The 60,948-nt window shown below is 33.1% G+C and overlaps 3 protein-coding genes and 1 pseudogene across 4 annotated transcripts; all 4 read right to left on the reverse strand.

The window, feature by feature from the left end:
* Positions 1–17,172: 17,172 nt before the first annotated feature.
* Positions 17,173–22,068, reverse strand: LOC25493409 (pentatricopeptide repeat-containing protein At2g41080-like; annotated as a pseudogene).
* Positions 22,069–33,760: 11,692 nt separating this feature from the next.
* On the reverse strand, positions 33,761–35,556 carry LOC25493410 (uncharacterized). The gene is made up of 4 exons (XM_024781247.2): positions 35,412–35,556; positions 34,864–34,989; positions 34,677–34,772; positions 33,761–34,579 (listed from the first exon to the last, which is right to left on the reverse strand). The coding sequence occupies exons 2-4, from the start codon at positions 34,948–34,950 to the stop codon at positions 34,424–34,426; spliced, it is 339 nt and encodes a 112-aa protein (XP_024637015.1). The 5' UTR covers positions 34,951–34,989; positions 35,412–35,556; the 3' UTR covers positions 33,761–34,423.
* A 9,922-nt stretch (positions 35,557–45,478) lies between these two features.
* On the reverse strand, positions 45,479–49,330 carry LOC25493411 (pentatricopeptide repeat-containing protein At2g41080). Of its 2 annotated transcripts, none has more exons than XM_024781518.2 (2): positions 46,215–49,330; positions 45,479–45,835 (listed from the first exon to the last, which is right to left on the reverse strand). In XM_024781518.2, exon 1 carries the CDS (start codon positions 49,267–49,269, stop codon positions 47,218–47,220), a length of 2,052 nt encoding a protein of 683 aa, XP_024637286.2. In that variant the 5' UTR covers positions 49,270–49,330; the 3' UTR covers positions 45,479–45,835; positions 46,215–47,217. The 2 variants fall into 2 exon arrangements, with proteins under 2 accessions (XP_024637286.2, XP_024637287.2); XM_024781519.2 differs by having other exon boundaries at positions 45,479–45,843.
* A 1,796-nt stretch (positions 49,331–51,126) lies between these two features.
* LOC25493412 (potassium transporter 10) lies at positions 51,127–56,662 on the reverse strand. Its single transcript, XM_013601906.3, has 9 exons — positions 56,305–56,662; positions 55,649–55,823; positions 55,148–55,373; positions 54,170–54,415; positions 54,002–54,052; positions 53,618–53,878; positions 53,116–53,283; positions 52,489–52,743; positions 51,127–52,398 (listed from the first exon to the last, which is right to left on the reverse strand). Exons 2-9 carry the CDS (start codon positions 55,772–55,774, stop codon positions 51,368–51,370), a joined length of 2,364 nt encoding a protein of 787 aa, XP_013457360.1. The 5' UTR covers positions 55,775–55,823; positions 56,305–56,662; the 3' UTR covers positions 51,127–51,367.
* Between the last annotated feature and the right edge of the window lie 4,286 nt (positions 56,663–60,948).

Below are 60,948 nucleotides of genomic sequence, written 5' to 3' on the forward strand. Positions count from 1 at the left end.
TTAATTTGTATCATAAAGATATATTCTTTTAATATTATTATTTATATTAGATTTGGTTTACATCGTTAGTTAGTTTTAATTTAAGGAAATGCTAACAAATGTCCTTAATACATTTGATAAGAAATTTAAAAAATAAATTTTATTTCAAAAACGATACATTCAACACCTTAAAATTTTAAAAATTGACATTTTGTACCTAAAAGTTATAAGTTATCACTTGTTTTTTTTTTTTAGCTTCTTAACAGATATCCGACACTTGTTAACATGAGCGTTTAGGTTATGGTGAATTGTTGATGTTGGTTTCTAAGTTTGACCAATTTATAACATGAAGTGTTGAGATCCAATCCCAACGATGATAAGAAATTGACTGTTCAAACTGAGGAAGTTAATGACGTCTTATTACCAAGTTTTTAGATGTTGTACGTGTCTTAATGATTGTAAAGAGCTTCAAGAAATGTATAGCGTCTATACAACTTGATGGATGTTGTTGAAATGATTGTTATATGGAGGCGAGTCATATTATTGCGGCAAAGACTCTAATGGCAGTATGGCACGATGCTTCTTACTACATTGACAATTGTTGAAAGTGGTGTAGGGTAACGGTCCAAATAAAATGTAATATAAATAACAGGAAGATCTTTTATTTTTAAAAATGATCACTACTAGTAATTAGTAAAATGTGAAACTTAAAGCACTGCAAACATATAATTTTGTTTTTATAATAATATACAAGAAAATACTGGAAAACTCAAAAAGAGTTCAGTAGGCTGGCATACTCATCAGCTACACGCAGCAATACTCAGAAACTGAGTCCAACGATTTCTTTTATATATACACTCTGCAAGTGTGGACATATTAAACTTAAAAGCCTAATTCAGTGGGTCAACTTTACTACTACACATAGAACAGCACGTTTGTTTTTAGAGGGATACCCCCTCAGTCCCATTTTATCTGAGCTTTTATTCTTTTCGCACATATTAAGAAAAAATGAGAGAGAAAAAAAATAGTTTTGAGTGTCTTGTTAAGTATTGGTGCATTTTTTCTTATCATAAATGCAAAATAAAATATATTGAATTGGGAGTGATTAAAGTAATACTCCCTCCGTCCCAAATTGTACGACGTTTTGGGCATTTCACACATATTAAGAAATGCAATTAATATTGTGTAGAAAAGAGATATTATGAGTTGTTTTACAAAATTATCCTTAATAAATAACATGGGAAAGATAAATGAAAGAATTGAAAGAAAAGAGAGTAATAAATAGCTAAGGTTATAATAGGAAAAGTAACATTAATGTTACATTTGTATTGTAAAGCGACATATAATTTAGGACAAATATTTTTCCTAAAGCGACATACAATTTGGAACGGAGGGAGTAGTAATTAGAGTTATAATTAAAAAAAAGTAATTATTGTTGTATTGAAAAGTGTAATAGGTCATCTTTTCATGACAATATTTTTTTTTGCAAAAGATTCAATTATATCATAGGACAGAGGGAGTAGTATTAGTTTGGAATCTTGTGGATTTTGTTCTCGAGTATCGCTTAAACCATGTGTCTTGGTCATGTTAGTTGACTATTAATTTTATAGAATGCATTGAATAAATGAATAAATACTCCATAACAAGAGTCTGCAAATTGCATCCTCTAAACCATGTGTGTTGGTGCTAATTTTGTTGACCATTATTTGCAGACTTTTGTGGTATATACGCTTGGAGAAAGTAGCTGACCCAGCACATGGCTGCCCAAGTTTCAAGAAATAACATCTCTAGCTAGCTATCAGATCACACTCTCCCACATCTGCTTCTAGATTCTAACTAAAATAAAAAGTAAAAACTACTGCAATCCGTCCTTCTAACTAAAATAAAAACTACTAATCCGTCCTTAATTGTAAGATTCTTTTTAAAAAATTTTTTGCCCCTTTTTATAATATCTCTTTGGTATTTTCAAATTCATTAATTATTTCTTTACCATCTATCTTTATTTATTTTGCATCTTTTTTCTCAATCAACAATAAATATTATTATGTTGAAAACATAAATTAATTCTCCCTTAAAGATAAAATTGTAAAAATAATAGTAATTATAAACAAATTTAATATTACAACTAACTTTCTTAATTTCCGCAATTTTTACAAAAAAAAACTCCTATAATTAAGGGCGGAGAAAGTACTAAATAATACCATTCACAGAGTCCACACATGACTCAACCTAGAAGAACATGTTACATGTCTACGTTGGAACGTGATCACTCCCACCACGATTCTTTTCCATCTAATTAATATCATTTAATTAATCAATATGATACGGGGTACTTAAAAATAATCTAATTATATATAACTAGAAAAATGAAATTTTGACATTAAAATTTATGTTGAATAAGGGTAAATTAATCATCATATACTCCATCTATTTTTAAATATAAGCAAAATTTACTTTTTTAGTTCATTCATTTAATGATGTATGTGGTTCATATTAATTTACTTTTTTTTTCATTCATTTAATGATGTATGTGGTTCATAATATGGACCACATACATCATTAAATGAATGAACTAAAAAAGTCAATTTTACTTATATTTAAAAACAGAGGAAGTAGTATGTATACTATTTGTATTTTATTGTTCAAATAACATTACTCATAGACATATTTTCATTTGTTTTATAAGCATCATCTATCACATATATTGAGAAAAGTTAGTTGGGTAATCAATACATATATTTTGTATATACTACTAGCAAACGAAAATTTGTAAAATATGCAATATTGATGTTTTACATTTCTTTCATATTTCAATACAAAAAATTGTTTGAAATAATTTGTCAAAAAAAATTGTTTGAAATAAGATTAATATTTGAAAATAAGTATTTTTTTTAAGGATATTTATAATTAGGAATGGAAGTGATTGGTTTTGAACAAATAAAAAAAGGGAAATGTTTAAGGAAGGCAAAAGAAGAAAGTAAAAGTCAAAAAAGATACTTGTTAATATTTTAATGTATTGATTACACAACTTTCAATATAAATATTAGTATATTTGCTTCCTTAATCAGAGGACGCACTGTTAACATGACCTATAGAAAAATAGAAGAACGTAAAAGAGTGTCTTTAAGAAAATTAAGATAGAAATATTCTCTTATAAAAAGAATGAGTAAATTTAATTTTTTAAATGTTTAAAAATTAATATTCTTAATGTAAATTTTTTACTTTTTGCTCACTGCACTCGTAAACATAACCCTAAAAAATAAATATGTAAGCAAGCATCAAGATCCATGTCATTCTCTAGTTTCTTTTTGACCATATATGTAGACATTGCTCCAAAAAGGAAAAAAGAATAATACTACCTCCGTTCCTTTTTAATTGTCACATTTTGATATTTTACACAAACCAACAATCAACAATTGATACTACTTTTGATGCAATAAGCTATATTTTTACTATAATGACCTTATTCATTTAATATCTCATTTCATATATTTATCTCTCCGCAATAAATAACTAAGGACAATATTGGTAAAACAACATTTAATGTTGCATTGAACTTTGAAAATGACAGTTAAATAGGAACAAAATATTTCTCCAAAAGTGACACTTAAAAAGGAACGGAGGGAGTAATCATTAATTAACTAAAGAAAGTCTTAACAAGTGTTCTTAGATCACTTGAAAATAAGTTTTATCTTGAGAGTTGTGAGTTGTGTATTAAAAAAAAAACATTAAAAAGAAGATCACTTGAAAGTAGTAGTATTTTTTTAACTTAAAATTTATCAATTATCTTCTTTTTTAAATCTTTAAAAAGTGTTTTGTATTCTTAAAAAAAAAAAAAAAACAAGTGTTTTGTATTTGTTACTTCTTCCGTTCCTTTTTAATTGTCACTTTTAGAGAAACTATCTGTTCCTATTTAATTGTCACTTTCAAAGTTTAATGCAACATTAAATATTGTTTTATCAATATTATCCTTATATATTTATTGCAGAGAGAAAAACATATTAAATGTTGTTTTACGAATATTACCCTTAAATATTTATTTCAAAGCCATTATAGTAGTTATTAGCAGGACGCATTAACTAATTACAAAGTAACATGATAATGTTTTTTAATGACGTACCATTAATGGAAACGGAGTAGAAGAAGAAGTCGTGTGAATTCAAAACTTGATGAAAGTAAACATTTTTACAAACGAGGTTTCTTTCAACAAACGACGGGTGAATTTAAAAGTAAGACTAATTAATAAACGTTATATAGAAACAAAGTTGCAATATTTTGGTAAAATTAACCATAACTGATTTACTTGAATTCATCCAGTGAATGATACACATCAATGCAAGATCTTAGTTAATAATCAAGAAGAAAAGGAATGTTTACTCTGACTTCCGAACCTCAACTCGACTAAACTTTTAAGAGAAAAAATAAAAAAGAAGATCCTAGCTAACTAGCTTCTAGTTAATTATTCTAATTAGTAGTAATTAATTACTATTGAGATTTTCCAGCAGATAGTTGAAGAACAGGACATGAAATTGTTGGATTTGCCACAAACCTTGAAGAAAATGCACAGAACTTATAGTAGTAATCCTCATCCAATAAGCTTCCACAATCACTTGTGTCAAAATTCAAAGAATAGCTCAATGGGTCATAGTGACATTGAAACGAACCTTGTCTGATTCGGCTACGTGATCTCTTGAGTTTTCTCATCAACTTTGTCACCAAACAACAACATGTTGAACTTGTAGCTGCCACAGATTTTGTATCAACTGTGGTAGATTCTTCTTTCATCTTCATGGTAGTTGAAATGTTGGAAGTGTTTTTTTCAGAACTCATAGGCCACATCTTTTGTTGTAAGTGAGTGGCTTCAACATGAGAGGGTTATATGATATATAAAGTACAAAATATGAATACATATATTAATGCAAATTTCTTGATAGATCTCAAATAAAAGTTACTATTGAGAATATATTATGTAAGCTGGCTTGACTGAAATCTACATCAGCCACGTGAGCACTATAAGTAGCTTAGATTTAAATATGTATAGATGAAATCAAGTGATATTTGATTTTGTAATAGTAAAAATGGTAACATTTGATTTGATAAAGATATTAATGATGGCCTCGAGTGACGGCAGAACACAGAGGAAGTTATGTCATGTCCGTTGTTGGTCCTTTTATTTCCTTTATTAGCTCATGTCCGTTTTTCCTTTTCAAAAGGAAGAATGTGATCTTATATTTCTAAGAATTTTTAATAACTTATTTATACATATTAGATTGTGGGTTTCAGAATAGATTCTTACCTAAAGTAATGGATGAAGAGCTTTTGAAAAAGTCTCTTCAAAATTTATCCGTTTGAACAAAGAAAATATATAATTTTATTTAAATTTATCCATATGAACATGAGAAAAAATAATTGTTTTCATTTTCTAAATTGATATACTTAATATATTCAACGGATGTGGTTTTTAAAAAATTAACTATGGTTGAAAAGTTAAAAAAAAAGGTCTAACTTTCTCATCTAACTTCTTGTCATTTTATTTCTTAACTCTTTCATCTTAACTACTAGATCATTTTTCTCGAATCTATAACTTTTACCAACAATCTTATCTTATAAGTAATTTCAAAAAAAAAATCATGGATATACATTTTTTAAAATAAAACAAACAATAAAGAAATAGAAAACAAAACAAACAATAAAGAGAGAGGGGACAAAAAAACCAAACCCTCAAGAAATAAGATAAACGTAAAACCTCTAACATGGGGGGGGGGGTTCATAGAGGCAAGTACGACCAAATAGGTTACTACGTAAGTGTGATATTATTACCAACCTTTAAAGGAACTTCAAACCATGCAACATTTGATCCGGTGATGTGCTTACCAATACCATGTTCTTTTTCTTCTTACACTACTAAAAAAACAAAAATTAGTGAGGGAAAACGTAAAATCCCTCTCTAATTCCGTCACTAAATTTTACGACCAAAGAATTTATGAGGAATTTCATTTTTTCCGTCATTAATTTCCCTCGCTAATTTTGCTTTTTCTAGTAGTGTTATTCTTAAAAATCACCGATTGAAATGGTGAATCAGATGCATCTTCACTCACTTATGGATTGCATGCACCTTGATCAAATGCCTCAACTGAGTTATCTTGTTGAGTTGCATCCATAAATGATTCATGAGACCTAAACTCATTGTCATTTGCATCAACAACAACCCTTGCAAAGTTAGCAACAACGAGAATAATGTCAGATTTAGTCGCAATCATAGCACAAGTTTGCACATTGGTAACATGATCAACGACAACATTTTTTATCTGTTTATCAAATTTCAAACGTTTTGTAAATTTGCAACTTAATTTGAGTCGTTTTGTTTCCTTTGATTTTTGAGTCATTCATAAGTTCTTTTTTTCAAAAATGATATTATTAATACAACATCAAAAATTAAATATAGTTATCCCTTATAATTGAAACTCAAACATTAATTTGTCATCGTCGGAGATTAGTTTTTTCCTTCATAGTAGTCGGTTTCAGCCGGTGTTGAGTCATTTTTTGAACAAGAATATAATATATAACACTTATATTATTATCATATGAGAAAGAGAGAAAAAAAAATTAGTATTGCATTGCAATCAAAAAAGTAATCTATAATTCAAATCCCAATTAACAAAATATCAAAATTATTAGAATAAATATTACTACTGAATTCAAATCCCAATAAATGTTTGCATAAAAGTGGGAAAAAGATACATAGACACACTTCCATGTACACCCCAATGTACACCCTCATGTGGCAAGGCTATTTTGGTAATTTCACAGAGCTTTATTGTTTTCACCCTCTTCTCTCTCGTAGACCACCCTTTCTTCTCTCTCACTCACCCGATCTCCCTTTCTTCTCTCTCTCTCTCTGCCTCTAACTCACCCGCCACCACCACCGGCCACCGTTGACGTCACCGCCACCGACCTCTCACTCTTCCCTCATCAAAACTACCACTCTGTGCCCCATCATCTCTTTCTCTGCAATTCTCTCTCTCTCTGTAACTGATTTTTTTCCCTTCTTCATTTTAATTCATTTTCTCTGAGAAGAAGAGATCAGAAAACAACAGATCTGGTGAGATGAGTTCGTTATGGTGGTGGAGATGAGTTTTGATACTGGTGGGTGAGAGGAAAACGACATTGGCCGGAGAGATGAGAGGTTTGCCGGAGAGATGAGTTTTTCAGATCTACTGTGTTGGTGAAAGACAACGAGGTTTGCGGTGGCCGGTGGTAGACTACGCCGGAGAGTGGTAGACAAAAAAATAGTTGAACGAAAGTGAAGAGAGTATGACCGGAGAAAAATACGGTGGTCGGAGTGTATGGAAGTCGCCGTCGACGTGGCCGGAGAGATGGAGAGGGACTGTTGGATGAGAGGCAGATTTTTTTTTTCTTGTTTATGAGTTGGCAGTCTTTTGAATATTTTATGCATTTTTTTGACAAATGGAGGGGTGTATACAAGAGATATGTCACATAAGGTGGTATGAGTATCACTATTAACACTATATATTGTTAATTTCTCAATATATACTATATAGTGTATAATAGAGAATATTTTTTGACAATGTGTATAATAGAGAATATAGTGAGTGGTACATGGCATGACAAAAGCATATAGGACTGAACTAATAAGTCTCTGGTCAATGCACACAGAAATAATACGACTACATGCCTTGTTCATGCAAAAACGATTACCATGGGTCCCACTCACTAACTATCAGCTAATTCAACTCTTATTTTTTGATCTCTAGTAATGTATACCCACTGATCCAGTAGCTTTTGGGTCCATAGATTCAGTTTTGCTAACATTTATTTATATTTTTTTAGTATTAATTTATATATAGTTGAGCCAAGCTTTGACAAACCTACCTCCTCTATGATCAGTTGAACGTTGTTAATTAATGATCATTGAAAGAGTGGGGGAGATAAATTAATTTCTCACGAGTCTAACTAAAATCCTATACAAATAAATAGAAAACGTACGAAAAAGAAAAGAATTTACTAATATGTATTTTTGAAATAATTTTGATTTGATGCTATAATTATATAAGCATCAGTGATGCTATTTACAACGATAAAATTCATCCCGAAGATATGGCCACCGTTGGATTTGTTTTCTTTCCTATAAGTATTTCTCGTTAATTTTAGATGCCGTTTAAATTACGATAATGGAATTAGAATTGAATGATGCTGCATGGATGCTCAAGTCATGTGTTTGAAATTGAATGAAGGGTTTTAGAGAATGATTTAGTTTTCTTTTTTAAAAGTCAATTAAGTGTGTTTATCATGTTTTACTTTTAAATTAAGTCTTCCAAAGCTTACCTCCATGATTGTGAATTCTTAAATTAAGTTTTTTAAATTGATCTCATGTATAAATATATTATTTAACTTCTTTTTTTTAGTATTAATACATATATAATGAGCTCCAAACACTTCAATGCAACTCCTCTAAAAAAAATATTAAATGGATTTTACCAATAAAAAACATATAATTACATTTCAACAATAATTTTTTAATTTTTATGAAAAATTGGTTGTTGAACTGGCGCGTCAGAAGCAGATTAAATATATATAATTTATTTTTTAATAAAAAGTAATGCAAAAGTTGAGATGTATTGGAGGAAAAGGAAAAGGAAATTTGAGTGAGAGAGAGAGAGTAGTACTTACTTGAAGTGAAGGAGAATTATAAACTACAAATTGAACTGGACAACAGTACATTTTAGATTTCCATGACCTTGTGGTTCTTACTTGAGGTCAGATAGTCACATGGACTTTTTTGTATAACAAGGACATACTAGTGTATAAAGTATGATGCCATGGCACACAAATGACATAACAGTACACTAATTAATGAGGCCCGATGGTACAATTGAAGTGTTAAGTGTTGCCTGTAACCTGCCAACTTTCATACAATTGAAGTGTTTATTTGATAGTAGTTTAATATTTCTCCAAAGCTGGTTTACCCTCTTAAAAATATCACAACTACCTTACCTGGTATAAGCTAAAGAAACTTTGAGCACTCCAAGGTTTTCAAAAGAGTGGTTTGTTTTACTTTAAAGATTTCAAATTATAAAGTCAAGGAAAAGGTTTACGCATTTATTTTATTTTGGTTTCAACTTTCTAATATTTTTTTACTGAAAGTTTTCTTAGCTAGAATAAACATGGCATGATCGCAATACTTGTGTATTCATCCTTTATTTATTATGGGAAAATTACAAAAGATTTGTAGGCTACTGTGATTTACACTGTATTCCGCATTAAGACTATTTTCTTGTATTAACACCAAAAACATATATATGAATATATAATAACATGACAAAATGAAAATTGAGAATTAAGAGATTAATGGATCAACCTTCTAAAAAGCAAAGTTAAGGTAATAATGACAACTATAAAAAATAAAATAAAAAGGAATCGTTTTTTGTTTTTTGGTCAGTTTTTTGGTTCCACAGCAAGGAATCGTTTATTACAATGCAGCGGTAGGGTTGAACTTGATGTGAAATTTTAATTGTTACAAGCCTTATAGTGTAAATTAATTAAGATTGTATACCTAAATATAATTAAATAAAAATTAAAAGTTACCTTATCAAAATTGATTGTTTTTATAGAAAAATTGACTTATTTATTTGACATTTAATGTTACATTTGTATATTACATTTTGATTGATTGATATCTTGAAAGGGTAAATACCCTCTAAACAAGAGAGGGTAATCTAGGCCTCACATAAAATAATAAGACGACTCATGTATTTTATAACAATAATTAATAATTAATGTGGGCTTTAGTTTGTCGGGCAGACATTTCCTGTTTGGTTAGTTGTTGTCAGGATGGCAACTTAGTTTGCCAGCTGGCACTGGAAGTTACACTCGATGTAGGTTAACCCCAACCTAAATGGATGATAAGTAAATATATAAATACCGTAAATTGAACTCTACAGTTCAATCAATTTCATTGAAATCAAAATACACGACTTGAGAATACAATTCTTTCCTAATTGCTTTCTCAATAAGAGGCGTCGTTTTGCCATTTCACTGTTATCCTCAATAAAGTAAAAGATCTAATAAGATTAGGAGGACTGAGGTGTGTCTCGTCAAGAGTAGGTGTTGACTTAGCACTTTGGTGTGTGTCTGATGTGTTTAAGTAAAAAAAAACTGAATATCGTAGAGGTCTGAAAGGTGGTGGGGTGCATGTAATGTGTCTGACTTGTTGACACGACACTTTGAAGATATGTTTGTGCTTCTTAGTTATTATCAAGCCTGAAATTGAAAACTTACAATATGAGTGTGTTTAATAGTATTGTAATATTAATCAACAAATGGTCTTGCGAGGGATGCATCAAGTAAATTCCCATGTAGGAAAGAGAATCAAAACATATCTTCCAACCTGCCAACCATGTAGCCTTTGACATGAAAACTTATGTCCACAAAATGTTGAAAGAGAATCAGTATGCCCTCATAAACATTTAAGTATGTTATATGAAACACGCCAATGTGACTGATGACCAGAAAAACTTAGGTTTGTTTGCATTTACCTTGACAGGGAGAGCCAAAGATTAGTTGTTACCTTATCGAGTGGAACCATCCAAACTTGGGAAGAGCTAGAACTTAAGTTTCTCCAGAGATCTTTCCTATGCCAAAATATTGGGAGAAAAGACAAGAAATCACCAACTTTAGGCAGGGAGAGTCTGAATCTCTTCATAATGCTTGGGAGAGGTTCAAGCTGTTATTAAAGAGATGCCTATGACTTGAGTGAGAAAAATGAGTTGTAAATATTTACCGAATGGCTAAGACCTAACCAGAGAATGCACTTAGATGCCTTTGTTGGGGTAGTATGAGAGTGAAAACTGACCTTGAAGTTTAGACCCTGACTATGAACATGGCTCAGAATGAGTACCTTGTTGAGACTGAGCAAGCAAAACAAAGGAGTGTTTAGGGTGAATGAGAGTGATATGTTGGTCAATCAAACCTTAATGAGTAACAAATTAGAGCACATACCAAACAAGTAAAAGCCATGAGTATGGGACAAATACAAGCCCAGCAAGCGCAAGTTCAACAGGTTCAACAAGCACAAACTTTAAGGTGCGATTTTTGTGGTGAGGGACATGCAAATGGTGAGGTGTACCCAAGGGAGCAAGTGAAGAAGTGAATTATATTGGGAATTACCAAAAAGTGAACGTTTACTTCAACACCTACGATCATGTGTGGGCACAACATTATATCCTCAAATACTCAAACAACAACACCTTGAACTCGCTTATTCCCCCTCCTCAACCTCAACAACAAAAGAAACCTTCAACACTTGAAGAATCATTGACTAGTTTTTTCAAGGTCACCCAGAATAACTTCCAAGAAATCAAAGCAAATCATGAAGTTGTTCAAAGACATAATGAAACATCTATGAAGAATATGGAGACACAAATTTGGCAACTAGCTAAAAAAATTGTTGCCCAGTCAAGTGGAGGATTTGTTGGGGGTACCACAAACAATCCAAAGAATGAAAGTTGCAAAGCAATTGAGTTAGGGAACAAAAAGGTGTTGACACCGGTGGAAAGTGAAGTAGTTGAAAATGAAAGGAAGAAAAAAATTACTGAGAGGGGAAAAACTGAAAAACTGATTGATGTTGACTCTACCTTAAGGAAGTCCAAAAGTCAACTCCTTAAAGATGGAGATAAAGAGCAGGAGGTTCAAAGTTATGTGAAGCAGTTATACCCTCGTTTATCAAAGAAAAATAAGAAGCAGGAGGAGCAATTCAAGAAATTTATGGAGCTTTTTTGTCAACTTCAAGTCAACATTTCATTTGATGAGGTTTTGGACCATATGTCGTGTACGCTAAGTTCATGAAATATTTGTTTACCAGAAGAAGGAAGCTAGGAGATGATGAGAACATTGCTCTGTCTGAAAATTGTAGTGCTATTCCCCATAAAGAAACTTCCACTTATGCATGTATGAATGTATGTATGTACAACAACATGAAATATGAGTTAACACACACATACACACAAATGTTAAAAGCAGATAGAAAACAAAGTTAATTTGTTGCTGATAATACAAGGAATACATTAACTTGTTGGCTAATTATACTATACATGTATAATATAATGTCATCAACTGTCAATCACATGATATATCATATAAATAAAATTAAATGTGATTAGAATCAAATAAAAATTTGTGTAATATATGTTATATAAGAATATATATTTTTGCATTCAAATTCATCAATAATTTTCATGGAGGGGTATAAGTAATTTAACGGTTTTTTAAATATAAAATAAAATTTCTTTAATTGACACACTACATTAATGTTGATATTTGAAAAATAGTCACGAGTTTATAAAATTTTATCATATCGACTTTCTCATATACATATATAAAAAACTGTTTATACAAATTTAATTACATAAAATATGCAACTATGTATATCAAAAAATTTAAGTACATTAAATATGTAAATTTTATCATATTCCAATATTTTATCATATTGACTTTCTTATATATGTGTATCAAAAAATTATTTTTGCTGATATAAGTATTTAAAATCTGCAACAGGAGTGATGCAAACATTAAACAGTGTTTTACATTTAAAATCAAAAGTGTATTTAATAGAAACAATACACTAATTTAGAATTTGAAAAGAGTCATGAGTTTTCAAAATTTTATTATATCGACTTTCTTATACACGTACATAAAATATTGTTTTCGCATATATAAGCAAATACAACGGTAACGATTCAACTATTTTTTGTATATATACAAGAAAAGATTTAATAGAAACATTGCATCAATATTCATAATTTTCATTTAATATTTCTAAACATTTAACAATATTAACAATCTAATTATTTTTTATATAACTATCGTAATATCATGTGTACGAAAGTACGTGTCTTTTACTAGATTATCATTTAAGTATATTCTTTGATTTTTTAGATAATAAATATCTTAGAACTATTTGAAATACTACCATATATTATTTGAAGAAGTCTAGAATAGAATAATAATCAAATACAATTTATATTTCATTTAAATAGTTGTTTGTTAAATACCTTTGCTACAAAGGTACGCTATGCTCAAATTGACAACATTTTATACATAATAACATATCGCAAAAGAAAAACAATTTGTTTAAATTTTGTTGTGAATGATGAATTTGTTCGTGAATGGTAAATAAAAATGTTGTTACTACTTAATGTACCGTTTGATATAGATTATTGAATACCACCTCTCAATTAAAGAAAATTCTAGTTCAAAATCCTCTATTCAATCTATTCAATTGATAATGTTGATATAATTAAAAATTTGCTTACAATGTAATAATAACGTTCAGGATTTCACCATAGTTGGATGATTATATCAGCAAACTACAATTTAGAGAAGAAGGTTTTCATTTAATGTTTAACGGATAGAGAAAAATATGCTACAAATGTGTATTGATATACCTCGTAAATACATTTATTGCACAAGCCAAAAAAAGATATTGCATTATACCCAACTAGGTATCACTTACCACTTCATGCAACTTCTGATATCATAGATAATTAAAGAGAAATATAGTTCAATAACCAATTAGATTCAAGTAGATATCATTTACCACTTCATGCAACTTCTTATATTAAGATATTGTTAACATAAGATCGTGTTAGAGATACTGAACATAAAAATTTGACATTGTTTAGTTTAGTTTTGTAAATTTAAAAAATATTAGTTTTCATGGGGCTTATTAGGTTATTTTAAGCTTGAGAACTCAATAGTCTTTTTTTTTTTTCTTCAAGAAATTATAGTGCTCTTCAACCTTTTCAGATTTAACATAATCATTCTTATCAAATTTCTAATAAAAATATTAAAAATATTTTCAAAATTTAAACAACTTACGTAAAATATATTTTACAAAATATTTATGCACAAGGAAAGTGAGTATTAAACTCACAAAAGAGATTGTATAGTCGTGTTTGCTCTTTATATTGTATCCAAGCGGCAGAACTTAAGTTATTCAATATTTATCAAATAAGAGGGACAACATTAAATGGCACAGTCGTGATTTGGAAGGGCGAATATTTTAATTATGAATCTAATATAACAAGTGCTCACAAAACAAATTAATTCTGAAATTGGAAAAATAATAACCGAAAACTTAACTTAAATTTTATCAAAGCTTAATAAGCATATAAAAAGCATAACTACTACAAAATGGGATAAGAACATCTTAATTACCTTTTTATCATGATCGGTAACAAAAATCAAGAAGTATAAGATGGTTCAAAAACTGCCAAAGAAAAAGCAAGGCATCAAAATTTAATAATTTCAAATCTCATATCAAAGCTAAGAAACAATTTAACAACTTTATGAAATTTACAACATTTTTTTAAAATTGTAGAATATTTATTTTTTAAAGCGATACGTTTATACATATTATTTTGGTTTCCTTTTTATTGGTCATCAAACTCAGTTTTAAAACCCTTTTATCTTCGATAATTTGAAACTCTTGATAAGTTATAACATTAAAGCATGTGAACAACAACTTGTTTCAAAGTGTTTAATAGTATTTAAACAAAGCGATCTCATAGATTAAACCTATTAAAGTTTCTTGTTACCCAAATAAATTTTACTAACAATGTTTTAATAAGTTTTATAAACAACCAACCTAAGAAGAAATATCTGGTTTTGTATTGTTTGATGTAACAATTATTGTAAAAACAAATAATATAAAAAGGAAAACCTTTTTAGGTCTCCTACTGTAGGAGACTTGAATTTATTTATTTATTTATTTTGTTTGTAAAATGGATATCAACCACTAGATGTAGTTAAAAAATTTTGAATGACTGAGATTTAAAAATAACACATATTTTTTTCAAATATCCACACCTATTTAATTATTTGGACTTTATTTTTATTTGATGGTGAATATATAAGACTTTGATTTTTAGTTACTGTGATTAACTACGGTGAATTTTTCTAATTATAATTCATACAGTAAATTATTTTTCCTACCATGATTAAATTATTTAACCCGTAATATAATGAAATGACCAAAATCGATAATATTCAACAAATATTATAGTAAACTATCAAAGAGGATAGGGATATTAAATTAATTAATTTGAATTTCCGATATTGATCATATAATATTGATACCTACAAATATGTAAATAAATTATTAAAAGTATTACTATAAAACATATTACCTCCTACAATAGGCGGAAATAGTACAACAACTTGCTACTAGATGACACCTATTGTTTGATGTTCATAATCACTGTAAAAATAAATAGTATAAAAAGGAACACTTTTTTTAATTTCAAATTGGATTTTAAACGCGTTATTAACTGTTGTTTCAATTTTATATCTGAACAAATTGCAAACTATTGTCATTCTTTGTTGACTTTGAGGCATACTTGCTAGGTTAATCTTTTCTCTTCGGTTCATCTTTGTTCGTAATAATGAAAAACGTGAGTTCAACAAATAAATAATGAATAAGGAAATGTGAGTTAAATATCAGTAAAGTATACATAGTTAAATAACAATGAAGTATGTCTTCTACTGTATGATGACGATGATGATATGAGGAACATGTATGTACATATGTATGTATATGTACAACAACATGAGAGACATGAGTTAACACACAAACACACACGCAATTGTTAAAAGTAGGTAGAAAGACATGGTTAATTTGATGTTTGATAATATGAGAAATATGTATGTATATAATAGAACATGAGTTACAACTTGGTTATTGATGTCAATGCAATCAAGTAAACTAAAATATGTGTCAGCAATATACAAAAACAACGTGCTTTAAGATATGTTTATGTTATTACATTTTGAATAATTAATTATTATATCAAATGTGAGAAATGAGATCATAATTGTATGAGGAACATGTATGTAGTTAAATAACGGTGAAATATGTTATTTTTATGCATTCACCTTATCCACACATGCAATGAAAAATTGACGATGAAACCTCCCATTTTTCTAATATTATATTATTTGACACGTTCAGGAAAACTATACGGAAATTGATTTTCGTACATGTTTAGTGGTTTTAGATTTCGACTAGACACGAAATATTACAAGAGATATGATAAGTTTTTAAATAAATTTTTCTAATGGTTGCATAAGGTTCTTTTATACGATTGAATTATTTTCAGTAGATATTTTATATTATTCATAAGTAAACACACGTTAAGGGTCTGGTCGAAACATGACAAGAATTTATAGTATATAATAGATTAATAAAATACATTAAATGAATAGTTAACGAGATCTAAGCCCAACACAATTTTTGTATCATATATTTTCATCACTTATACAAATTGTTACTTAAACAAACTTTTTACAAACTTGGATATAGAGTTTTGTGACTTTCAATGGTCGAAACTATATACAACTTCCTGTGCATTAGATACAATTATATTTGATAAAACCGACATATTTATTGTTGTAAGAAGATAGAATAATCCTCTAACAATTATGTGATTTTAATTTTGTAAATTCTAACATCTACCTATTTAGTTACTTGAGGACAAACATCAATTTAAGTGTGGGATTGTGATGCTGCCGCATCATATGATATTTTTAGCTATGTTATTGAAATATTTTAGAGTGAATTTACTCTCAATTGGAAAAAGGTTTTGTATTATTTTGATTAGCACCGTTGTAATTTGTTTTCTTCCATAATCAGACAACTTCATAGATGTTTTTACTCTTTTTTAGTATAAATCATGTAATTCAACAAACCAAAACATCTCGTAGAAGTTACGGAAGCTAGAGGATCAAGCACAAGATCATAACAAAAGCGTATGATTAAACAAGCCTACGATCATAACAAAATGCCCTAAACTGCAACTAGTTTGGACATAATATATGCAAATGTAGTAATAATATTTGTGGCATTCGATTTCGAACAAGCACTCCAAAGTTTTCAAGAAGAGAGATTTGTTTTACCTTAAAATTTCAAATTATAAAAGTCAAGGGAAAAATTTACTACTAATATTACTTTCTAATACTTTTTATTTATTTATTTTCGTTTCAACTTTCTAATATATTTTTTTTTACTGAAAGAAAAAATAAAGTTTTCTTGGTTGGAATAAACATAGCATGGTTGCAATACTTGTGTATTCATCTTTTATTTATATTATATGAAAAATACAAAAGATATGTAGGCACTCTGAAGAGGTGTTTGTGCTTCGTAGTTATTATAAGCCTGAAATTGAAAACTTACAACATGGGTATGTTTAATAGCGTTATAATATTAATCAGGAACCCTGACCAAAAAAAAAAAAAATATTAATCAGGAACATTCAACAAGGGAAGAACTTACTGTACACATTTTCAAATCCACAAGTAATGGCAATGCAAAGAATAATAAGGACTCGATTTATATCTGGAATATACATCTGGCCAATGAATATCTTTGATGTATATATAACTTTAACTATGGTCAAACATCCATGAGCAAGGGCTTGCTTAATAATTGATTAATTTGTAGTTATTGTGGCCTGGCTTGCAAGTTGCAACTATGGCTTCCGTTGCTGCAACAACAAATACTGGCCAGTATATTCTATCTGCAAAACTAGAGATAATCAAGATCCAAGAGACATTTAGAAACAAATTTGCATCATTCTGAAGATGCTAAATAAAATTAAGCAGAAAGGAAACCAAGTTCAAAGGAAATTATTCAGATAGGACACAGACATTTGCATCCGGAACAATCTACAGTGGTCATTTAACTCAAGCACATGCCATAGCAATTAAGATTTAAGTTGTTGATCCATGAAGGAAAAAAGGCACAAGAAAAGTTTTAACAGATGTAGGAAAAAGAGAGTGAAGCAATCATTAATGTTTCTATTCTGAATGTAGCAATATACTTGCTGATTACAGGTATATCAGAAATAAGATTTCAGATTTCAATATAGAGTAAAACTAGATTGAGACCCGCACGTTGCACGGGGGTAGCAATGCTTTTTTGTATTAAATTAAATTTGGAAGTTACTTTGCAAGTTCTCTAAGCATAATAATGACAACTATTTTTGTAAATCAACTTTTCTTGACTCAACTTTTTCTTATAATATATTTTTGTAGACCAATTGGAAAGATATATACACCATTTGTTAGGAAAGGTGCGACTCCTGATCAGATTAAGACATCGTCTCCTTCTAAACTTAGCTTGTTAAAATTCAACCAAACTCTGGATATGTCTAAAATCAAAGCAACCAAATAAATTTGTAGCCATGATAGACAAAATTAAGAAATTTACTTTTAGAACCATGTAAGATCAAAAGGCAAAGGTTGCATACAATAATCTTTTAGCGTTACATGAAGAACAAATAGATCACCAGGATTGAGAAATATACTTTTGATTATTTCCTCTAAAATACAAACATTTACCTATTTCAGCCACAAGTCACTGTAGAAATTAACAATAATGGTGTTCCTGAGAAAAGGTTTTACCTGAAATTAAAAAAAAAAAAAAAAAAATTCAGCTTTCAGACCCACTCAAAAAGTTTTGTTTTCAATCCCTTGGATGACTTTTTCATCTAGCAAACTAACCTCCTGATCCATGTTGTCCCCGTGGTAAAAAAAATAGGCGAGGTTTAAGGGTTCTTTACTAAATAAAAGATAAAATGGCAATTGACATCTGGACTATTGGTACTGAAGAAAAATAGTAGTAATTGGAATTCGACAAACCAGAGGAAATGGTAGAAAACAGACATAAAAACAGCAAATAAAAGGGGACATACATTTTTCTTTCACAATAAATTGTTAGTTTAACCGATGAAACACTTGTATCTATCTATCCTAAACATTGTGTACTATACTGGAGGTTAATAAGGAATAGAGAGTGTAGAGATTTCAGCTATGACACATTAGATTTTAATTGATGTGGACAAAATCAAATTGCAAGATGATGAGCTGTCAACATGGTAATTTGAGGGCCTAATTTAATAAATATAATAGATGTTTAACTAACCTGGAACAGAACGATTAAAAGCATCAATTGAATGACTTGAGTTATTCACATGGTAAGCAACTTGTCCAAATGAACCAAGTAAGAAGGAGGACAAGTTTTCTAAGTATGATGTTGAGATCAAGTTATATATATAATGTCATTCAAAATCCTTCCAACCAGTGTATACACAACATCATGCTAGTTCCCACAAATGATTTTTCCACTTGCTATCACAGTTTGGTAAATCTACACAAATGTGCACATATAATAACTTTCAGAAGCATATACTTAGATAGATAAACTTACTTTGGTGAACAGCTAGCAAGTCATTCATAAAAATATTAAAATGGGAACAATAAACTACCTTCAGAGAGAAGGCATACCTGATACAGCTGGGGTAAAAACTTCAACTCCAATAACGAAGCAGGTGCCAACAAGGACAAGAATAAGAATGGTATGGCATCTCTATAATTCATTATACATCATCAATTTTTTAGTTTTTGCAACAAATGGCATTTCATTGAAGGTAGACAGACTATACATTGTATTTTTCTCTCGTGACCCAGTGGGATCCACATCTTGAATGTATCTGGGTGGTCATGCCTACTTTGTAGTAACTACCTAAATATGGGGGCACAAAACCACTCAGACATTATATAAGAACATGCAGTGGTGATATTTATAACTGACATGATCGTCAAAGTCATTACAGATCGCCCTACACTACCTTGCTCGTGAGCGTGATCAAGCCGCCTCGGAACCATTAGAGGTATTAGGCAGAGCATCAATTACGAGGGTTCATTCTAAATTTTTGATGGACCGAGAAGGAAAATAAATAGGAAGGGAATTTTGATATGAAAGCCTAACTGTTTTTGTAAAAGGGTCGTAAAAAATGAGAAGGAAATTAATTGATTGAAGAGCCATAGCAAGAACTTAATCATAATATCTCTTACTTGCCAGCACTGCAAGATCATGAACAAGTTCCACAGTGAAAAATAATGAATTTTACCAATAATCTCCACAAGAACATACCCCATTTTTGAAATGGTGAAACCTGCTTGAATCTCGCACAATAATTTCTAAGTTTTTAATCTCTGATATGTACTTTATTGCAACATGACAGTCACCGCAAACCCGCATGTTTTTCATCACTCTTATTGGCTCTCCCTTAGGGATGGTCATCAAAGCAAAAGCAATAGCTAATTTCTCACTGTGGTGTGTCAAGTTGTATTCTTTTTCCTCGTTGTCCATATCATGTAAGACCGAGCTAATATCAGGCACATAGCCCTGCATCTTCATTTCTGAAGTTAATTCTTCAAGGTACTGATTAATCTCCACAAACTTTGAGTGGCTTTCATCCCCCATATGGAACTGGTGAACCTGATTCTTCACTTCTACCCAACTTACGCCTGGCTCTTTCTTCACCATCTTGTCTTTCATGGCTCTCCTCACCTCAGAAACATTCTGCCACCTTTTGGCTGAAGCATGAATACCAGCGATTAGAACGTATGAAGCTGGGTCTTGAGGATCAATCCTAAGAACTTCTTCAGCAACCCTTCTTGCCATTTCTTCATTCTTGTGGATTTTACATGCAGATAACAATGTTTTCCATATAACAGCATCCGCGCTTACAGGCATGGATCGTATTATAGCCTCTGCCTCCTCTAAACAACCAGACCTGCCTAGTAGGTCAACTACACAAGTATAGTGTTCTAGTCTCGCCTTGAGTCCATACTTCTCTACCATCATGTCAAAGAAATCAAGCCCTTTATCCTTCAGTCCACGATGACTACAAGCATATAGCAAACTCAAGAAAGTAACTTCATTTCCCGCCATATTCTCCTTCTCCGTATCATTGAATAGCTTGATGGCTTTTTCACATTGACCGTGAAACCCATAAGCAGCAATCATTGAACTCCATAGTACAACATCTCGTTCTTCGCATTCCAAAAAAGCTTTGATGGAATCTTGCAAACTTCCACATTTAGAGTACATACTAACCAATGAACTAATTACAGTAACTACAGAGCTAGCTCCTGCTTTGATTACTTCAGCGTGAATCTGCTTTCCTTGACAAAGGGTGGCTAACTCCGAACATGAACTGATCACACTCACAAAAGTAATCCTATCCGGTCTATATCCTGCCATTTTCATCATACAGTAATGATCCAGAACCCCGTCAAAGCACCTATTTTGAGCTTTTCCAGCCATGAGTGTATTCCAAGCAACCAAATTACAATTCGGCATCCATTTGATAATCCTCTCCCCTTCACACAAGCTTCCAGCTTTCATATACATGTGTGCCAACGAGCATCCAACAACCGAATTAAACTCATACCCACATTTCGCAACATAAGCGTGAACCTGTCCCCTACAGACAAAGCTCTCAAATGTGCACATCCCCTAAGCACACTACCAAACGAATACTCATCAGGCACAAACCCCAACACATTCATCCTCGAAAACAACAACGCCTCCTCGTTCAATCCAAACTTAACCAACCCAGTAACCATCGCATTCCACGTTGCGACATTTCTCTCAGTCATTTCATCAAACAGATTCTTAGCATTCTCAATATTACCCATTTCAAGATAAGCCTTGATCATGATATTACACGACATATAATTCCTCCTCGGCATTCTATCAAACAGTTTAACAGCATTATTAAGTTCACCAAATTTTGAGTAAAAGTTAAGAAGATGATTTGAAATGAACTTATCTGAGGAATACCCAGAAGTGAAAATTAAAGAATGAAGTTGTTTTCCTAAAGAAACAGAGTTTGTGGGAATACATGATTGTATGAGAATTGAGAACAAACGAGGTTCTGTCCATATACCATAGAGGAAACTTTCAAAGGCTTTTTTGATGTGCCCTTTTGAACACAATGTGGTAATTTGTTGCTTGGTATCTGAAAAGTTGTCATTTTTTGAATGGGTTTTAAAGGAAATTGAGGAGAATGAAGATTTTGAGTTTTCAAAAATGGTGGGAACAGGAACACTATAGAATGAGGTACGAGGTAAGAGAAACCTGGCCATGAATGAAAAGTGTGACATGTTTTGTTCATGTTTATTATACGGAAAATGCTATAGTTCCCGAAAAAAATTATCCCGACAAATCACGATAGGCATAGCAAAAAAATAAATAAACACCACAACATGCTTTTATTCCACTAAAAACGTCATTACACCAAATCACCTACAAACACATAAGCTTCGTGATTTGTTCGCTGTCATTTTGTTCGTGTTGTATAGCATTGACTCACCACATCACATAATAACTTACTCGAGAGTGAAATCTCATTTTAGTCCTTGATAAAATTCGTAAATCTAAGTTTACCTTTGAGAAAAATAAAGATAATAATAATACAATCCACATTTATGGTAAATGAGTCTCATTTAATTTTTTATATTATTTTACATTTTTTTTTTTAAGAATGTTAGCAACGCTCGCACTCTCCACCACTCACTCTTTTATTTGATAAAATCAATGTATGTCTCACTACTTTATGTGGGTCTAATTTTTAAAGTGTAGATCCACAATGATTTATATCAATAAGAAAATAAATATTAGAGAGTGGTCAAAAAAGAGTGTTGTTAGTATTACTCTTTTTCAAATATTCATATCATTCATCAAAAACTCTAAAGGATTTCACTAAATCCCACAATACACACAATAGTTATATTTTATATTAATATATAGCACCTTTTGAGATGATAATTAACTTTATATTATTTTATATATTCGGCAAAGCACAAAGCTACGGTAGCTTTGCAGTGCAACGATTGCAACAATATACCATTGCTAAAAGGCCAAATATCTTTGCCACAATGACACAATGTCTTTGGGAAAAAGTGAAAACATGTTAATAGTTAACCAATAATTGTGCTCTAAGGAGTAGTTTTTTTTTTCTATCTTTAACATTTGTTTGATTTTTTTTTCTTTTGAAACAGCAAATTTTATTAAACAACCAGGTCCCCGTTCAGGACGAACAGAGACCGGTGAAAATGAGACTACAAACAAGAGGCGCCGTATTAGGCGGAACACCTGAAAATAAACACCTTAAATAAAACCCCCGAGGACAACACCCACGAAAATACATGTCACCACCTAAAACAAACTCCTTCACGAAAACAACCGCTGTAAAAATGATATCCAACCACCCATCGTCACTACTCACCCCCTTAGAAAAACACCCCTTATACTAAAACTCCCAATCTTGAACACCAAAGTTGAACCGCCTCGGCAAAGCTCTTATCTGAAAGATCATTCAGCTTCCACCACCTCTCGACCTCCGATCCACCAAAAGAAACCATAAAAAGCCCAAAACCTACTTAAGCCAAAGAATTGACTCCCGATCTCGAATCAAAAGTGATCGGCCCGCCAGACTATATGCCCAAAAAGGAGGGCACCCATCACCTCTGGTACACCAGAGAAACACTGTAACGCCCTAATTATTTATTTAATTAATTTTAAACTATGTGGAGTATATATATATTTATATATGATGGTTTGGTGATTTATGTGGAGTATATGCATATGCTTATATTTATATGTGTGATTTTGGGTGATTTATATGGTATATTATTTTATTATATGGTTTATTTAATAATAATTAAAATAAGTATGAAATATTAATTATTTTGGTGTTTGGGGAATTAATTGGAGTTATTAGGAATTTGGGGGAGTTAAGTGTAATTAGGAGGGAGTTACTCTTAAGTGGGAAGTTAAGAAAATAGAAAGTGGGAGTCAGAAACAGTTTTACGTGAAACCAAGCCAAGGAAGAGAAAACCAGGAGCAAGAGAGAAGAACCAGAGGAACCCTTTTTGCTGCACATTTCTTCTGCAAATTTAAGGTAAGGGTGAGGTTTACTTCAATAGTATAGATTTTAAAGTCTGATTTGAGTTTAACAGGTTTTTGGAGTGAAATTGAGGAATTGGGTTTTAATTGAATTTATGGTTTTTGGAGTAGATATTGCTGTTCTGAAGTTAGAATTTGGTTTTGGTTGCATAGAAACATTCATTTCTCATCTGTAAACTGATTTGGGGAGTGATTGGAAGGAAAATGGGATTTTTGGGAAAAACCAGTTTTCTGTCCGTACAGAAGTTCATCGCTCGCCTCGCGAGTAGCTGTGCTCGCCATGGCGAGTGAGCAACTTCATCGCTCGCCTCGCGAGCAGTCCAACTCGCCATGGCGAGTAAGCCCAGATAAAAGTTGATTTTTGAAAAGTTGTTATAAGATGTTTTGGGAATGGTTTAAGGTACCTAGATGATAATAAAGATGAATGGTGGAAGTTTTAGGTTAGAAAGATGAATAGGGAGCTTAGAATTGGAGTTTGAGTGAGAAAATAGCATTTTTCCCGAGAGCACCTAATTTTCACTCGCCTCGAGTTCGCCTTGAACTCGCCATGGCGAGCTAGTGTTTTTGTGAACTCGCCATGGCGAGCAGATGTGCTCGCGAGGCGAGCTACTCAGTTCCTGTATGTTGAATTTCGTGCTTGATTGGTAGTACCTTAATGTTGTTGTATTGAGCATAGTTTCATGTAATTATGCATTATTGTGGTTGTTTTGATTTCTGGATTGATGATTGCTGATGATGAATGAAATGTATGCAAAGTAATGAATCATACATGTTGTTTAAGTTGAGTCACATGGAGTTGCATTGCATGGTCAGTTGTATGTAGATATACACAAGTAGGTCCATTGCATATGCATAAAACAGCGGTGAGGGCTTCGGTCCTGGAGTACTAGTTGCTCAACAGCGGTGAGGGCTTCGGTCCTGATGAATGCTTTAACCATTCAAAAGCGGTGAGGGCCTCGGTCCTGATTGGTACCACATGCATTATTGCATTTCATTTAAGAAGTCTAAGATGGTGTCTTAGCAGTGGTCATGTCATTTGCATGAGTCTTAGTGGTTATTCAGTTGTTATCTGATAAGGTGAATTTGGTGTTGAATAGGTGATATATACATATATATGATATTCAGGATGATTATGGTGTGTTGTTGATGTTGTTGATGCTTGTGACTTATACCTTCATATGTTTACAAGATAATGTGTTGTTGATTAGGGTGTTAGATTCAATGGTTGATTTTAATATCTATATTTATTGTTGTGAATCTCACCCCTTCTGCTTGAAAATGTTGCCCTTCCTATGGGTAACTTGCAGGTGATCCTGAGTAGTAGGTGGTGGCTCAAAGTCGTGTCTAGGGCTCTGATACGTGGGATGGGATTTATCTTTATTGTTAATGTTGCTTTTCCTTTCCATGTATCAAATTTTGGAACTTGTGGTGTTGAGCCTTTTTATTATCTTTCGAACAATGTTGATGAATTATGCTAAGGCCTTTAATGCCGTAGGATGTTGTTGGATTGAAAACTATTCCGCTGCTATGTTTTCAAATTTTATCAAGTGGTTTGATTAAATAGTTTTATTTTCTATTTAAGAATTTTGAAATTGCAATGTAGCATACCCGTTTGGTGAAATACTCTGATGTTTATTGTTATTTATTTACTTTTGGGTAACGGGGTGTTACAAACACCAAATCACACCAAACAATATTGTAGCTAGGCACCGGCTCCCGATCTCGAAGCAAAACTAACCGGCCCACCGGAGTACCAGCACACAATAAGTATGACAAAACATCATGATAAGCGGTGGTGCAAGCAACAAAAAGATCAAAAGGAAAAGGCTCGGCACAAAGGGACTCGCATTCTCCCAACACCTTAAACACCTTAAACCCAAAAAAAACGCAAAACAAGAGTTAGTGACGACGAACAAGGATCCGAGTAACAGAGGCAGCCTCTACAGAAATCACCTCCAACAAACATCCACCTCCTCACCTAAACAACACCAACCACCCCCTTATAAAGCTCTCGTCCACAAACCGTTCTGACACCAAAACCGAATCCCAAAAAACCAAGATCACCCCGCCAAACCTCACCCCGACAGCCCCACGATCCCCCACACAAAACCACCACCACCACCTCAACCGAAAACCCCCACCACCATGCAACACCAGCACCACCACACAAACAGAAAACAACAGCGGAATAGAAAAAATAACGAACACACAGTGACCTCAAGAGGGTCTGCTACCAAACAAGCAAAAACTGAAGCACCAGGCCCACCGGCGCGAACAACCACAACCACCACGATCCTTACGACGACAAACGATTCGGGAGTTCGTTGAAGGAGGATTAATCATGAATGAAAGAGATGTCGTTACACCTGCAGTCGCTGGACACAAATCACACATATCGGCACCACACATCCCCCCTCCACACCACATATCCGTCACCACTTCTGACCACCCCGTCACCACATACGCTCAAAACCGAACACCCACCAATAGTTGACACACCTTCAGCCGCCGAAAACGGACACAAAACGACATCACACATCACCACCACCACCCAACACCAAACCTTTATAAGCACTTTGTATGCCTTCAATAACTTATTGGCAGCTGGTCCAGACCCATGTATTCCACAACTATTGTGCGCGTGTGTAACTATATCACCACCCTACACCAAACCACCAAACCTCCATAACCCATACTACCTCTCAAACACAACAACCAACACAAAATAACAACAACACCACAAAAGAACTCACGGCTGATAAATGGGTTAGAGGTTTCTTACATGGCAGATTTGATGAAGGAGGATTTCAAAGTCCAAATCTAACATCAAAGCTTAAGCAAAACCGAATTCGTGAAAGATTCAAACCAGATCTGCTACGAAGAACAGTGAAAAGAGGGATAGAAGATGCAATCAAAACGGCTGAGTCGGCGGCGGAACTACCGATGCTGGAGACACCGGTAGAACTGAGGGTGGTGCGGGGGGCCAACGCCGCTCATCACACCACCAAGGACGGTCACTACATTTTGGAAACTACGATTTGGATACGGTGGGTAAGGGACTTGTGGTGTTTTCCTAGAGAAAGATCAGAGAAAGTTTTTAGAGAGTAGATGTCAATTTTTGTTGCAATTGAAGGAAAGAAAGAGAGAAAGAAAATAAAGTGAATAGAAGAGAAAATTAGACGATTATTTAATTGTTTTTTTAGGGGATTAGTTAATTGTTTTGTATGAGAAAAAATAAAATAAAATGATGATACATAGAAAATAAGTGTTAGTATCCTAAAACTTTTCATATGTTGAAATGTTAGTCCAAGTTTTCACGATACAAGGATTTCGTTGAAGAGAAATGGAAGCCCTTTTTGGCTCAAGGATGGGGTGAGCATGTCTTGAAGGAGAAACTCAAAATGATCTTACTTACTTAAAATCAAAGGTAGTCTGATTAGAGTTAATCCCTAACCCTAATTGCAGCAAGGGCCCACTTTATGCTTAACCTCCTTCCACTAATCCCTTTTTTGACGCCTTGCACAATTTGCTCTAATCACCTAACTGCCTATACTAAATGATAATGTGTTAGGGACCCACGATGTATTAGCAAGCAAACAGGTCTTTAATTACTCTACCATCCATGAAATGCTTAGGAAAAAATGCAGCCGTTTTTTTATGTGTAACCAATGCAAACTATTTGCATGCCCTAGGCATCATTCAATGCCATCCAATTGAAGATGTCTTGAAACACTCCAAACACCTCAAATTAACGAGCCTTTGTGCTATTATGGTCTCCAATGTGCTTACTATATAAACAACCATCCTTTGTTATGGTTAGCCATGCCTTCAACATTTAACCATTCCAGTTGTCTGTATTCATTTGTCTAAGTAAGTTTTGGTCCATAACTTTTTGAGACTCTCGAGTTTGGACAATTTCATCATGTTTGCCAGGGACCAAGAAGCATGTACCGTTGGATCTCTTTTATGCTCATGCAGTACAGGTACTATATTTCATCTATTAATGGCTTCTACACCTTCTTTTATTATTAGTTAATATAAAATATGTGATAAAGTCACGCATTTTTATTTTTGTGTAATTTAAACTCCACATTTATCATAATTATTCCAATTCCATGATTAACATTCCAGTTCCATGATTAACAACGTATCAGATAGATTGTATATTGAAGTTATTATTTTTATGTTTTAGTGAAAGGGAATGTTGCCGGGATACTTTTCTGCCCCATCGATGTTGGTCCTTCGTACAAAGCTACCTCTATCCAAGAGTGCTGGCGGTTCTAGATATGTCTTCAATATGGATCAATATTTCTGGAAGAATTGATTTTTTTTATGCTGGATGTTTTTTGCTGTTGTTGTTGGACTCTTGATTATGCTTCATTTTTTTTTTTTTTGCAGTTTTATTATGTTGAGCAACTTTTGAACTTATGAAGTTGATCTTTGATCTACTTCCAAGTTTTGGTTTAAGAATTTCCATTTTGTATCCATGTTTTGTTGAATCAATCCAATGTTTAATAAATGGTTTATCTAGCCTTATATGTTAGTCATGGAATTATGAATTTGTTTTACATATTACCCTTCTTGATATATTCATCTCAACAGTTTACTTTGCCTATTACACATTTTTGTAGTTCTCCTATTTGTGTGCTCAATGTAATAGTGTACTAACATGACATAGGCATGTACATTGATTACACACCTTTGAGACCTACAACTATGAGACATCATTTAATTATGTGTTATATTATGTCTCTGCCTGTTCAATTCTACCCACGTCTAACTTGACCCCTAGGAAACCCCTTTAAATATTGGTCAAAAGGTTTATATACCCAGGTTATCATTGTCTCCTTCTGATAAAAATTTGTCTGTCAAGTTTCAAAGACGACATTTTCATTTGCTAAGATTATAAATAAGAGTCAAAGACAATCACTTAAGCATGTTGGAGTTTATTTTACCTCAAACAGTTTTTTCTCATGGGCAACTATATGTTGCATTGTCAAGAGTTACATCAAGAATGGCTTGAAGATATTGGTCGTTGATGATGAAGAGAAAAATAGTTGTGTCACATCTAATGTAGTTTATAAAGAGGTTTTTCAAAATGTACCTTAAGCCTTTAATGAACTATTAAACTTTCTTATATGTCAATTCATGTCTGTAGCTCTGATCAATGATACATAATATCCTATAATGATATATTTTTTAAATTGCTTAAGTTGATTGTACTTGAAATATATTGATCAATAGTCCATAACAGACTCGCGCAATAGCGCGGGTCAAGAGTTTAGTTAAAGGTAGCCTTCAGGAGTAGCATGGGTCACATGGTAGAAATGTTGTTGGTAGATTAAAAGAGGCAAATGAGCGTCTTCTTACTCTTGATAAAAAAGGTGAAGAAGATGGGCCAGTTAAAGGTGAGAGGAAGGAAATGCGCTCTATTTCGTCACAAATGTTTTTTTTTATCTAGGATTAATTGTAGTATACAATGGCAAAATACGAAATTATTGTGGCTCAAAGAGGGTGATGCTAATTAAAATTCTTCCATCATTTGATGTCTAGCAAAAAACGAAGTAACACCATTATTAGTATGGTGTAAATGGTGAAAGGGTAGAAGGTGTTAAAAATATGTGGGAAGTTATTTTTAATCATTTTGACCGTCATTTCATATCAGTTTTATTGGAGATATGGAATGGAAAATTTCCATTTCAAGATGATTAGTGCGCATTGCAGCTTAGTTAGAGAACCCTTTTTTCAAAGGATGAAGTGAAGGGGACAATTTGAGATTGTGGTAGTTTCTAGAGTCCTGATCCAGATAGTGTCAACTTTGTCTTCATTATGAAATTTTTGGTGGTTATCAAAGATGATTTTATGCGATTTCTATTTGAATTTCATTTTAATATTAAGTTGGTGAGAGGTTCTAATTACACTTTTATATCTTTGATCTATATAGTAGTTGATAGCCCAATACGTTATTTGATTTCCATCCAATCTCATTGTTGGTGTAACACTAGATGCCAATAATTTAATAGAGCTTGGTACTTGACAGATTATTTTATTAATAATGATAACATACTTATTTATTATATTTATTTTTCTAAAGTAATAAAGTTACTAGAATAGTAGTTAGTCCGTTCAATGAAATATTAAGTAATGACTTAATTGTGAGACCTTATTGAATATAAGAACACTATTATTAAAGTATTTATAGTCAAATTTTATTGTGAACTATGATAGCATTAAAGTATATAGATTAGAGTTCGCAAAAAATGTTGTTGAAAATTCAGATTTTTTTTGGTCAAAGAAAGTTCAAATTTTAACTCATGTGATTCGTAGGCCAAAGCCATCGTAATAAAGGTCGCCCAAAATTGTATGGATGAGGAGCTCAATTCAATTGAAAGAAACAAGGCTCTTTTTTTAAGGAAAAAAAAAAAAAAACACTGCCTATAGAAAGAAGACCAATTGTTGTAGAGTGGGTCTACAAAATTAAAATGAAGCCTAATGGTAATGGTAAGATTGCACAGTATATATGGTCAGACTTGCGGCCAAAGGCTTCCTATCCTACATAGGCACAATATGAAGTGTTTGCTTCAATTGCAAGAATTAAGAAACGAATTCTTATTAGTTGGTAAAAGAGTACAATACACCTTATATAGAGTTCATGGAGGTGTAGGATAGTTATGGTACAAATGATGTATTCTATGCTAACTAACTAATTGGATAACTTGTTACACAAGTTATCTCTATAGAAGCAACTAACTAGCTTGTAGATCTTCATGGTGCAATAATCATTCTCTAAAAAAATAGTCTTTCAAAAAATGTGAAAGATTTCTCCATTTTTTTTTATATTTCTCATCCCCCAAAGCCCTCGCTTCCTCTCCCCTCCCCTCCAAACTTCCAAACAAACCCTTAGTATTTTGTTGGTTTGACACTGATTTGCTTCAGAAGAAAAAACATAGTCGACAGCCTTTTTGACAAATAACTTATCAAATGCTCAGAAGGTCTTTTGTTCAGGCTTTAGATGTTAATTTAATTTATCTTCATAATCATTAGCTTCTGTGTAGCCTCTTAATGATTAATGATTAAGCATCACAAATTGTTGGATTTACCAATTTTCATATGGTCACCTTGAGGAGCGAGTGAATCTCAACGGTACAAGAATTAAGAAATTTTAATTAAGGAGAAGTGCTTAAAAGTTGGCCAAGAAGTTTGATGTGTTTTTTGCTACTTTGCCTAACTGTTTGAGTGATGGAAAAAAAATCCAGAAGCGGTGCTGTTAGGAGAAACTTTGCTTGAGGAGCATATGTTATTTTGCTCATTTCAATACTTATGAGGACAAATTTAGGTGAAACATTAATAGTGTTAGAACCATTTAAATTTGTTTTTGCCTGAAAACATTGTTCTTAACAAGGTATCAAATTTTTCAAGATCAATCATTCATGTTTCACTCAACAAAGAGATTATCTAAGATAGTTAACATGTCACAACATTATATCATAGTCTCTAATTTCTATAACTGAGCTATCAACGGTTTTTAGCAGTTTCATTCAACAATAAGATTTTAAATAGTTGGTTAATAGTAATAACTCAAAAAACTAACCAATGATGAGAAAGGGAAGGAAGAAAGGGTTGCAAATAAAGGTGGAAAGGGGGAAATTTCTATCACATCCTCATCATGATGTAATCAAACTCTCCCTTGATAAAATTTACACTTAATGAATACCAATATATTGTAATATGATAGAATCAGGCCGTTCCAATAAAATTGGAGGCTCGACTCTTATATTAAAAATGGCCCCTAATAAAAATAATTAAAGATAATTTAAATAATTGCAAATTAACAATAAGCATTATTTTGATTTTAATTTGTTTTTGTTGAATTTTTGTTGGTGATAGACACTACTAAAAAAACAAAAATTAGTGAGGGAAAACGTAAAATCCCTCTCTAACTCCGTCACTAAATTTTGCGACCAAAGAATTTGTGAGGAATTTCATTTTTTCCGTCAATAATTTCCCTCGCTAATTTTGCTTTTTCTAGTAGTGAGATGTGTGGGTTTGATCTAACTTGTCCATTTACTCTTTACTTTTGTCAAATAATAAGTGTTTGATTTAGACCTACATAACAAAAGAAAATATTATCCTACATCCCAACAATTATACTCATACCCCTACAAATAATTGAACCCCCATAAATTGGAGGCTCGGCTCCGTAGAGCTCCTTGCTCATGGCAAGGAACGGCCCTGGATAGAATATCTTACCTTTTCCTATCTTCTGTAATCAAACTCATCAAATGGGCCTTAAGTGTACAAGAAAGAGAGAAAATGAAATTCAATGAATTAAAAAAAATAAAAATAAAAAAAATATATATAATATATATATATATATATATATATATATATATATATATATATATATATATATATATATATATATATAGTTGAGTCTGTTGATTTATTAGCTGATTATATCTTAAATTATCATTATTTTCTTTATTTTATTTGGAATAGGAGAAACTTATGAATCTGTAGATTTTCGCTGTTATAGTTAGTTGGTTGTCGGGCTTGCTTCCATTGGACATGGAGTTGGTCAAGGCACAACTACAGGGAAAGCTACGGAAGGGATTGCATCCAGCCCGTAGCAGATGATAAACGATGGGATAGAAAACTTATTAATGCAAACTTTAAAGTCTCCTACTGCCTCCATGGTTTTTGGTGACTGTGTTTGCACTATTGTCAGTGATCCTAAACGCTGCCAAGCTTGCATGACGAAACCAACAAAACAAAAAAAAAAAGGTTAGAAACAAGCAAAAACAAACATGTAGTTCATATGATTTGTGCCTAGCATGGGCATTAAATAATTGAGACTCAATCCTAGACACAAAAAACTCGTGATATGGTCATATCAAGTTTTTACAAGAGAGGCATCCAAATCGAGGGTGTCAATGTGTATGTTTTATAACAAATCTTAACTGTTTAAGCCAATATTGATATCCATGTAGCTTATTTAATGTTGATCAAGAATAGAAGTGAACAAAAAACTAATTGGTAGAAAGTCGTAAGAGCTCTCTCTCTCTCTCTATCTTCTTCATAGAAATGTAAAATATACAAGTGAAAACAATGTTAATTTTCATTTTTTAGCAGGCTCATATGCAGAGATAATTCGCCATAACAGACACACCAACTCAAAGGCGAACTAGTTAATTCAAGGTTGCTCCATGTCCCATCATTATACGGAAAGGCTTTGCATTTATATATTGTTTATCCCCTTCATAGAGGCTGACGGGATGGAAACCAGGCTTAGCTTGGGGGGAGATCAAGCAATCTGGACAAGCTCGTTATTTATTCCTGATGTCCTATGTGAGTTTCAAGCAACGTTGGTTCTCATGACGATGTTATAATAAGGTCGTGTGATAGACAAGAACTGCAGCAAGGAAATGGTTAAAATTTAACAGTGCTGTAGTTTTGGCTTGGTGTTTGTCAGGGATCATGCGAGTGTGTTTATGGCTGGGAAAACAGACATGTTAATAGCAGAAGTCGCAGGACTTGACTCTTTAGGAGCGGAGTTTCTATCTGTTAGAGAAGGGCTTTTATTTGTTTGGAAATTGAGTTACTAAGAAGTTTGTTTGGAAAGTCATGATAGTGAACAACGCCCTTTGAATAGGCAATGTAGACTTTTCTTCTAGTGAACTTTTATTAAGAGACATCATTATGTAACTATGTATGCCTTTTGGTTTGATGAACGGGACTGAGGGTACACTCTTAGATCAACATAGTTTCAAATGCTTTAGTCAATGTTGCTATTTCCAATAGCTCGCCTCAGGCATGGATCGAAGTTCCTCTTGAAACAGTTTTGAGCATGTTACATTTTGAATTATTCTAGTTAAAAATCTAAAAGGGATTGAATTAACATTAAAAACAGGATGCAGAAGCATAAATAAGCACTAAGAACATGCAAAATAGAAAGCAAAGAAAAATAATGGATTTACACAGCCTGTATTTTGTTTGCATCTCTACTAAACTAGCTAAGGACATCCATATATTTTTAAATTCTGAAAGGCTTTGACGACAATCCATATGTTGGGGTAATGTCAAGTTTGGACAAATCAGCAATTATAAGTGTCTCAAGTGATGTTAGATTTACCAACCATTCTAGCAATGCCATTAAGCTCGAACAATTTGAAAGGCCCATGTATGTCAAAGTTTTACCACATCTTCTAAGCCAACCAGGTAATAATGCCAAATTGGTTAATTTGTCAAATTGAAAATCGTTCAAGTTTCAAGGAAGAGTTTTCATTCTCTTCTCCTTCATCCTCAAAACTAATCACCTCTGCACAAGCCTCGATAGTCAGTCTCTTTAAAGCAGTCAAGTGCCTCAAATCACTTGGAAGGAAGACCAAATTATCACAATTTCACAAAATTAAATTTGTAGATATTTCAAGTTTCCAATATGAAAGACAAATCAGTGATTTTTGTGGTAATCCACAAAATCCTAAGGATTATCAATTAAGAATAAGAAATTTCGACCACTAATGTTATTATACAACCCAAAAATCAGAGATAAAATAGTGTCTTGCTTTTATCAAGCAATAGGACATCAATTGAGTGATCACATTTTGGATGTCAAGTCTCCAACACTTTCTTCCCCTTCTGCTTCCGAATTTTACTTGTCTTAGCTGTCTGCTTCCGAACTTTAGTTGCCTTGGCTGCCTGCTTTGCAGCAGCTTTACTCTGTCGATATTCAGCAAGGAGAACACGACAATCCTCCAAAATAATCGTCTGCTGGTTTATAGATTAATTAATATTAAAGAATTCAAATATGAACAAAGAAACTAAAATTGTGAAACTTGAATCAAAAGCATTGCTAAAAACTTGCCTTGATTTCAATTAAATGCTGAGGAAAATTGTTGGGCTCCTTCAACTCCTTTTCCAGTGAGGAAATCATAAGCTTGTATTGTGACAATTCGTAATCCTGTTGGTATAAAGAGTGATATTAAAGAGCTAGCTAGTATATGCACAGAGAATCAGAAGCAAGCATGGCTACAGGCCCGAGAAAAACTTGCCTTTGAATTTGCCAAAAGAGTTCCGGACAATGGATTTACTCCCCTTCCGATTGGGTAGCCGGCGTACGTTGGATTACAATAAACCATTTTTGCTTGTGTGAGATGTGATTGGGGAGAGAGACTTGTCTGCACAGATATGCGAGAACAAAGCTGATATTATGTTGTTACATCCTTAATGCTTAATTATTGGATCAATATGAGAAATGAGTATATAAGACAAAAAGCATTGAATTGGCAAATTAAAACATAAAAAGGAGAGAAAATAAGTTTAATTATTCCATCACAGAACCAAAAAAAAAATCCCCAATTCATACGGTTTAAACCCTAGCCCCCAAATCCGAGAAATCGAATGAATTTTTAGAGCAATCAATAACAGAACAGATTCAAATAACCCTAGACAAGAAACATTGAATAAGAAAATTAAAACGCTAACCCCCAAATCCAATAAGATTCGATGAATTTTTCCAGTAATCAATCACAAAAACAGATTGAAAATTAACAACTAGAAATGAAAGAGAAAGAGAAAGAAGATGAATCAACATACATACCTAACTGCAGCGAAAGAATGAAAATTGAAGAAACTGCAACGCGAGCGAGAGAATGAAAATAGGAGAAACTGCAACGCGAGCGCGAGAATGAAAAAACGGTTGAAGAAACTGCGAGCGCGATAATGAAAAACGAGAAAGAAAGAAATAATATAATAATGAAAATAATAGGACATATAAATAAGAAATTGCTCGCTCCAAACTGAAATGACAATTTTATCCCTGCATGACAACAACATTTTCTTTCATTTTTCCAACTTCTCAAAATACAAATTTTGCCCCTTCAAGTGCGATTTTCATCATTCTTACGTCCTTCAAAGCCAATTTCTCCCGCAATATCAAGTAAATGATGATTATCGCACTTCATTGCATTTTTTGTTTGAAATTTTAGATTTGTTGAAGAAATTTGACATTTTTAGAAATTTGGCTTGCATGTTAGTTATTAAGATTGTTAGTGATGAATTAAGTTAGGAATTGTAGTTTAGATGTTGTTTAGAGTGAAATGTGGTAGTTTTAGGATTTTGAAATTGTTTGATTTTAAGTTGATTGAAATATGGACTCTAGGTGTTTGTTAAAATGTCTCAATGAATTTTCTTATGAGTTTTTCAATGTTAATGATGAAATTAGTTTGAAATATGTTTGTTAATGTTGATTATAGTTAGTTTGACTGCAATGTGGTAGTTTTACAGATTGAAATGACATTGTCGAAATTTAAGTGTTGTTGTTGAATTGTTAGAAATGACACAATGTCTGCATGAAAATGTCTCATTGATTTTTTGCTTTTTTAAATGTTGTGCATATATGTCTAGAGGCTTGACAAAGTTAGGTTAGTGAGGCAACAGTTCTCTACTACTAGTGCACGGAGGGAGAAGGAAGCAGTACGCCCTCCTTTGGCTGGTCGAGGGAGAGGGGGCACGAGACTTAGTAGGGTTGATGTTGCGGGGCCCATCGTCGCAGACATGGTATGGAGGATGACGGCTATCCAGTGGAGTCTTATGAGTTGTCGCTTTTACCAGACTTCGGTAAACACGTGGCATGCAAGTTTTGGAGCGATAAAGCAGTGAGTATAATTGCTTTATTTAATTTACTAATATGTTACTAATCATTGTACTCATTATTTTTACTTAGAATATTTCATGTTTATTTTACTTATTTATTTTTTTAACGGCGTTTGTTAGAATACATGACATTTTTTTTACTTACAATATTCCATGTTTATTTTACTTAATTAATTGTTTTTCTTTTGTATTTCAATTGCAAGTGGAGCACAAGATGAGCGGTGTCTCGCACGAGAAGAAACTTAAGCTTGAAAGCTTGACACTTCCGTTGCCGGTAGATGATAATCGTTGGTTCTAGGACCCGGTGAATGCTTCCAGTCTTACCTCCCTCCTTAAGACTGGGTACAAAAGCATTTCTCACGGGCTAGTTTGTGCTTTAATTGATAGATGGCATGAGGAGACCAGCAGCTTCCATCTGCCTGTTGGGGAGATTATCGTCACACTAGACGATGTGGCGTGTCTTTTAGACATCCCCATTGCTGGAAGGCTCATTGAGGAGGATGAGTTATCTCATGACCGGGGCGTAGAGCTGATGGAGAATGAGCCACTGTTTACGGTGGAGGATGCGGTAGAGCAGGTGGATAAACATTCGGGTGCGGATGTCAGCTACACCGCTTTGAAACAGTGTTATGAGGAGTTGTTGAATAGGTGTAACCAATTGGTGGGGGGATTTATCAGAAGAGGAGGAGGAGGAGGAGGAGTGGAGTCGTGTTAGGTCTGCCTGTGTTTAGGTGTTTTTGTTGCTCTTTGCCTGGCTAAACTCTTTTTCCCGGCAAGAACAGCAAAACCATTAATCTGATATGGCTGCTTGCGATTCAGAATTTGGATGAGTTAGGTGAATGGTCATGGGGCGGGATGATACTTGCTTTCTTGTATGAGAAGTTTTCTCTTACCTCTAGCTCACATGTTGGCTTCGTTGGTGGTTACATGATCTTGCTTGTTGTAATATATATATATATATATATATATATATATTTTTAAGTTAATTGTAAATGTATAGTTTTTTGAATGATACTTGTGTGTTGATATAAATTTGTCTCTTTGTGTTTGCAGGGATGAGTTTTTGCTCACTTCAGACATCTCGTTCCGAGGAGGAGATATGAAGATTACGATCGGACGGACCCGTATGTGGGTAGATGGAAACCTCCCAGGGGGTTTTCTGATGCTAGACAATTCAGAGGCTTGATGGATTCGATGGAGCATTGTCATGTCATCTGGAGGCCGTACGATCATGATGAGTCAATTATTAGTGTTTTTTTTTTTATATAATATTTAAGTTTATTTTATTTAGATTCAATATGTTTTTTTTTCCTTTTAGAGCTATTTTACTTCAATTGCAAGTTATTTTATTTCATGAACAAATATTCAAAAGATTGAGTCTTGGAGCAAAAGAAAGGAGAATTGGAGCTGATTCATGCCAAAAATATTAAGATCTTATACAAAAATATCTTGTGCAAAGAATTGGAAGATCTTGTGCCAAAATATAGCATAGGCGCGCCCCATATTGCCCTTTTGTTGCTTTTGCTTCTTCGACAAGCTGCTTATTTTAGTATTTTTAAACTAGAGCCCATGTTTTCTTGTGCAACACTTTAGTGTTTTAAATCTTGGGGCTCAAGTCAATGTTAGACTATAAATAGAGCAGTCATCTAGTTTGTAAATCATCTTTTGTTATTGGAAATAATAAGTGACAATTGTTTCTTTGAATAAAAGTTCATCCTTATTTCCTTGTTATTTATTTTATGTTCTTCTTCTTCTTCTTCTTCTTCTCTATGTCTACAATGAACGTGAGTGATTAGACTCTTCTTGTCTTGTGATTGTTGGATGAGTCTGATGACCTAATCATAATCAAACTAAGCCTCGAACCTAATTTTATGTAAACTATTTTCTAATCTAATTTCACCGTTTTTATAATGAATTAACAAGTATCAAACTCATAAAGCGACAACGGAGGGTTGGTACTTGTTAATTCATCATCACAAATATCAAAGTGAAGCATCGAAAGAAGAAGTTTTGATATTGAAACAAGTGAAATTAGACAAGGATTGCGAAACATGGGAATAGTCTAGCAAACCCTGAGACAAATAAAGTTTCGTTCTTCAAGGATTCCAATACCAATAAACCATGAGAATAGACTTGGTTGCTAGAGGAACACGCTCACTGAAACCGAAAGAAGATGTGATAGGCTTAAGAGAAACTTGTCTTTAGAAAGTGGGTCCAACATTAAGTTCTAGGTTTAAGGTTTGGTTTATGAAGGGTTTGTCATCAAGATGAACCAATAATCCTAAGAAGCCTTTTTATTATTATTTTCTAAACCATTAAAAATCACAACTTTATAATTTAACTTTCTTCTAATCCTTATTGAAAGTTAATTGAATTCATAACTTCATGTCGGAACGATATCTTTTATTGCTACACCGGTAAATCGTGCACTTACGGATTTACTACATCAAAGCACCGACGAGACGTGACGCCTTTTCAGGACGTATGTTGGTACTCCGGATGGATCATGGACGACAAAGAAAGGATGGCGCGTCATTTATCGGAGCGGGTTCTGAGGCAGTACAACTATGTTCAGACCGTTCCCAGACCTCCTATGTCGATTGGGCCTCTTGAGCCAGCAGAGGTGGTTACTACCTTCTTGGAGTTTGCTCTCCATGTCCTTACCCAGCAGAAGAGGGGTGAGCCGGTCCTAGAGGACAAAGATTGAATGCATTCAAATGGGTGCATTGAATGGTTTTACCGTGTATCCCATCGTCTTATCATCGGCCCTGCTCCCGTTCCAGAGTACACAGTTCCCAGACCTGTCTACCAGGAGGTTATTGTTGAGCAAGAGTGGGCCAGACATCCTCCCGACCCATTCCAGATCATCGGCAACATCAGAGCCAGACTGGCGCATGCAATGGAGATTCCTGAGGAGGTTTCAAATCCAAATTTTTCAGCATTTTAGAGGACATCCGGTCCGATTATGTCGTGTTTGACGAGGTGCCGGCTCCGCGGAGGAGGAGTAGGAGTCCATGGGAGCAGAAGTAGGGTCTTTTTTTTATGACTTTTGTACCTTTGTAGTTATTTTATGACATTTTGGTTGTAATATATTTACATTTGCGCACTTGCGCTTATTTATGACATTTTAGTTAATTTTCGTTAATATTGTGTATCTAAATTATGAATGAATGAATGCATGATTTAATGAATTGTTGAATGAATGTTCTCTAAATTGTGAGTTTTTGTTGAATGAATGAATGGTTGTACCTATGTATGAACGAAGGAATGGAGGAAATCAAGGAACAAGCACTACTGTCTATTCTGGTACTGAGCACAGAAGCTACGTGAGTCAACTCACGTAGAACCTGTAATCAACGTGAGTTAACTCACACGCAAAGATTAACACTAGTGTGACTTAACTCACGCAGCGTGAGTTAAGTCACACAAAATTTACATTTGCGTGAGTTAACTCACGCATGTTTTTTTCTTTCGGGAGCGAGCAATTTCTATTGGGTAAAGAGCATAATTTTATAAATAATAACGGAAATAGTTAGTTATTGGGCTGAATGACATTTTGAAGCCCAAACCCGATCCTCTCTCTATCACCATCTATATTTTTTTAATTTATTTATTTGTGTTGCATTATTTAATGTTATTATTTTATAATGTTTTATTTCTCTGTTTTTTTATTTATTAATTGTTATGGTTGAACATCTGAATGATAATTTTGGTTGAGTCAAAACTAAATATGGTTGAGTCTTGCTATTGTCTTTCCTAAATTTATTACTTTAGTGTGTCAGTTTCATATTTCTCACAATGTGAAATTCAAGACAGGTTACAATGTTAAATCTAAGGATGCAAAAAAAGAAAAAAAAGATTCCAAAGATAAGGATGCTAACGATGAGGATGCCAAAGAGGTGAAGTCGATGGAGTTGCTGACACTATCATGCAAGCATTTGAAAATGTGGTTGAATATACTTCCAATGAATTCTATGTTGAAGTTGTAGTGCAATTATGAGAGTTGTTTATGAACTTCTCAAAGATCCTTAACTATGTCGAAGGTACAATTTTTTTTTTTTTGAACAAGCCAAAATGAGATATATATTATAAACAAAAAGTTTTGCTCTCTAGCACAAGGAGTGCATTAAGAAGCAAAACAAAGTTACAACAAAATAACAACCTGTCCGAAACTAAAAAGAAGTGAAAGAGCAACCTCAGCCTATCCCTAAACAAACAAGGGGATGCTGCCACCATAAATGATAACCGAAAACACACTTTTTTAGCTTTCAACCACCGAAGAGAATATAACTTAACCTTTTCCAATAGTTGTACCATCGTATTGGCTTTGTTTGCAAAAAGTCTTTGATTCCTTTCATTCCAAATAACTCAGATGCAACATAGCCAAATCAAATGTAGAAAAGATCGATGAGGAGCATAACCACCTGAAGAGTAAATAAATTGATGGAAATGATCTGTAACCTGATGAGGATCCACTGAATAAACACCAATCCAGGACTTTACAAGATGCCAAAGATTGCCAAAAAAATTACAATGAATTATTAGATGATCTATTGTTTCTTGTTGACCACAACCTGAAATGCACTGTTGATTTTCATTCGAAATAACACCTCGACGCACCAAGTTGTCCTTTGTCGGCCATCTATGCGCATGAGACGCCAAGCACAAATAGAGACTTTTAAAGGGACATTCTTGTGCCATGGTGCACTCGAAGCGACATCATCATCCTGTATCTTCTGCCTCACAAGCATTTGATACGCTCCACGAACCGTGAAACCAACTATTGTGTCTGGTCGCCAAAGTCACGCATCTGGCTCAGATTCCTGCAAAGTAATGTTAGCCAGCAAATTCCTAATCTCCGCCACTAATTCCTCCTCCCAGGCAAACAAACGACGTCGCCACCTCCAAGCCTCCCCATTCTCTCCCCAACCTAAGGCGTGCATAGCCCCCACCGTCAAACCCTGATGAACTGATAGCTCAAAAAGTCTCCTATATCTCTCCATCAATGACTCGTTCCCCACCCAACAATCGGACCAAAAATAAGTGTTAAGACCGTTACCAAGACGTTTTATAATATTAGCTTCAAACCAACTTTCTCCTTCAACACCTATCCTCTCTCGAATTTTAACAATTTCCTTCCACCACGCCGACCCTAACCTACCACCATCTCTAAGCCGCCCTCTCTCCTCGCCATAACGGGACAATAAAACTCTAAACCACAACCCGTCTCTATCCACTGAGCACCTCCAACACCATTTAGCAGAAGAGCAATGTTAAACTCTTTCAATCTCCTTACCCCCAAACAACCAACCTCCTTACTCATACAAACAGAATTCCAGTCAACCCAGGCAATTTTTCTATTATCCTTCGAAGGAAAAAAAATTATGAGGGCATGGACGAACCATATCTTGCATCTTGGCAAAACAACCGTTAACCGAGTTTATTTTCAAGGAAAAACCAATTTTTTTTTAAGAAATTTTCGTTTTTGTTTGGCCTATTAGGGGGGTAAATAAAAAAAATAAAAATTTAAAGGGGGTGAATCAAAATAAAAATTTTACAGTGGAAAAAACAAAAAATGACCTATATTATAGGGGGTAAAGACCTATTAACCCTTTTAAATATATGGCTAGGTTTACAATCACATACAATGGACCTCCCGTCATTTGCCATACATGGAAACTCACGTTGAGGGCGAGGTCGAAACATGATTGGAATTTATAAAGTATATAATATAATAGATCACAGAATACATTGAATGAGTAGTTAACAACATCTAATCTTAACACCGTTTTTGTATCATATATTTTCATCATTTTTACAAATTGTTACTTAAACAAAAATTTTAACTTGGATTTAGAGTATTGTGATTTTCAATGGTCAAAACTATATACAGCTCCCTATGGATTCCATACAATTATATTTGATAAAACCGGCATACTTACTCTTGTAAGAAGATGGAATGGTCCTCTTATCATTTATGTGATTTTAATTTTATAAATTCTAACATCTAGCTATTTTGTTACTTGAGGACGAACAACAATTTAAGTTTGGGGTAGCGATGACTTCTCATCGTATGATATTTTTCTATGTTATCGAGTCTTGTCTTGTCATTGGAGAACTTTCTAGAGATTTTAGAGTGAGTTACTCATAATTTGGAAAAAGCTTTGTATTGTTTTGATTTGCACTGTTGTAATTCGCTTTCTCCCCTAACTAGACAACTACATAGATGTTTTTACTCTTTTTTAATATAAATCATGTAATTCGACAAACCAAAACATCTTGTGGAAGTTAAGAAAGCTAGAGGATCAAGTAGTGAAGATTTGAAGACAAAACAACTTAAGGGATTTCTTTCCCAATCCCAAACTCATATCAAGGATGAAAAACACATGAAGAATGATAAAAAAAATAAAAATAAAAAAAATAAAAACAAATGATTTTGCATTTGCTTCATGCGCCTTGTGCACAATGAATCTTACTTACAGAGAAGGAAAAGCTTGATCATTAAATTCGACAAACATAATGTGCACATTTTATTCTACACAATGAGTCCTTAGATTATCACCACGGCACACACATGACATGACATGAAACAATACACTAACGTGAGCTGATGACAATATGGTACAACTGAAGTGTTAAGTGTTAACTGCAACTTGCCAACTTCCATTGAATTTTCAAATCACTAGATTTTGCTGAAAAAGTAAACTAGTAACCCTTGAAGGCATTGAGCCTATTTCGAGTCCTCCAATCCAAAGTATTTTTAAAATGAACTCCTCTAGTGATAATCATGACTCACATTATCAATTAAGTTAACAAGGTATTGCAGTATATATGTGAATATTTCTCCAAGACTAGTTTACCCTCTTAAAAATATTGATTACACAACCGAGAATATGATTAAAAAAATGCTGCGAATCTGCAATGCCACCGTAAAAAATAAGCGTAGCATTAAACAACACATTACGCATGATCATTACAAAACGCCCTAAACTGCCAGTAGTATTGCAGATATAGTAATAGTATATGTGGCATTGTCCCCGTGAGCATGGCTCAGTTGGCAGGGACATGCATTGTTATATGCAGGGACTGAAGTTCGAACTCCGAACACCTCTCTAACCACTAGACTACTTAAAAAAAATAATATATGTGGCATTCGATTTAGGACAAGCACATTGGTGTTTGAAGAGCCTATGGCTTGGGTATAAGCTGAAGAAACTTTAAGCACTCCAAAGTTTTTCAGAAGAGAGATTAGTTTTACCTTAAAATTTTAAATTATAAAAGTTAAGGGAAAAGTCTACTGCTAATATTACTTTATGATACTTTTTAGGCTTAAATATGATTTTCGTCCCTGTAATTTGGGTTCGTTTTGATTTTCGTCCCTGTAAAAAAAAAAGTTTGAAAAACATTCCTGTAAATTTTTTTTTGTTTGAAGAAGGTCCCTGGACCCACATTTTTTATGATATGGCATGGGTTTTGCCACGTGGCGCTGACGTGGCAGTCCACGTAATTAAAAAATTAAAATTATTTTTAAAGTTTTGAATTTTTTTTTTTTAATTAAAAAAATATGAAAATAAATTCAAAAATCATTTAAAAAATAAAAAAAAAACTGTTAAAATTAAATTTTCGACCATTAATTTTTTTTTAATTAGAAAATTATATTTTTTTCTTCATATTTTAAAAAAATTAAAAAAATCAATTCATTTTTTTTCAGAAATTTCAGATTTTATAATTTTTAAAAAAAATAAAAATTGTAAATTATATGATAAAAATTATTTTAATTTTTTTATATTTTAAAATTTTAAAAACAATTTTAAAAATTTTAAAATTATTTTTAAAAATTTAATATTATGTGGCATGCTACGTCAGCGCCACGTGGCATAAGTTGTACAGTCAGCAACTGCCAAGTAGCAAAAACCATGCCACTTCAACGTTTTAGTGGGGCAAGGGACCTTTTTCAAACAAATTTTTTTTTACAGGGATGTAATTCAAAGTTTTTTTTTTACAAGGACGAAATTCAAAACCGATCCAAATTACAGGGACTAATATCATATTTAAGTCTACTTTTTATTTATTTATTTTGGTTTCAACTTTCTAATACTTTTTTACCGAGTATTCTTAGCTATAATAAACATGATTGCAATACTTGTGTATTCATTTTTATTTATTATATGAAAAATACAAAAGATATGTATGATACACTATATTCTATCATTAAGACTAATTTGTGTAACGCGCCTTATTATCTACGAAACACAGACATAACACAGCTAATGTCCAAAATATAGGACACCATAAACATATATTTGCATATTTAATAACATTACAAAATCTAAATTGAGGATTAAGATTAATATATCAACCTTTTAAAAAGCAATAATTACAACCGTAGAAAAAGAATATTAAGTGGAACCATTTACAATGCAATCGTTATATAAATATTCCTAATATAAGATTTTTTTTTTAAGAAAATTCTAATATAGGATGAATCGTGTATTTTATAACAACTTATTAATCCTATGACAATGAGTCTCACAAAAAACGAAAGAGGGGTGTTGGAATAGAATTGTTTCTATTAAGTTTGTTTTTGCCTCTACATAGGCTCTAGCTTGCTCGGCATGCATTTCCTGTTTGTTTACCTGCTGCCAGGATGGCCACAGGTATTTTGCCGACTGGCATTGGAAGTTACACTCGGTGTAGGTTATCCCCAACCTAAGTGGATGATAAGGAAGTCTATAAGTACCGTAAACCAAACTCTTCGGTTCAATCAATTTCATTCAATCAAAATACACGAATTGAGATAGCCATTTTACCATTAGTCTCAAAATGGTAAAAGATCTAATCCAAGGTTAGGAGTGACCGAGGAGAGTCTGATCAAGAGTATGTGTTGACTTAGTATCTTGACGTGTGTCTAATAAGCGTGCAAGTAAAAAAAATGGATATCGTTAAGAGGTCTGAAAGGTGGTGGGTGCATGTAACATGTCTGACATGCCGACAAGGCACTTTGAAGAGGTGTTTGTGCTTCATAGTTATTATCAAGCCTGAAATTGAAAACTTACAACATGGGATGTTTAATAGCGTTATAATATTAATCAGGAACATTGAACAAGGGAAGAACTGACTGTTCACATTTTCAAATCCACAAGTAATGAAAATGCAAAGAATATTAAGGACTCAATTTATATCTATAGAATATACATCTAGCCAATGAATTTCTTTGATGTATATATATATAACTTTAACTCTGGCCAAACATCCATGAGCAAGGGCTTGCTTAAAAATTGATTAAGTTGCAGTTATTGTGGCCTGGCTTGCAAGTTGCAACTATGGCTGCCGTTGCTGCAACAACAAATACTGGCCAGTATATTCTATCTGCAAAACTAGAGATAATCAAGATTCAAGAGACATTCAGAAACAAATTTGCATCATTCTGAAAATGCTACATAAAATTAAGCAGAAAAGCAAACAAGTCCAAAGGAAATTATTCAAAGACTGGACGCAGACATTTGCATCAGAAGCAATATACAGCAGCCGTTTAACTCGAGCAATTAAGATGTAAGTTGTTGATTCATGAAGGAAAAAAAGCACAAAAAAGTTTTAACAGATCTAGGGAAAAAAGAGAGAAGCAATCATTAGGTTTTCTATTCTGAATGCAGCAATATACTTGCTGATTACAAGAATATTTTCGAATTCTACAGGTATATCAGAAATAAAGATTTCAATTCAATCTAGAGTAAAATGTTTAACTAACCTGGAACAGAACAATAAAAAGCATCTATTGAATGACTCAAGTTATTCATATGGTAAGAAACTTGTCCAAATCAACCAAGTAAGAAGGAAGACAAGTTTTCCAAGTACGATACTGATATCAAATTTTTCCAGTTGCTCCCTCATATTGTTGCTCAGTCTTTTAGTATCAAGTAATATATAATGTCATTCAAAATCCTTCCAACAAGTTATATTGCACAACATTGTGCTTGTTTAATCATCCTGTAAATATTTTTCCATTTGCTATCACAGTTTGGTAAATCTGCACAAATGTGCGCACATAATAACATTCAAAAGCATATACTTTGATAGATAAACTTACTATGGTGAACAGCGAGCAAGTCGGCATTCATGAATATATTAAAATGGGAACAATAAATTGGTTTCAAGAGAAGACATGCCTGATATAGCTGGGGTAAAAATTCCATCTCCAATAACCATGCAGGTGCCTGCAAGGACAAGAATAAGAATCGTATGGCACTTCTATAATTCATGTTCCATCATCAATTTTTTAGTTTTTGCAACAAATGACCTTTCATGGAAGGTATACTGACTATACATCGTATTTTTCTGTCATTACCCACTGGGATCCACGTCTTGTATATGTCTGGGTGGTCATGCCCACTTAAGGGTAAGTAGTAACTGCCTAAATTTGGGGGCACAAAACCACTCAGCTATTATATAAAAACACACAATGGAGGTATCTATTAGTGAGCATTATCAAGCCGTCTTGGGACCATCAGAGGTATTAGGCAGAGCATCAATTATGAGTGTTCATTCTAAATTTTTGCTGGACCGAGAAGGAACAATAAATGAGAAGGGAATTTGATATGAAAACCTAAGCTGTTATTGTAAAAGGGTCGTGAAAAATGAGAAGGAAATTGATTGACTGAAGAGCCATAGCAAGAACTTAATCATAATATCTCTTACTTGCAAGCACTGCAGGATCAAGAACAAGTTCCACAATGGAAGTTGATGAATAAATATTACCAATAATCTCCACAAGAACATACCCCATTTTTGAAATGGTGAAACCTACTTGAATCTCGCACAATAATTTCTAAGTTTTTAATCTCTGATATGTACTTTATTGCAACATGACAGTCACTGCAAACCCGCAAGTTTTTCATCACTCTTATTGGCTCTCCCTTTGGGATGGTCATCAAAGCAAAAGCAATAGCTAATTTCTCACTGTGATGTGTCAAGTTGTATTCTTTTTCCTCGTTGTCCATGTCATGTAAGACAGAGCTAATATCAGGCACATAGCCCTGCATCTTCATTTCTGAAGTTAACTCTTCAAGGTACTGATTAATCTCCACAAACTTTGGGTGGCTTTTATCACCCGTATGGAACTGGTGAACCTGATTCTTCACTTCTACCCAACTTACGCCTGGCTCTTTCTTCACCATCTTGTCTTTCATGGCTCTCCTCACCTCAGAAACATTCTGCCACCTTTTGGCTGAAGCATGAATACCAGCAATTAGAACGTACGAAGCTGGGTCTTGAGGATCAATCCTAAGAACTTCTTCAGCAACCCTTCTTGCCATTTCTTCATTCTTGTGGATTTTACATGCAGATAACAATGTTTTCCATATAATAGCATCCGCGCTTACAGGCATGGATCGTATCATAGTCTCTGCCTCCTCTAAACAACCAGACCTGCCTAGTAGGTCAACTACACAAGTATAGTGTTCTAGTCTCGCCTTGAGTCCATACTTCTCTACCATCATGTCAAAGAAATCAAGCCCTTTATCCTTCAGTCCACAATGACTACAAGCATATAGCAAACTCAAGAAAGTAACTTCATTTCCCGCCAAATTCTCCTTCTCCATATCATTGAATAGCTTGATAGCTTTTTCACATTGACCGTGAAAACCATAAGCAGCAATCATTGAACTCCATAATACAACATCTCGTTCTTCGCATTCCAAAAAAGCTTTAATGGAATCTTGCAAACTTCCACATTTAGAGTACATACTGACCAATGAACTAATTACAGAAACTACAGAGCTAGCTCCTGCTTTGATTACTTCAGCGTGAATCTGCTTTCCTTGACAAAGGGTGGCTAACTCCGAACATGAACTGATCACACTCACAAAAGTAATCTTATCCGGTCTATATCCTGCCATTTTCATCATACAGTAATGATCCAGAACCCCCTCAAAGCACCTATTTTGAGCTTTTCCAGCCATGAGTGTATTCCAAGCAACCAAATTACAATTCGGCATCCATTTGATAATCCTCTCCCCATTACACAAGCTTCCAGCTTTCATATACATGTGTGCCAACGAGCATCCAACAACTGAATTAAACTCAAACCCACATTTTGCAACATAAGCATGAACCTGTTCCCCTACAAACAAAGCTCTCAAATGCGCACATCCCCTAAGCACACTACCAAACGAATACTCATCCGGCACAAACCCCAACACATTCATCCTCGAAAACAACAACAACGCCTCCTCGTTCAATCCAAACTTAACCAACCCAGTAACCATTGCATTCCACGTCGCAACATTTCTCTCAGTCATTTCATCAAACAGATTCTTAGCATTCTCAATATTACCCATTTCAAGATAAGCCTTGATCATGATATTACACGACATATAATTCCTCCTCGGCATTCTATCGAACAGTTTAACAGCATTATTAAGTTCACCAAATTTTGAGTAAAAGTTAAGAAGATGATTTGAAATGAACTTATCTGAGGAACACCCAGAAGTGAAAATCAAAGAATGAAGTTGTTTTCCTAAAGAAACAGAGTTTGTGGGAATACATGATTGTATGAGAATTGAGAACAAACGAGGTTCTGTCCATATATCACAGAGGAAACTTTCAAAGGCTTTTTTGATGTGCCCTTTGGAACACAATGTGGTAATTTGTTGTTTGGTATCTGAAAAGCTGTCATTTTGTGAATGGGTTTTGAAGGAAATTGAGGAGAATGAAGATTTTGAGTTTTCAAAAATGGCGGGAACAGGAACACAATAGAATGTGGTACGAGGTAAGAGAAACCTGGCCATGAATGAAAAATGTAACATGGTTTACCTTTCAGAAAAATAAACTCGGTTTAGTCCTTGATAAAATTTGTAAAACCTAAGTTTACCTTTGAGAAAAATAAAGATCATAGTTAATATCTAAGAAGTAGTTGCATATCACAATATTAGTCGTTTAAGGTTTTGAACGATTATTACAAAAACGGTTAATTCCGTTGTTTTCAATGGTAAAATTAGTAGCATTTACTAAAACACTTTTATTAATCGTAGTTAGTAAAGTAGTTAAGTTGGATGAAATTTAATAAATATGGGTACAATAGTGGAAAAAAAAAAATGATGCTTTGGTATTGTTAAGTGAGAATTATTTTGAGAAAAAAAAAATGTTAAAGACGTGGGAAATACATTCTTTAACATTTGTTTGATTGATGAAGAAAAGATAGATAGAAAGAAAATAAAGTGAATAGAAGAGAAAATTAAACGATTATCTAATTTTTTTTAGGGGGATTAGTTAATTGTTTGGAATTTTGGGTGGTTATCAAAGATAATTTTATGCGATTTCTATCCGAATTTCAAGAATTTATTGATAGGCCAAAAAGTTATTTGATTTTCGTCTAATCTATGTGTTGGTTGGTGTAACACTAGAGACCAGTAATTTTATTAGAACTTGGTACTTAACAAATTATTTATTAATGATGATAAGAAATTTATTTATTATGTTTATTTTTCCAAAGTAATAAAGTTAGTAGAATAGTTAGTCTGGTGTCACTGCCTATAGAAAGAAGACCAAAATTAAAATGAAGCCTAATGTAATGGTAATGGTAATGGTAATGGTAAGATTGCACAGTATAAGGTTAGTCTGGATTTTGATGAAGTGTTTGCTTCAGTTGCAAGAATTGAGACAGCAAGGCCTGTGGTTGCAATGGCTAGTCTCAAGGGTTGCTCAATGTGTGAACTTGATGTAAAATTTGCATTCCTTGATTGGCCATTAGATGATGAAATGTATGTTAAACAACCACCAAGATATGAAATAACTCACCAAGAGGTCACATGTATGAAGAATTCTTTTATAATGACTTATCAATATCATGTTTGTTATGCCGATAAATTTAATTTTCTACAACACGATGTTTATTAGCTAGACAAACAACACAACAATTGATTTATATAGAGGCTCATTATATTGTCATTTTCACTCCATAAATCAATGTAGTACTATTGTGACTTTTCCTTCTCTTGTTTTCTAGCTTCTGCATTTATTTTATTTTGTATTTTAACACCTTGTAGGGTTACACTGATTTAACCTATTCTTTCATAAAGAGACATGTGATTTCAAACCATATCCTTCCATGATAAATTGAAATTGAAATAGTTTTACATATCATAGATCCATTCTTGTTTTGTGTCAATATCTAGTTTCATCTTGTTTGTTACGCATAATTCTTTTGATGTCATCAACTCACCCATATTAATATTGGCTGAATTGTTCTTTTCGGAGTAACCAATGGTTCAACTTCAAACAAAGAAAGAAAACACACCATGATCTCTATCACGTCAAGCAACTATCTTCATTCACTTCTGATAGTACAAACAATAATAAAGTTAATCATACCTAACTCAACTACATATTAATGTTGGATCTTACTCAATTTGTACAATCATATTTTCACAAGCTTCATCCCACATGCTATTTTACTCACAAAACACGTTTGCAAATTCTACTAAAATGTAAAAACATTCCTAAAGTTTGAAGTTTGTTATCCTTTCCCAACCTATGATGATTTGGAACGCATTACTAAATCCACGTGAAGCATCACAATTAGTATATGCATGCAAGATGTATTGGCATAACATAAAATTATTTGTGAAAATTGAGTGCCCGCCGGTTAGTTTAAGATTTTAAGAGGCTTAAAAAATTGTTCTATTAAACCACAAGTTATGTCGTTTTTGTCGAAAATAACCTCAAACAAAAAGGCGATTAACGGTTTCTTATTGTACTTCTAATTTTGAACAAATAATTACCAAAAAAAAGTTGATTCTAGCACTGATTACCGCAAGCAAGGTGATGTTGTTCATATGCAACACTTGCCTCAACTTTGCATAGGATGGCAATCATAAAATGACTTGTGATGAAGGGCATGGGAGGCTATACATAGAATATCTGACCAACATTTAAGAGACTCTCATGAGGAACATTGAAGATCACACTATTTTCCCTGCATATTTTCCTAAGAAATGCATATATGTAATCAACAGCTACTTTCTTGAAAATATTTGAATCCCTCCTTGCCATCACAACTGTGTTTCCTAATATGTGAACCACCCCAGCATCCCTGCAGTTATTCAAAAATTCAAGTTCATCGCCCTCGGTTTGGCCACTTATTTGACCGCATGACCTAACAGTGATATTCACATTTGGCGGCGGTGATCGAACTTGTACTATCGAATCTATCGAGTTAATTGTTAACTCCACATTCGAAGAAGTCGTGCTTCCGTTGTTATTCAACACGCCATCCTGCTGTCCATATAAACTGTATTCATCTGAGTCTGAACAACCTTCCATCATAGATTCAAGCTTAACAAACAGTGAAAGGTTATCAAAGAGTTTTTTCTCAAACTCTTCGTCTTTCTTGTGCAGGTCTTTGTAGCCATACCGTGCCACACATCGAAAGATGTGGTAATTCTTAGGTCCAATCCTCTTTACAAGGTATCTCTCTTCTTCCGGGACGGTGTAAACAGGAAGGTATTTGACGCATACGAAAACAACAACAGAATGGATGGCTGGTAGGTTGGTGATGAAATGAGAAAAGATCGGTGGTACTCCACTTGCAAGTTCTGTGTAGACTAGTCCGATTCCAGGTACACGAACAAGTCCTAAACTTGGACCAAGCCCGAGAATCCATGCCATCGAGACTTTACTGTGCATTTCAAACTCGTAGCGTTTCACTGTACCATAATGCCAGACAAACATAATGATAAAAAACACTCCGGCAATTACAAGAGGAACCCATCCACCTTGGTTAACTTTGAAGATTACGGAGAAGAAGTATGACAATTCCACAACCAATGATAAGCAAGTGAAGGCAAGTACAAGAATCCAGTGGCAGCGCCACACCAATATCATGATTAAAATCATAAGGAATGTAGTAACGAGAAAGACAATCACCACTGCAGTACCTGTTAACGAATTGTAAATTCACATCATGCAGATGTTTAATTGAGAGAAAATATTAATCAGAACATTCACAACAAACAAAAAGAACTTACCATAAGCATTTCCAATCTGGTTTTGATTTTCGAACCCTGCCGTGACGGCAATGCAAAGAATCATAAGGACCCAATTGATATCTGGACTATATATCTGGCCGGCGAACTTCTTTGATGTATATACAACTTTAACTCTAGGGAAACAACCATGAGCAAGGGCTTGCTTAATAATCGAAAATGTTGCAGTTATTGTCGCCTGGCTTGCAACTATGGCTGCCGCTGTTGCAACAACAAATACCGGCCAGTATATTCTTTCTGCAAAACTAAAGATAATCAACATCTAAGTGTCTAATGGACACACCATGCTGTAGCAAAATATAAGAGAAAAAATAGAGAAGCATCCATTCAGTTTTCTATTCTGATGCGTTGATATGCTTGGTGATTACTACAATATTTTTAAACTCTATGGGTATACCAGAAACTATGACGCACAAACACGGACACCAGACACCAGGCACAAGACTAACATGTTAACACCGCAGGTAATAATCTGAGAAAAAGGAATGATTAAATGTAGCAACATCCACATGTGCCGGTGTCGGACACTGGATTCGCCTTCAATCTAAAGTGTCGGTGTAGATAGTCCAGAAATGAAGATTTCAATATAGAGTAAAAAGTTCAGCTAACCTGGAATAGAACGATAAAAAGCATCTTTTGAATGAGTCAAGTTATTCATAAGGTATGCAGCTTGTCCAGAATAGGCTAAAAGAAGGCAGGGAAACACAACCAGAGTAAATGCAAGCTGTACAGCTGAGACCGGAAAATGAGATAGGTCGGCGAAAAGAGCCTCCGTCCCTAATAAATTCATCCAAAAGTTGTTAAGTACAAAAAGCAAAAAGCACTCACTTCATCTGTTAATGATTTTAATTGATACCAATTATGAACACAATATTTAACCACGGAGTTCAGCCAATTATGCCTACGTCTCAGATTGCAATACCTTTCCATTATCGCTGAAAGTTTAGGGTTTACAGAGTACAATGTATTTAAGTACTATGGTCTGGTTTACAAGATTACCCCTGAACCGTACCACAGGGCTCAATGACCTACCCTATCCGTAACTGTAAGCTATACCCAACACTAATTACATTAAGGAAGGAAATCAAAAGCAACAAAAATTGAATTTTACCTGTTATACTGAGCATGATACCACCAAGGGAAGTCCATCCTTGTTTTCCACCTCTTCTAAAATAGTGATATATGTAAACAGGAGAAAAGGCTTTTAGAACTCCGCTTCCATACTTACAGATGTTAAATATACCAATACCTCCTATTAGGAGAAACCAAAGGAGGACAATTGGAGCAAAGAGCCAACTAACTTTGTCTGTGCCATAATGTTGCAGGCTGAAAAATCCAACTAATATTACAACAGCAATGAGAACTACAACACCTGTATCCAAAGATAAAGAAGCTTTTCAAGATCACCCAACTTAAATTCGTTAAAAACACTAAATGCTTCCATGCATAGTGGTAGAAAAATAGAAATTGTCTTGCTACAGAAGTAGGAACATACCATTACCCATATGGGGCTGATTTACCTTAATCCCACCAACAGCCGATAAAACTACAATGGAAGATATGGATAAGAATCTCTTCAAATAGATGGAGATGTATTAAGAATTATACTCAAGAAAAGATGAAAAGAGAAAACTAATTAGCTTCAGAGAGAAGGCATATGTACCTGATATAGCCGGGGTAAGAATCCCGTCTCCGATTACCATGCAGGTGCCAGCAAGGACAAGAATAAGAATGGCGCTCTTCCATGATTCACGTTCCTCCAACCATCTTTTAGTTTTTGCAGCAAATGACCTTTCATGGAAGGTAGAACGACTATATGTTGTTAGTTCTTCATCGGTGCGATGCTGATTGGGAATGGTTTTTATCTTTGCGTGTCGGCAAAGCAAAGAATAAAGCGCAAATGTTCCACCTGCTCTACAAATGTCAGTTTTCTAAAACTTTGTTGCAGCTTAGAAGTCTTAAACTATCATACTTGTCTAATGATCTATCATCTATATGTGAAGCTAGAGTATTTTAATTACAGTTATGGAAGGAATCTCGATATTGATAACAATGAAACTACTTGGTGCAAACTCAGATATCATCCATTCTATACAAAACTACGCACTCTTTCGTTTTAGCATTATCAGTTACATAGTCATGGCCTACGTCTTGAGCAAAACATAGAACCAAAAAAGTAAAAAGAAAAAAGAAATTGCCTCCACAGGCTTAATAAAACTAAAAATTAAAGTACAATGTTTATAACCCTATATTAGAACAGGGAAATACTTAAAATATCCCTAATATAACCATCCTTTTTTCTGAAGCATTTAGCAGTTGCAATTTTGGCACTAAAGCAGACACACCAGCTAATGCAGCAAACCACTCTGCTACAGATTTCCAATAGCGCAGCCAATGTCGCTATAGCATGCTATTGATTACTTCGAATTTAACATACAGTTCCCTTTTTAAATTTGTATCTGGCAAACATTACCATACAAGATGCAAATATTAACTACACTAAATATACACTGTGGGAATCATCATTACAAATGGAAACAAAAGGAGTGGATTCTCATTTAATTTTGTAAATTTGCAATACACTACTAAGTATTCCCTTTGTACAATCTCAAGGACCAAAAGTTTAGAAAACAATCGATACCTTGTCCATTGTCATTTGCTCTTAACACAATAAAAACATATTTGAGGAGAGGCACCAAAGTAAGAGAGTAGATAATCAAAGAAAGAGCTCCAAGTACTTCCTCTTCATCTTTCACGCCGTTCGGAAATATATTGTAGAAAACATACAAGGGTGAAGTGCCCAAATCTCCATAAACCACGCCAAGACTCTGATATGCAAGCCGCAGAATCAACAATGCAGAAAATTTCTGAACAATTAAAAATTTTGTCAACAAAGAATTATACACCAAATTCCAAGAGCTTACATATTAGCTTATTAGTGCATCAGTAAAACACGGAAAATTCTCGACTTCTTAATCGAATAATCGAATTTAAAAATCACAATCATAAACATTGGTTTCATTATAAATTGAGAAAATTAATCAGTAATAATGAATATACCATTTTGTCTACCAAAAAGAAAATCAATATGAGGAAATAGAGGCAATGATAAATTCATAGGCAATAGTATAGTATATCATACTTTTTCTCTGTACATATTCCTGAGTCTTCCTGCCTCTTCCTCCATAGGCTGGTCAAGCTTCTGATCCAAATCCCACATACTACCTTTGTTATCACCCTCTTCATCAGTGTCCACTCTTGAAGCCATTTTCAGCTATGCAATCTTCTATCCCTCTTCCTCAATTCTACTACTATCCCTTAACAAAAAAAACAATATTTCAGAAAAATACATATGCTAAGTGATTTTTTTTTAAATAAATAGATATTTTCTAATGGAATTTTGACAAAAAAGGTAAAATTGAAAATTCCAGTGATCTATGGAAAGTGAAAAATTAATTAAATAAATAAAACAGTGAATTTCCCTTTTTTCAAAAAACAATATAAAAATAAAACATTGACTCAAAAAAATAATATAAAATTAAAATACCTTTATACTGGTCAGCCTTATTGAAAACAAAATCAACAAAATTGGAATAAAAAGTGAACTTAAATAAATAAACATAAATTAAGATTGAGGAGTGGTAAGAACAGAACAAATAATATACATATAATAAAAAACTCAATTATGAAACTTAAAAAAGAGAATTTGATACATTGAATCAGAACCCACTTGATTGTGAAAATAAAAAAGACTTTTTTTTTCTTGCAAGTGTTATCTGATTCTGAAGCAAGCCTAACCTGTATAGAGTACAATCTGCTACTTGTAACTGAGAGAACAAAGATGGGTTCTGCAAAAAAAAACGTTTTTTCTTCTTCTTTTTGTAAAAGTGAGAGAATCAGAAAGAATAAGTGATATGGTGAATATTGAAGTGTGAATTGAAATGAATATTGAAGAGAAGAAAACATGCAAGATTGTTCATGTGAAGGAAGATTGTGGAGTGTGTCGTTTTGTTCAGCTTGTTATGCTTTTGTACGATAACAGAGCAGAGTGTTGTTGTTGTGGCGCATTGCAAGCTACTCCAGACAAATACAAATACTTAAGAGAGAGAGAGAGAGAGAGAGAGAGAGAGAGAGTTAGTGTTATAATATAGATAGAGAGAGAAAGAGAGAGAGAGAGAGAGAGAGAGAATTTGTTTATGTAAGCAAAGTAAACTTGCTGCTGATGAAAGAGAGAGTCTTCATGTGGGGTCCACGGATAATTTAATTTTTTGTTCTTCTTCTTGTAACTTTACTGTCAACCGTAATAACCGCAAAGATTAATCTTTTAGTTAGATAGAACTGTATTAATGATAAAAGAAAATTTAAAGTAAAATAATGTCTTATAAGTGCTAACTCAACTGACAAAAATGTCAATGTTAGATCGGACGTTGTGATCAGAGTTCGAACTCTGATACCTCCATTTGTGTGTGTGAGTTTATGGTGGTTTTGTCATCTCCTCTATCTATAAAATAAAAAGTAAAATAATATTGTTGTATTTTTAGAGTTTGGTTCAAATTAAAAAAATTTGATTAAATTAAAATAGGTCTCTTATTATTGAGATTTTAGTGCATTCATGTGTTGTTGTAAGTTACGATGGTTTTGTATGTTTTTAAGTTATAAATTAGTGGAGTGTTATCATCATTTTTGTTTTATTATTACATGTCCGATATTATAGTTATTATTACATGTCTGATATTATAGTTATAATCTAATCATTAGATCACTGCTCAATAATAGTATTTTCTCAAAAAAAATCTCTACTTAACATTGGATTAAAACAGCTTTGTTATTTCTGGTTTCCACACACAAAAAAAGACACAATGTTCCAACACTTAATAATAAGAGGTAAAAAAATGTTAGGGTGAAAAGAAAAAAAAGTAATGCTACCTCTTATCATATTTATAAAAAATATTTAAGTCAACAAAAGGTGATATACTTAGTTAAGAATTTGGACCAAATACATTAACGTTTGTTAATACAAATGTCTTTTATAGATGGGACTCGAAGTAATATATAGATAAAAGAAATTGTATATATATACGAGTTTAATGTCAAATTTTATGTTTTAATGCTTTTATTTTTTGAGAAGCTATGAGAATGTTAGAAAATTTTATTGGGTTGATTGGAACACAATTTGTTTGGATAATGAGAATGGAGGGCTACGAATTAGTAGAATTTGGGAATTCATTCAGACGTTAGAAAAGCAGTGTTGGAGGATATATGTGGAACAAAAGAGTTTGTCGTACAAGGTCTTAATGGCTATGTATGAGATTGAAGGTGGTCGTATTAGGGAGGGTAAAAGGTTATGATCAACATGGTGGAATAATACGATGGTTATCCGTAGAGGCGTGGGATTGGCAGTGGATAATTGGTTGGTGATGGTAGCAACATCTTGTTTGCTTGATGCATGGTTGGGGGTACCTTTGTGTAACAGGTTTAAACGTAGTTTTGATCTAGCTAAAAATCGTTTGTTGTCGGTTGCTGAAATGTGTTCGCTAGACTAGGAGGTAAGGGAGAGGCTTGGAAATAGTAGTGAGGATTATTACCTTGGGAGGTGAAGCATGTGGGGGGTTGATGTGAGTTGTTAAATGACATTGTTTTGCAGGTTAGTGTGGAAGGTAGGTGGAGATGGCATCTTGAGCCAAACAGAGATTATATCGTCGTTGGTGTTTATCGTACGTTGACTTCGATGGAGTCGGTTGCTCGGGAGGATGCTAACGATATCAATTTCGTTAAAAGTTTCTCTATTTCCAAGAAAAAAATATCTATTTGTTTGGCGATTATTACGCAACTAGATCCCTACAAAGGATAATCCAACTAAGTGAGGAATTAGTCAAAATAATGCTAATTTGTGCGCTTGTTAAAAAAAATGATAATCTATGTGTCAGCAGATGCTGAACAGTGGAAAATATTGATCATCTGTTTTTGGACTTCGACTTTTTTGAGACTATTTGTGGCTTATTTATGGAATGGCTCGGAGTACACTCTGTAAATTTGTTACACTTGTCTTATCACCTTGTGCAATTTGGTAATTTGGGAGTCTTTTTCAAAACTATTATTTACAAGTTATTTGGTTAATTTGTGTGTTGGATTATTTAGAAGAAAAAGAACGGTTGTTATTTTTCAGCGAAAGAATGATTCAATATCTCACTTCTTCTATAGAGTCAAAAGTTTATCATTTTGATAGTTGAATGCGAAAATTTCAACCTTAGTTTTTTATCTTCATCTTTGATGGCTTAATCCTATTATGGGTTTCTTATTTGTCACTTGGTAATAAGCTACGTGGGTAACTCATTTGTTTGTTTTGTTCATGTAATTAATTGCTTGTACGTACTATTGATTTCTATCATCATCTTCATGCATAGCACTCATGTGAGTTTAAATTTATAGGAAAGGAGACTATATATAATATATATGAGTCAAGTTATAATCAGACACTCATTTTCGTTTAAACTCTATTCTTTTTTAGTTTAATGGTGGTGGATTGACGGTCCAAACAACTAATTTGCACACACTACTAATCAAAACATTTAAAATTGTCACATCAATTAATGTTTATAATTTTTATATGATAATTATGAATATTTTGATTGGTTGTGTGTGTAAAGTTGTTTTGAACTGTCAACCTACCACCATTAAACTAATTTTTTTACTAAATTATAAATATTTAAAATTATAAAATTGAGATACATTGTATCCCCCTTTAAGAACTATTTGAATTGTATGTTTTTTTTATATACTTTGAGTTGATGATTAAATTATATATATATATATATATATATATATTATATAATAGAATGTCAAATTATTTTACAGACTAAAATGGATATTTTAATAAATTTTTAAAAATAAAATAAAGTCCTCCTCTCAACATTGAACAAAGACATAAATGTTTATCTACCTCTTTTATGATATTATATTAATAAATCATGCCATCAACCATCACTCCTAAAACGTATTCACTTTGAATTTTGCATCTTTTTTGTCATTTTTCAAATTCTGCTAGGTTTTTCAACAAGCAGGGTTAATTTTATGTAAGATAAAAACTGAAATGGCTTATTCTACCTCACTCATTTTTGGACATATGACCCTTTTTAATATGTGTTGGCCATGTGATTGGTACGTGTGGTGGGCCTGTAATTTATTTGGGTGAAATGTTTTCTTGTTCCATTAGATATACTAAATCTTTCAATTTAATCACTATGTAAAAAGTTATTTCAAAATTTTAAAAGTATATCACTTCTTATACAGAGACTTATAATGTGTTAGTTAAACAGAAATTATATTTGTCCAACCACTTTATGACAACTTTTTAACAATTCTATCTCTAGTACTGGAGTATATTATACTTTTATTTTTTTTATTTTTTTTTTTCTCTCTCAATTGTTTTAAACCAATAAGAAGAGAAAAAAAAAAAAAAAAAGTTCTCATTAAAATTGTTACATATGGTTGTACATATATCACTACTCTAGTTTAATGGTAAGAATAGTCTCGTAATCTCAATTCACAAAGTTTAAATCCTTTTGAAGATGGTTATAAATAGACATTGGTATCATTTGATTTCATGAAAAATTCTCTTTTCAAAAAAATGTTAAAGGATTGTGTATTTACCTCGAGTAGATTTAAGGTTTTTAATCTTATGAATTGATTATTTTTTATTTAGTTTTTAAAATAAATTTTTATACTTTAACTTTTTATAAAGTATAAAAATTGAAAGGAAATAAATTTAAAATAAAATTTAAGGGAAAAATATTAATTATATTAAGTTAAAAGAAATTATATCATCAAATATTTTAATATTATTTTATATGAATTTTATATAAATCAAGAAAGTTTTTTTTATACAATTTTACATTTATCAATTAATCAAACCGTTAATTTTAACAATTTTAATTTGTTTATCGACTATAAATCTTTAGCTACAAGTTATCAACTATCTTAATAACTATATGTTATTTTTACCAGACCACACCTATGTTTTTTTTTTCCGGAAAATAAAGAAAAGAATGATTCAGAGTAAGAGTATACACGTGCTAAACATTTAATTAATGACAAGGGAAGTATATCCGGAATCTATATTTATGTTCTTGTTGAAAAAAAATATACATATACGTATGTACTAATGTCAATATTCGAATATGTGAACAAATCATGTGCAACGTCAGTTTACCTATAAAAGAGCAACCATAAGCATATGGCAGGAAAATTAGACTCCATTTTTTAAGAACAAACTAAACTACTGTTTTGGTCCCTCAATGTGTAATTTGTCCCTATATTGATCCTTAATTCAAATGAATTCTCCATTTATTAATTTGGGATTCACTTCTTCTATCCCTTACATTAACCAAGATGTTAATTCAATAAAAAATGCCCACGTGGCAACTGAAAAAGGATCAAATTGCA

Source organism: Medicago truncatula, chromosome 4 (genome assembly GCF_003473485.1).
Source record: "Medicago truncatula cultivar Jemalong A17 chromosome 4, MtrunA17r5.0-ANR, whole genome shotgun sequence".
Classification (NCBI taxonomy): Eukaryota; Viridiplantae; Streptophyta; class Magnoliopsida; order Fabales; family Fabaceae; genus Medicago; species Medicago truncatula.

Excerpts from the sequence above, each read along its gene's own strand:
- LOC25493410 (XM_024781247.2), bottom strand. The coding sequence starts at position 34,950 with ATGGTTTATTGTAATCCAACGTACGCCGGCTACCCAATCGGAAGGGGA. Across the intron at positions 34,773-34,863 it reads CTCTTTTGGCAAATTCAAAG|GATTACGAATTGTCACAATA; the intron begins GCAAGTTTTTCT and ends TTATACCAACAG. Across the intron at positions 34,580-34,676 it reads AGCATTTAATTGAAATCAAG|ACGATTATTTTGGAGGATTG; the intron begins GCAAGTTTTTAG and ends ATAAACCAGCAG.
- LOC25493411 (XM_024781518.2), bottom strand. The coding sequence starts at position 49,269 with ATGTTACATTTTTCATTCATGGCCAGGTTTCTCTTACCTCGTACCACA.
- LOC25493412 (XM_013601906.3), bottom strand. The coding sequence starts at position 55,774 with ATGGCTTCAAGAGTGGACACTGATGAAGAGGGTGATAACAAAGGTAGT. Across the intron at positions 53,879-54,001 it reads TCAGCCCCATATGGGTAATG|GTGTTGTAGTTCTCATTGCT; the intron begins GTATGTTCCTAC and ends CTTTGGATACAG. Across the intron at positions 52,399-52,488 it reads CCAGATTGGAAATGCTTATG|GTACTGCAGTGGTGATTGTC; the intron begins GTAAGTTCTTTT and ends ATTCGTTAACAG.